The sequence below is a fragment of the Lolium perenne genome, chromosome 7, assembly GCF_019359855.2.
Source record: "Lolium perenne isolate Kyuss_39 chromosome 7, Kyuss_2.0, whole genome shotgun sequence".
NCBI lineage: Eukaryota > Viridiplantae > Streptophyta > Magnoliopsida > Poales > Poaceae > Lolium > Lolium perenne.
This window is the reverse complement of record NC_067250.2, coordinates 300,828,048-300,886,999: the sequence shown is the minus strand read 5'-3', so window position 1 is coordinate 300,886,999 and position 58,952 is coordinate 300,828,048. Positions and strand designations below refer to the sequence as shown.

Genomic DNA, 58,952 nt, shown 5'->3' with positions numbered 1-58,952 from the left:
GTAAACGGCGCGGCGCTGTAAAATTTTTAGGGCGCGCGGCGTTTTGCACAAACCGGAGCGGCATATCTGGCGCGTCGGCTACAGCGCGCGGCAACGCTCGTCCAAGCGCGAAAAAGCCAACGGCTGGAAATTTCCTCCCCCCGCGCCCGCGCCCTTATTTCCCCACCTACCGCCGGCGTGAAATCCAACCGCCGCCGGTCGACTCCGCTGCCGCCCCCGCTTCTGCGCGCCGCCGCGTCGTAGATCCACGTCGCCCGCACTTCCTCCTGGCAGCAGCGGACGCGGCGCCGCACTGTGTCGCTCGCGCCGCCGCCAGCGACGAGTTTTAGTCGGCGCTCCTTCTCCGCGGCCCCCTTCGCGCCGCCGTCGCGTTCTCCTCCGCGCGGGCGTCGACATGTCGTCCTCGTCGTCCTCGAGCTTGCTAGCAACATGGCGCGCCCATGGTGCTCGCCCATTTGCTCGCAAGGTATGAACCTCCGCCGGCCGGCCTCTATTACTCGCCAATTAGCTACAATAGTTCATAGTGAAGTGATTTTATACATATGTTTGTAGAGTTCATCATATGATTCATCGGATGACGAGTTCGACCAAGAAGAAGAGGAGAACATATCGATACTATTAGCATACCGTGCCGTTAAGAGGCCAAAATTTGGTGGATCGGTGTTCGGTAGACAGAAGTTGTGGAGAGAAAGGATTGAAGGGCATGAGAAGTTGATGCGGTCGTATTTCAATGAGAATCCGATTTTCCCCGAAAGCTATTTTCAGCGGCGTTTCCGGATGAGTCTCAACTTGTTCAAGCACATTGCAACGGAGGTCACCAAATATGATCGCTTCTTTGAGCAAAGCAGGAATGCCGCCGGAGAACTTGGTCATAGCACATATCAAAAGGTGACCGCCGCCTTGCGTATGTTGGCATATGGTATACCGGCGGATCTTATTGATGATCATTTGGCCATGGGAGAGAGTACTTCTATCTTGTGTGTGAAGCGCTTTGTCGTTGCAATTGTCAATGTCTTTGGCTCCACATACTTGAGAGCCCCCAATGCTCAAGACACGGCAAGGCTTTTGGAGATCAACGCTAACCGGGGGTTTCTCGGTATGGTTGGTTCCATTGATTGTATGCACTGAAGTTGAAAGAATTGTCCTGCGGCATGGCATGGACAATTCAAAGGCTACAAGAAGGATGCCACCATAGTACTTGAAGCGGTGGCCGACCAAGAGACTTGGATATGGCATGCTTTCTTTGGAATGTCCGGATCTTGCAATGACATCAATGTTCTTCAACGGTCACCACTAATGACAAGACTTGCAATGCGGGAAGGTCCATTGGTGGAGTTTGAAGCAAATGGCCACAAGTACAACTATGGCTACTTCCTCGCCGACGGCATATATCCAAGGTGGCAAACATTTGTGAAGCCAATTATTCAACCAAGAGGTAAGAAGCAAACCCAATTCCACAATGCACAAGCGGCGGCTAGGAAAGATGTAGAGAGAGCATTTGGGATTTTGCAAGCCCAATTTGCCATTGTTAGAGGACCGGCTAGATTTTGGGATCAAGAATGCCTTTGGTATATCATGACCGCGTGTGTAATCATGCACAACATGATTATAGAGGATGATCGCGGAAAAGATGTGGATCATACCCACTACAACTTGATGGGGGTTCCCGTGCAAGTGAGGAGGTCCGCACATAGGATTGCCCGATTCATTGCCTCATACCATGCCATTCGGTGCAACGACACACATGATGAGCTTCAAAAAGATCTCATGGAAGAATGGTGGAATTGGAATGGACAACAATAGTTGCATATTTGTTGTATTTGTTTGAAAACTATGTTGGACGTGTTGTCTCAAAACCATGTTGTATTGTTGTATGTTGGACGTGTTGTATTTGGTGTGAAGTATTGTTGTGAACAATGTATTGTATTTGGATGGTACAATTTATTTGTGAATTTTTATATATTGTTTGATCTTGTTGAATGCATACTTGTGTGTGTTTCTTGTTTGCGCCGCGCCCGCTGATACGTCTCAAACGTATCTATAATTTCTTATGTTCCATGCTAGTTTTATGACAACACCTACATGTTTTGTTCACACTTTATATCGTTTTTATGCATTTTTCGGAACTAACCTATTGACGAGATGCCGAAGTGCCAGTTCCTGTTTTCTGCTATTTTTGGTTTCAGAAATCCTAGTAAGGAAATATTCTCGGAATTGGACGAAATCAACGCCCAACATCTTAGAATTCCACGAAGCTTCCAGAACACCCGAGAGCCACCAGAGGAGAGCCCTGGGGGGCCCATACATGGTGACGGCGCGGCCAAGAAGCCAGGCGCGCCGCCCTACTGTGTGGTGGCCCCGTCAGCCTTCCGACTCCGCCTCTTCGCCTATTTAAAGCTCCCTGACCTAAATCTTCGAGACGGAAAAGCCACGGTACGAGAAACCTTCCAGAGCCGCCGCCATCGCGAAGCCAAGATCTGGGGGACAGGAGTCTCTGTTCCGGCACGCCGCCGGGACGGGGAAGTGCCCCCGGAAGGCTTCTCCATCGACACCACCACCATCTTCATCAACGCTGCTGTCTCCCATGAGGAGGGAGTAGTTCTCCATCGAGGCTAAGGGCTGTACCGGTAGCTATGTGGTTAATCTCTCTCCTATGTACTTCAATACAATGATCTCATGAGCTGCCTTACATGATTGAGATTCATATGAGTTTTGTATCACTATTAGTCTACTAGCAAAATTGGCGCAGCGGCACGCCGCGCCGGTAAAAGTATACTCAACGTTACAATACTTGCATAGTAGTGCTATGTAGGGAAATTTCATAAATATTTCTGGTACACGCAAATATGAGTCAAAACCTATAGTTCAATGGTAGATTAAGCAGTTGATGTTGCTTGTCCCATACGCATGCACCTGCACTTCTACAGTTTTAAGGCTTATATGGTCTATGATTCAGCAATTGGTCGAAAGCAGACCGCATAGATCAGTAAGCTAACCTGGTCTTCAGCAAGACTCAGTACCTAGTGATGCAATCACCAATGTGTTCCATCATTATCCCCGAACAATGGCGGTCAAACAGTACAGACTGATTAGAGAACACATTATTTACAGACAAAATGTATTTTAGGAAACGCCTAAGTAGAGGCAATCCATTATATGTATGCTTTGGAGCCAACTATCAAATGTGGCCGGTCTGACTGCCATCGCAATAACTTAAGTGTAAGTCATTGTTATACGACCAAGTTGTCCGATTTTGCCTGCACGAAATAGATCCTGAAAGCGCAGCTGTAAGGAACGATACCAGACTACATGATATATACATATAATCATTTTCCTTGTGCCCTTCTAGTCGTTAGACCCAGCTTTCCCAGTAGTAGTCTTCATCGTCAGAAGAAAGAACAATGATCTCCTTTCCCTTGACCAAGGGTGACTGACTGGGAGGACTATTGTTTCCTTTGTAAGGTGGTCAACATTTTCACCGTCGGCGAAGCCAGCACTCTTCGCCGCGGTAAGCTTCTCGGTTCTCGCCCAATCAGTGGCATCGAGGACCCGTGTGATGGCAATGGCTCTATAACCCAAAGAAAGTACGGCTCGAATACCATCTGAAAATCAACAACATAACTTCGTCAGTGGATAATACTGAGATATAACTAACATACCAGTAATTTTCAAGCAAGGAGAGGATCTTTGCCTTCTCAAAGCTATGGGAAATGCATCCATACAGCGTTTACCTAATACATTGTTCCATGTACATGTGTTGCATGAAATGTCAGTACCCCAACATCATTCATGCATTTACGTGATATTCTTTCCCAAAATTTCACTCTTCGATGAAATGGCTGGCTTCTTCTGCATTAAGAGTAATTTTATTTCCATTCATGTTTTCATTAGCACAATATGTTTGAGACACTGATTAGTGCATGAAGACCACTGAATTTCTTCGTGAGCACCAAGGAAAATTAAAATAACAGGTTGTTTTTGGCCTTGCGACCTGATAGCTCCCTGAACATGCAAACTTAATTTAAACTTCCCTAGAATGCTAAAAACCCAAGAAATCATTTCTTATCTGCGGTGGCGTACCAACAAATTAAAGAAGCAGAGCAATCAGGTTTTTAGTTGAAGAGAGTGCCATCATGCATTTAGTATATATCACTATTTGGTGTGGGAATAAAAAAAGGTACATAGTCGTACTGACTTACTAAAGTCTGCAAAGTATGTAGTGACTATGCAATTATTCATCGTTAATTATCGCAAAGTTACACAGTTGTTTTCTGTACCGGCTTATTTGCAAAGAAATGTAACACCTTAATTTTATCAAAATTAATATGCAGCAACAAACTACTTGAAAAGTCATTCTAGTGCGTTGATATCACCCAAACTTGGTGTGTGAGAGATTGCAAGTTAATTACTCTAGAATCCGAGAGACATCATTTAATAGAGCAGTGAAGTCTAGTCAGACTCTAAACTATGTACTGCCAACACAAGTAAGAAGCATGCGTGCAAAATAAAGGAAACCATGTCATTTGGATTCCTCTATGTATATGTTGGCTATTAGGTTCTCATGTGACATTATTTGTAACTCCTATGATATTATTTGTAATCACCTTACTTGAGAAGGGAAAGAAAAGTTTCTCTATCTCTCATTGGTAGATTGTTTATAATCACGCTAAGTAAATTCAAGAGTAACAAAATAGCACTTTTGCAATAGAGACAAAGAGGATAAGAACCAAAGGATCGAATTGGCCCATCTATTTGATTTTCTGATGGTCTTGAATCTCTCGAAGCTATGGTCCTGTCAACTCTAGTTTCTTTGGCAGATTCAGCATTGTAGATCTGAATGGTTAAATCATAGAAAAATACATCTTTGTAACTAATTGAAGAATTGATGATAAAATATGAATGGCCTTCGAAAGAGACAAATATGGTCCCAAATTTTCAACTACAAAAACAAATGGTTGCATTTCTTTGAATAGCTAGCAATACTCTGATGATAGAAGAAGAGTGACATTCAGATCAAGCGGAGACATGCACAAACTCAGTATGAACCTTAAGGACATTACACGGGATCTACAAAACGCGGAGACATGCAAAAACTCGGTATGGACCTTAAGGCCACTACACTGGGTCTACAAAACGGCTAGTGCTTGCTTTTTTGGTGAGTGCGCTGGGTTGGCCGCCCTTTGATAGAGGTAAATCTGTTAGAAGCTTTGAAAGAAAAGGTTATTGTTCAGAAGAAACTTGTTTTCGAACTTTTGCAGAATCAAGAAAATAACCAAATGATGTCTACGAAATAATCCATATGGTATCACTACATAAGCAGGTTGGGAGGACTTACAAATCAAAGTGAGTGCAACTCTGAGAATACAATGCCACATAAAATTCCATTTCATTTTTATCAATAGAGTTTCACCTAAGATGTACTGTACAAATTAAACTTCCTGTGCAACTGGTGGGAAGAGGAGCCATTAAATTCAGCATGTATATCCCGACTCAATGTCACCTCAGGTGTAAAAATCTTCTTGCAACTGGTAGAAAGAGGATTTATTAAATTTATCAAGTATATAACACTTACAACCTTTGGTGGAAGAGCAAGATCTACATCTCAGCATATTTCCGTCCGCCTTAGCACTATGCCCTTCAATACTTTTTCCTTGAGAAGAGTCATGGCCCTCAAAACTCGCTGACCCTGTAGTAGCAGTCTCGCGATGTACTGTCAAAGAGTGGCTTTGTGTCAGCAGATATAATTTCATCAATAAAAGTATATAAATATAAGGGACATATCAAACTCTGTAACTGAACTTACTCCACCAGCAAAAGTGTCTGATTGGTGAGTGACCACGGTCACATTTTTTCTTCATTTTGCAGGAGATTAGGGACCGTCAACCAAAATGAAGAAATAAGGGCAATGGTAAAAGTAGCAAATCAAAGATTGCGTGATACAACTGCAAGCAGGGAACACACATCAAAAGAAAATATATTTTTCCTTTTAATAACCAAAAAATTTGCAGATATACAACACGGTCTAGGCAAACCAACAATTAGCTTACAGAGCCACCGTTTCTGAGCAAATTGGCCAAGCACGCCGAAGCACAGTAACATGCTTCCACAGTAGCGATTTAATAAGTAATAAATCAATTATCTCATCCCTGCTACCTCCTTTAACAACTGGAAATAGTTGCTTAAAATCACCTCATAAAACCGCAGTTTTCCACCGAAAGGAAGCAAGCTTCAAGAGCTATCATTCACTCAACATATTTTGTATATGTGCTTTCCAGCAAAACGTATTACTTGTTGCCTAAAACAGCAACGGTCATGCCTTTACTCAATGACAACAGACATAAAAGTAGGATTATCAGATTCCCAGTGCTGAGTACACTTTTCAAATTCAAGAACAGTGGTCTGTTTTTTTACTTCAAGCTCTAAAAAAAGTAGAGGAGCTACTCAACATTTTCTGAAATTAGGCACGAACATTTTCTGTTGTGATGTCCAAAATGAGAAAAAATAAAACTGAACGTTCTCTAGTTTGGGAATGATCTACATGATTAAGTACCTCTCTAAGAAACCATTAAATTAGGTACCATAGTGGATACGAACTACTAAGCACCTATTTATATTCTGACTGGAGCAAAAAGATAGCACCAACACCAAGATATATTAGAGGAGCTATAACCAACCTGAAGCACAAAAAGCAGAACACCAACGCCACCCCCATCAGGCCAAGGCAGTACACATAAGTACTGATGATATGGGAACATTGCACTTTGTTGTAGAGCCTACAACATCCTACATAGCTAGCCCTCTGCAAAGATTCCGGCAAGAGAATCAAGAGAACACTTTGAAATTAAGTTATTCCAAACTGGGATTTTAAATACCATACAACACATTATGAACGGATTCATAAGGCAACAAAATAGTTTCCAAGGATGAGAGGTTGGGAGATGCATGTTGCAGAGTAGTGCATCAATCTGTTGGCATTCTTTACATCTAGTTGGGTATCTATGAAAGCAAAATCCGCACCAAACTAATTAGTTTTTTTTTTCTTTTGCTTCCTGTAAATTAGGCCTACAATAGTTGAGCTACAGATAACTGAACAAAGTAATTCAGATGATACATTAGGTGATTTGAGTGTAGAGCACGATATTAAGCAAAATTATCATGTATTCAGCGATGGTATTATCAATTTATTTTGTTCGCAAATTGGGATGTACCTTTCCATTACTAATCAGCTTGTTTTGCCTCATAGCCGTACACAGCCATCTATCTTAATGTTTGATGCAAGACCAAGGTGCATGAATTGCTAACAACTCAATCTGAGGGGCGAGTAGGCAAGGAAAACGAACCAGAACTACTAAGTTCGCTGGTGCCATCGTCCATGAGGCATGAGGTGGCCGCCATACAGGGAGGGAAGTAGCCAGATCTCAGGGAGGGGAACATGGACTGCAGCTGCCGCAGAGGAAGGCGGCACCCCATGTGTGAAGAACAATAGTACGCCTACCGCAGACCTTGCAGGACGGCCTCCGCTTTGCCGCCGTGCTTCCCATCCCCCTCGGCCTCCTCCTCCTCCATATCCGGTTCCTCCTCCTCTTCCTCCTGCATATCCGCCTCCACCTCGATCCCCGCCTCGTGCTCATCGCCTCTGCCTCGGATGCCACCGAAGTGGGGCGCTCTATGGCAGAGGTCGCCGCCTCCTCTGCTGGATTGGGGGGCGCTCTAGGGTGCGGTCGCCACATTAGAGATGTTTTAGAGAGAGGCTAGAGGAGTTATGGAAAAGGATTCACCTGCCACACGAAGTTGTCCCGTGCCTTAGCCGCCGTCGTCTCGCGCCGCAATCGCCGCGACCTCAAATCACCGTCGCCTCTGCTCGAGAGGTCGAGCGTGTCCATGCCCGTGAGCCCCGCCTTCGCGCGCCTGTACGCAGGAGTCGCGGCTCCGTGGGGGAGAGGCCGGCCCTTGAGCCCGCACCGTGGTGCGCCCGTAAAATGCCGCAGCTAAACACGGGAGCTGCGGCTTGGTACAGCAGCTGTTCGACAACCCTAGCCCCTCTCCCTCTGCTCCTGTATGAAACGCCGCCGCCGTCGCCAATGTTCCGGCAGCTCAGACCTGTTGCTCGCCGGCACGACCTGGCACCGCACCGGCCTCCTCCGCCGTGGAGCCTAACCTCGGTTGCCGGCGCGATGTCCTCGACGGCTCGGCCTGCTTGCGCAACTCTCCGATGTGGTGGCCGGCCTTCCTTGCCGGTGTGACGGCCTCCTGTCGCCCAGATCGCGCTGAGATGCCAAATAGGTGCTGGGCCGGGAAGGATGGCGGGGACGGTGTGGAGGAAGAGAGAAGATGAGACAAAAGATGGGAGAGATAGGACTGTGTGATCTCTGGAATGGGCACCGCTTTGACCGTACGGTCACACAAAGCCCAAGACTTTGGGCACACCAAAAGTAACTACATCCACCCAGGGAACAAAGAAAAACATTAGAAAAGGTAGCATGGAAATTCTAAGGGAACACCCAAAATGTACACGAAAAAATACTGTGCGAATTAACACACGTGTCAACTCCATGTTAACTCAAAAAAAAATCCAAAATTATGAGAAAAAAGATGTTTGTTACCAAATAAGTATAGTATATATATATATGTGCTACTCTTGTGATGTTATTAAAGTAGTCTATTCCTCCTTCACGGTGTAATGGTGACAGTGTGTGCATCGTGTAGTACTTGGCGTATGTTATGATCATAATCTCTTGTAGGTTATGGAGTTAATTATTACTATGATAGTATTGATGTGATTTATTCCCCCTTCATAGTGTAAAGGTGACAGTGTGTATGCTATGTTAGTACTCGGTTTAAATTGCAAAGATCTATTATGCTCTAAAGGTTACTTAAATATGAATGTCGAATGTTGTGGAGCTTGTTAACTCCGGCATTGAGGTGCTCTTGTAGCCCTACACAACGAATGGTGTTCATTATCAAACAAGAGTATATGTAGCACAAGGGAAGAGAACTTATTTATTTATGTGATCAATGTTGAGAGTGTCCACTAGTGAAAGTATGATCCATAGGCCTTGTTTCCGAATACTGCAATCATCGCTTGTTTACTGTTTTACTGCATCTTTACTTCCTGCAATATTACTACCATCAACTGCACGCCAGCAAGCACTTTTCTGGCGTCGTTACTACTGCTCATATTCATTCATACCACTTGTATTTCACTATCTCTTCGCCGAACTAGTGCACCTATACATCTGACAAGTGTATTAGGTGTGTTGGGGACACAAGAGACTTCTTGTATCGTGATTGCAGGGTTGCTTGAGAGGGATATCTTTGACCTCTTCCTCCCTGAGTTCGATAAACCTTGGGTGATCCACTTAAGGGAAACTTGCTGCTGTTCTACAAACCTCTGCTCTTGGAGGCCCAACACTGTCTACAAGAATAGAAGCACCCGTAGACATCACCCGCGCGCTGCAAAATGGCGCGTCGGGCGGAGGTGCTATTTTACCGCGCCAACGCGCGCTGCAAAATGGCGCACCCGGCGGGGGAGAAATCGCTCCGGCGCGCGGCAACGGTTTACAGCGCGCAGAATCTGAGGTTTAGCGCGCCGCGATATAGCGCGCCTGCTGGAGATGCTCTTATAGATGGCGTCCCCAAAGCGTCCCCAAACAGATTTGGGGCGCGCCGGACAAAAAAACCGTTCCATCCGTGTCCCCCAAAGCTGATTTTTGTTCGGCGCGGTCCGATACGGTGTCCTGCGCCCCGAGCCCGTCTCCGTCCCACATGGGACGCACCGGGCACGCCGGACACAACGAAAAGCGAGGCGAAGCGACGCGGGCCTGACGTGTCAGCGGCTCGAAAGCCTAAAACCCCGTCGCCTATCTTTGGTCAAGCAACGTTAATGGCGTCCCTGGTTTCCCAGGCGACGCAGGGATGCGTCTCATCGTGCATGGCCGCATGGCCGTCCGCGCCGGCGTTATTGCGTGCAACCACCCGCTGCCGCCGTTGTACATTAAGACGCCCTGCGGTTCGTCCCAATCTCTCACCGCGGCAGCCTAACCGTGCCGGAGGTGTAGGCGCTGTACCACGCTCGATATCCAGTCCCGCCGGACATGCGGCTGCCAAGCAGCGGCGGCTGGAAGATGGCCGTGAACGGCATTGGCGTCCCGCCGCCGCCGAAGCCGGGCACAGAGCAATGGAGGGACGGCATCAAGGCCCGGCGGGCTCAACTCACCGCCGAGGAGCGGGCGGATCCGACATGGGCGGCCAAGGACAACGACGGCTGGTGCGTGACGTACTTCAAGGCCAACTACGACGTCGAGATGCACAGCACCACCGGCCTCGTTGGCGGGCCCAACAGCTGGAACAAGGACGGCCGCGCCCTGTTCTGGGGCGTTCCGGGGCGCACCCTCGACAGCGTCATCCGCGGCATCTGCAACGGCGCTCCAAGGTTGGAGACGCCACCGTCACCGCCACCGTCTCCTCGAGGAGGACCACCGCAATGGCAGCCGAGGAGGACCACGTACTCGTCCTCCTCGAACTCTTCTTCCTCAGGACTGCCCCGATCGACGCCGTCCTCATCATACCGCTCGGCGCCCTACACCGTCCCCAAACGCGAGGTGAAGGAGGAGCCGGCGACGCCCGTCAACACGAGGCGTGGCGGCAACGGCAGCCGGCGGCCGCAAGATAGGCGTGGCGGCGCCCTCCTCATCCCGAAGCCGGAGGTGAAGGAGGAGCCGAAGGAAGCGGTGAAGGCGGCGCGGCTGGCGGAGTACGAGCGGCAGTAGCGGCTCATCGCCAGCAGCGACGACCCCGAGGACTGCCCAGGGCTGCGGGTGGCGTGCTTGGTGTCGATGAACGACAAGGACGCCTGGAGGGGCGACCTCGACATGGCGATCGGCATGTCCATCCGCGACTCCGGCAAGCCACTCGTGGACCTCACCGACGACGGTGAGGCAGGACCAAGCGGCTTGGTGAAGGACGAGCCCGTCGACGAGTCCGACGAGCGCGTTAAGAAGGAGGTCGTCACCGACGACATGTAGAACTTCCACCAGTACTACGACACATTCGGCCGCCGCAAGTACTTCTAGATTAGGTTTAGTTTAAATTTAGTCAAATTTCGTTCGAATATATGTAATATAGGCTAAGTTTAGATGAATCTAATCGAATCTCGCTTAAGTTTAAAATTTCCGAAATTTTGTTTGAGGGACGCGACTGGGGAGCGACGTCCTTCAACGCGGCACAAACCCCCAAACGCTTAATCCGACGTAATTTGGGGACGCGACTGGAGATGCTCTTGGTTTGGGCTCGCAGGCACCTTCCGACGGTCGCGATCGCGAACTGTACCGTGCGATAAGGACGTGGCGTGATTTGACCAGCCTGGATCGGCTGCGCGAGAAGTCGGCGATGGGAACGAAGAACACTGTTGTTGTAGTCTCCACGAGAAAAATGTTTACCCCGACGCCGACTTGTCCATGGCCGCGAGGATTTCCTGCAGATTCCGGCGACGAACTCACGCGTAAAGTTGTGGCTGCAAACTGAGCTAGGCACCGCCTCTTTGAAAATAAGCAAAGATACTACGTGTGGATCGGACAAACTCTATCCACGGTGAAACCTTTATTTCAATTTTCACCGTCATCTTCATCATCTTTATGTTCTCATAGTCTTTACGAGATGCACCCACAACCTTAAGCTCATATTTTGAAATGTCTAATTTTTTTGAAAAAAACATCGGATCTACTTCTAGGCATCTTATGTTCGCACACTAAGTTTCCCGATATAAGAATCATGTTTTCTAGCCTGTCTATTAAAGACAATTTTCGGTGCTGTAAAATAGCTTTCCACAAGAAATGTTTTTGTCTTTTTTCCATAGCCCATAAAACATGTTCGTTTCAAACAAAAATTCCGTGACATAGAATGTCTAGATGTACGCCCAACAAATTTTTTCATTTTTCAAATTGATTTATAATGTATTTTCCATAATAGGTGCCTCTAGACATAGGAGCCTAAACTGTCCGTGATCAACATCGTTTTGCCGGTTTCTACACCTTTTTAGCCAAAGTGGATTTCTGGTTGATCACAAGCTAATTCAACATATTTTTCGTGTGCATAGTATTGACTATCATGCTTCTACAGCTATTCACGCACACCGAACAATCTACTAAATATTTAGCCTGACTCGTCAGAGTGGACTTTGAGAGAGATTCAAGCCATCGTGTTATGTCAAGTTTAACCCAATAGCATCAAATATTATGTTTTGTTTAAATGAATGAAAATGGCTGGGACGAAGGACTTAACTAAGCTCCTCCACAACTCCTCTAAGGCCCGAGACTTGACCTCTACTCGGATTTTACGAGACAATTTTTTTTATTGCAGGTAAAATCGTTGTAAACATATACGCTCATATGCAAATCATGCAAACCAACATAGCCAACATGCCGCACCACCAACCAAACACGCACTAACATTAAACCAACAACGAGACCATCAAAAGCGAGACCATCAACATCACCCATCACTCAAAAATTAGCAAGATCTATGTTTATCATGGATAACCACCAAGGCGGAGATTCAACACGATTTTTGTGGGAGCGCCGCAAAAAGTAAAAGATTTAGAGGGGACTAAATGAGCCTTGAACAGAGTTGAGTGGGATAATCAAATGTATTGTGTCAAATAAAAAAAATAGAAAAATATCATTTACTCCTCCATTAATTGTTCCTATCAAGCCTGACGGCTTGTCCTCTATACGCATGTTGGATCCACCTAGGATCCCTCCTGACCCGGGCAGCCTGCCACGCTTCCCGCTATTGTATACAAGAATTTACCAGCACAAAGAAAATTAGAGAAAAATCCGGTGTACCATGCAAAACAAACCTGCCCATAGGCGGACCCAACTGTCTCTAAACCCGGGTACGCATCCAAGTTTCTGGCCGACGGCGCAGCCTATTTTAATGAAAATTTGGATAAAAATGTGGCCGCGCTTACAATGCGTTCAGGCTTGATGGAAATCTTGGGTCCACCACTGAACCTGCCTACGGGCTAACCCGACCATCGACCTAATACACACTACCGCTAAACCAGCATCAAGACCTACTTATAACTCTGAATTGGGCGAGATCTATTTTTTCATGCATAACCACCAATGCACTCCTACTAGCATCATGGTGTCCATTCATACACGCAAATATGCATGGACGACTAACATTTTTGAAATTTGCATGGACTAGTAACCGAACGTCCGAACAGGAAGACAAAGATTCCAACTCCATATTAACAAGCATTTCTAGGGATCGGGTGTTCGTTTGACATTCCATACCATGGAAGTGAAGAGAAAAGCTCGACATGGCGACACGATGGGCGCATGGGGTGAAGGAAAAACTTTCAACACTAACTTCGGGTGTACGTCTGGTTGACATTTCCAATTCTTCTGAAATGTTCAGACAGGGCTTTGACGTTTATCAGGTTGGAAAAACGACTGGCAGAGGATCTGAGGCAATAGATTATTGCTCTCTGAGGTAACTGTCGCAATGTGCCTTTGAAAAACAGAACATGTAATTTATTTGGGAAAAGCTGGTGTTCCCCCGGACGATTACTGATCAAATCCTCCGGGTCCTGCCAGGCTGCCAGGCACGCGGTGCGTTGTGGTCCACGCGTCCTACAGCTGGATAGAAACGGAAAACACACATCGTGGGGCCCACTCAAATCTTATCTCCTCATCAATCTCTCGTCTTCTCGTTCCTCTCTTTTCTCCCAGACGAGACACGCTCACCGACGCCTCTATTCTTGCCGCCGCCGTCGATTTGGCCCATCCTAGGCACGCTCGGCTCCTCACGGTTCCCCGCCTCCGTTACTATCTGCTTCGAGCTTCAGATGCAGGAAGCCCCGCATGGCCAAGTTCATCGCCTCCGTTCGCCGGCGTCGCGGGCTACGGGAACTGCAAAGACATGGGCGGCGACGACTGCTACGTTCGGCCTGCGGCGATTCTACCGAAGGCGGTGGCGCTCCTACGTCCGGCTGCTGGTTCTGCTCCAAGCGGCGGTGGCGTCTGCTGCGTCCCGCCGGCGCCCAGCGGCCTGCTGCAACCGGCGACAGCGCCTGCTACTTTCGGCTGGCGGCTCTCTTTGCAACGGCGGCGGCGCTGCTACTCGCCGGCGGCTCTGCTGGCGGCAGCGGTGCTGCTACTTTCGGCCGGAGGCTCTGCTACAACCGGCGGCGGCACCTGCTACGTCCCGTCGGCGGCGGTGCTACTGAAGGCGGCGGCGCTGCTACTTCCAGCCGCTGGCTCTGCTGCAAGCGGCGGCGTCTACTGTCTACTGCATCCCGCCGGCGGCGCTACTAGCAAAGGCCGGCCGACGGCTCTGCTGCAAGCGGCGGCGGCGCCTGCTACTTTCCGCCGGCGGCTCTGCTGCAACTAGCAGCGGTGCCTGCTACTTTCGGCCGGCGGCTCTGCTACAACCGTCGGCGGCACCTGCTACGTCCCGTCGGCGGCGCTGCTACTTCCAGCCGCTGGCTCTGCTGCAAGCGGCGGCGTCTACTGCATCCCGCCAGCGACGCTACTAGCAAAGGCCGGCCGACGGCTCTGCTTCAAGCGGCGGCGGCGCCTGCTACGTCCTGCCAGCGGCGCTGCTACGTCCGGCCGGTGGCGGTGCTACAAGCGCAGTCGACGCCGGCGAGCTTAGGCTGCCAGAATTGCTGCCGGCAGTAGGCACGTTGCTGCTAGTGCTAGTCGTGGCAGCGGGTGCTGCCGGCGTCGGTTGGCCGCACTGGTCGACGGTGTTACCGCCGGTGGTCGGCGAGTATGAATCAATGTCTTCTCATGCCGCGTTCTCTCCAATGGTGTCCTCTCCGGCGAGCGAGGCTCTCGCGGGTTGGGGATCGCCTCGAGTTCATGATGCGAGGCAGTGTCTTATTTGAGAGCCTGCGGGATTTGTCTGTGCATGTGCATACGGACCTGGACTCAAGCGGAAGAAAAAAGGAACACGTGTCAAGCGGAGGACCCGGGGGATCGGGAGATTTAATCCCCCGGGGGACGCTCAGCTCTCCCCAATTTATTTCCGTACGTCCATGATGGTCTACGTTCATACTATCGTGTATTGAGATCAAATGAGTGAAAATTCTAGATAAAGGTTACGTCCACTGATAACCCCTACTATCGTTCATACCAAAATTGTCTGGACTTCGAATATTTGAAATCCGAGTTTTAATAGGTATCTATATATACGTGCACACATGCATGTATCACGTGATGGAGTCTCCGATCTTGAAATTCTCATGGAGCAGCAGCATCATCATGCGTGTGTAGGTGCAGACGTGGAAAGTTTGGCGTACGTGTGATATATTGCGTCGCTGTGGAAACTTTGGATTCTTTATCTTTGCAAAAAGGAAAAAGAAGCTAGCTTTGGGGTCTTTACACACAAAAATTCTCTAGCCTCGTACCCGTGGGTATACCCATATCCTGCCCATTTATTGTCAATTTCTTATGCGACACACGTTTACTTCTTGGATTTATGAGTTAGAATATGAGAATGTAATTTTTATATTATGTTAATTGTTATATACTCAACTACCTGTTATTGAGTTGAGATAATTAATTTTTTAATCATTTTTTTATCGATAAATATAAAATTGTAATTGACTAGTGTGCAATTTAACCTACCCACCAGGTATCCAATGTGTACGGATACCCACCGGGTATGGGTATGGGTAAAGTTTTATACCCATGGATACGTGTATGGGTAGAAGTTTGTACCCAGGTATGGTATTGCTCTACTCTACCCATACCCTACCCATTGCCATCCTTACATGTGTGCATGGGCTGGATGCATGTCATACACATGCACGCGAGGGCTGAGCACATGTGCGCGGACGCCGTCGACGCGATCATCTTCTACTTCGGCCAGACAAACACTCTGCATTTTGCCCTGGAGGCGAGTGTACGTGCTTGGATCTTCAGAGCGACGTCTGTGGTTGAAAGTGACATGGGTTCCTTCGCATGCATTGTTGCTGTGGAAGTGGTTGGTTTGACGAGGGGCCTAGCGGCGGCGTGGAGGTCTCACGGTGGTGGGCAAGGCTGCATCGCATGAGGAGTTTCGAGCGGCGCGTTCCCATGGTGTCCGACGTCATGTGGTCGTCGGAAGGGATCGGCGCGGTCGTCGGCGGCCTTGATCGTCGTCTTCTCTGCAGCCTACCGATCGCGTGGGGGATGTTGGCTCTGACTGAATAATGGAGGTGGTCCTAGAGTACCTCTCACATCAAGACAATGATATGCTTGATGCTTGTCCTCCTTGATCTGGCCGGAGTGTCGATTTCCGGAAGACTCCGCCGCCGAACTCCCTTGGGCGTCTTATGCCTGGAGATTGTTGGAACGATCGGTGGTGTGCACCCATATTTTTTTCCATAGAAATTTGGTTCAGGAGGGAGTAGCGCGAAGCTCTGCAGTTTGTTGCCTTCGTGGAACATGTCTTTAGTTCCAAGGTAAAGTCAGACGTGGAGAATGACATCGAAGCCGAGTTCAGAGGACTAGTAATGATAGTTCAAGTAGTGGTGATAAGGAATTTGCTTTGGTGATTTGTGACTTGAAGTAGCGGTAAAGATAAGTGGAGGCGACAACATAGGAGAACTTCATAATCTAAACTTGCAGGGTGAAAATCCAAGGTCTAGCCTTAATTGGTTGTGCCTGACAATGACTTTGTTGAAGGCATTATTTTGTGAGCGCGGATATTCTCCAAGATTAAAACCTATGATCTATGATCAGGGCGACGACAGTGCTTCTACATTGTTTCCTTCTTGGAGTCATATTTTTTTGGAGAAGATGGATTTCTGGTGTTGTTTTGGTGGTGTTTGGTTCGCTGCTACAAAGAACAGATCACTGTAGCGGGATTTTTATTTTATATAGCTCTTCTTCTTTTTTGGTTGTGTATATCCGTACTATCATTAGGGCACTACGTTGTTGCAGAGGCTAGATGTAATTGATATCCCTTTGATATTAATATATACTTTTTATCGAAGAAAATGCAGGGTTCAAGAGGTCATGCCATTCTAACCTGTATCCCCCCTCTATTCTAGGGTTTTGAGAGTCCTACGGTTAAAGCATGAAGTGTTCACAACGAACTTTTCACTTCTAGGGTCTCGAACTACATATCATATAAACTCAGGAAGACAATACTTTCTAAAAGTTTAACTATGTATACAACAATATTTCTATCAGGAGATGCACCACAAGATATACTTTCATAAAGTATTTATTTGATATTGTAGTTATTGATATCCCCTTCCATATATTTGGTCAAACTTAAAAATTGTTTTTTAAATAAATTTGTACCCATGTATTTGGGGGAGGATGAGAGTGTAATAGATTCCTATTACATACAACATCGAAAATGTATTAAATTTGGTTGTCTACAAATCACAATTAATTATGTTGGTTAATTAAACATTTAAAATGTTTACTTTACGCCTTGATGTTGCAAGCATATCCATGTATATTATGACATGGAATATGAACATGAGAGTTTACATACTTATTAGAAACTTCTGTATTGTATTTTTTTTCTCAACCCGGGTGGAAAAATACAATTCCATACATGTTCAATGATTATCTCAACCCGGGCTACCCCTTTTCATTGATTGTTCAACATAAATAGCAATTTCTTACAGTAAAACGTGAGAATGGAAAGGAAGAAGCGAGTCCGGACACTACCAAAAAACTTTCAGTAGTATATAGTACTTAGCAAAAGGCCCTTGAATGTTGTTGTGGCTTTTTTTGGCTTTTGGCTTTGGCAAAAGCCACCAAAAGCACCTAAATAGGTGCTTTTTTTAGCTTTTGGATTTTGGAAGCCAAAAACAAAGATCATATTCTTTTAGCTTCCAAAATCCAAAAGCCAAAAAAAACACCTATTTAGGTGCTTTTGGTGGCTTTTGCCAAAGCCAAAAGCCAAAAAAAGCCACAACAAACACCCCCTAAGTCTAGCTAGCTGGGGAAAGCATTTCAAAAGGCTGCGTCCTTGTCCCTTTCTATAATCTAGATTGAAGAGGGAATGCATCCAAGAATCTGGATTTCACTGTAGATATTGACATAATATGAAAATCTTTTTAAATCTTTTTCCCTAAGAATGTGGTCCCAAAGTCCACAATTCATTTCCCATACGTAGAGAATGCTTTACTTTCTTTGATGGTGACGTCACTAGCTAGCTAATTGCAGTAATGTTGATAGTTAATCGCAAACTGCTACCTTGACTAATTAATAGGGGGTTTTTATCCTGCAAGGTTTCAATGGCAGCCACATGTATAAACTCTTCGATGTAAAGTTCCCATGGGGCGAGAGGAGAAATTAATTTTAGCAGGACATATAGTAACTAGTATATCGATCTGATCCTTGGAACTATCCAAATGACATAATTGTACGACTTTACCTAGTCGTATATTATCAAGGTAGGTTCTATACCTATTCATATTTAGGTCGTGAAAGTGAAAATTGTGCTACTACCCAAACATCCCTTTCCCCAATCAATAACAAGGCAACAAATTCGTTATCAACTTGAACTCTTTGTAGGTCTTGAAAATCGAATTTTCTAAATGAATATATATCCATTTCCACATGCTTTTCTTTTCTCGTGGAAGTGTAAAATTCCAGTAACGGACACTTGTAATTCTACAATGAGGTAATAGCACCACACATACAACAACTTGGGCGATAGGTGCAAAGTAGTACACAAACTTGAAAATTGTGGTGACCTGGTACACTAACTTGTTCTCGGTGCAAAGCAGGTCCAAATTGTCTCAGCGCGTACACGTGGAACTGCTTTCTTTGCACAAAAGCCCTTGAGTTTGACAGAAAATTGGGAAAGTTCTAAAGGTTTCCAAACTCTCTTTTCTTCGACCTGTTACCTCCGCCATCCACGCGACGTGCATGTGCCGATGCCGCATCTCCGGGCACCTCACCGACCGCCGCCGGACCATGATGATAGTAGCTGGGACGGCGATGCTGGTCTTCACTGTCTACCTAGATGCACGCGGGGATCACTGGCGGAGTTAGACCGGCCATGGATCTTGGACAGGCGGTAGCTAGCCAGCTCTGACGCGAACCGTCCATCACGGCTCCACGAGTACGCATGTCCGCGGCTTTGCGCTCGCGTAACTCACGACTTATCATCATGTTACTACAGTGTATACCATGCTAATGCTGGCAGGGTCACCGGCGACAACAGCTATAGCACCTTATTGCACTACGGGACAGGCGCGCGAGACACCGGCGCAACATCTGGTTTAGGCTGCTATTGCGAGGTATAGTATCCTCAGTGGGTCTCCGCGTGCATACTTGGCACTTGATAGAGTAGTGCGAGCACACGCTGTTGATGTCTATGCACGCTTCTATGCTTGTAGACAGTGTTGGGCCTCCAAGAGCAGAGGTTTGTAGAACAGCAGCAAGTTTCCCTTAAGTGAACCACCCAAGGTTTATCGAACTCAGGGAGGTAGAGGTCAAAGATATTCCTCTCAAGCAACCCTGCAATTAAGATACAAGAAGTCTCTTGTGTCCCCAACACACCTAATACACTTGTCAGATGTATAGGTGCACTAGTTCGGCGAAGAGATAGTAAAACACAGGTGGTATAGATGGTGGTAATATTGCAGGAAGTAAAGATGCAGTAAAACAGTAAACAAGCGATGTTTACAGTATTTGGAAACAAGGCCTAGGGATCATACTTTCACTAGTGGACACTCTCAACATTGATCACATAATTAAATAACTTCTCTTCTCTTATGCTACTTTCAAAGACTCTATTGTTGGATAACAAACACCATTCATTGTGTAGGGCTACGAGAGCACCCTCAAGCCGGAGTAAACAAGCTCCACAACGTCATAAAGGAATCACACACGATGCAAACACTGTCACTGTCACACCATGGAGAGTAATTCCGGAGTTCATATTAAAGTAACCCTAGAGTGCATAGTAATAGTTAACTTCATAATCTACAAGAGATCACAATCATAACCTACGCCAAGTACTACATGATGCACACACTGTCCACATTACATCATGAATGAGGAATAGACTACTTTAATAACATCACTAGAGTAGCACATAGATTAATAGTGATACAAAGCTCATGATCACATAAGGATCACATGGGAGAGAGAGATGAACCACATAGCTACCGGTACAGCCCTTAGCCTCGGGGGAGAACTTCTCCCTCCTCATCATGGGAGACAGCAACGGCGATGAAGATGGCGGTGGTGTCGATGGAGATGCCTTCCGGGGGCACTTCCCCGTCCCGGCGGCGTGCCGGAACAGAGACTTCTGTCCCCCGAACTTGGCTTCGCGATGGCGGCGGCTGCGTAACTTTTCTCGTCCCGTGGCTTATCTTTCTAGGATTTTCGAGGCGGAGAGAATATATAGGCGGAAGGGCGGCCTCGGAGGAGCCAGGGGGTGGCCCCCCATAGGCTGGCGCGCCCCCCCCCTTTGGCCGCGCCGCCATATGGGGTGGGGCCCCCAGGGCTCCCCTCTGGTCCCTCTCTGGCTCTCTGGAAGCTTCCGTGAAATATAAGATCGTGGGCATTAATTTCGTCCAATTCCGAGAATATTTCCTGTGTAAGATTTCTGAAACCAAAAACAACAGAAAACATGAACTGGCACTTCGGCATCTTGTTAATAGGTTAGTTCCGGAAAATGCATCAAAACGATATAAAGTATGAATAAAACATGTAGGTATTGTCATAAAACTAGCATGGAACATAAGAAATTATAGATACGTTGGAGACGTATCAGCTATCTACTCGCTTGTTTTCTCATGGATATCCGGCATCGCGTTCACCTGCATCCATACGTTATGTGTTCTCATCTGACACTCCTCTGACCCTCTGTTTTTGTTCATTTCGTCGATCATGTTACGTGCGTGTGTGTCCCCTGTGTTTGTGGCGTTCCTCCACCACTGGACAGCGACGGTGCAAGGAGACATCCGACCGGCAAACATCCTCGTGGAGGACGAGCCGTGCTCCTCCAGCAAGCTCGCCGGCCTCGGCATGCAAAGGCTCGCATACGTGGACCCGTGGCTTGTGGCGGCGGGGGAACTGAGACCGCAGATCGACATGGACGCGTTGAGCGTGGACCTGCCCGGATGGGACATGCATTCCGATGAGCACTACGCGTACCTCTTCTGCAACCGGCTACAGTGAGAGGTGCTTATGCCACTGCACAAGTCCTGGAGCTCCCCAATGAGCACATGGTGTAGGCAAGTGGGACGAGCTCCCCTATCGTGTGTGGCGTCTCTGGCGAGATAAGTCGCGTGTCTTGAGGTGCGCATTGCAGCCCCGTGAGGACAGTATGGCCCGGCGGCGAAGTAATGACGGATTTGGTGCCTGATGCAGGGTGTGAGGTCACAATTTCAAAAACAAAGTTGTATAGGTGTTATTTGAAAAATAACAGTGCCCACGTGTAACCACCAGCGGGATTCGAACTAGTTTTGCACACCGGTAACAAGTTTATGTACCAGTTCATCTCAATTTTCAAGTTCTTGTACTAATTTGCACGCATCATACAAGTTGTTGTATGTCTTGTGTTATTACCTCTTCTACAATAATCCAGAGCACAAATATGTATGTGTGTGTTTTCCATTTCCTTGGGGGAGATCCATGCATTCCAGAGAGTTGAATTGACTACAGAAATTTTCTTGGCTGTGTGCATCTATTGATGCAGAGGCCGGAGCATCTATTGATGCAGAGGCCGGAGCGATGCTCCCATATCGGAAAAAAAAAGAGTTGAATTGACTACAGAAATTTCAGCTTCATCCTCCTCCGATCTTTGAACTAAGTCTATGCAGACTATATATATACGTATGCATCAACGTAATTAAGTTGCTGTACATACTAGTAGTTTTAAATCTTGAATAGGTTTGACAAACCTAGCGATTCCGAGAGTGACACACTATGAATGTTGCAACGTTGAACAAGTTAAATTCACACACGGAACGGACAGCGTTTTTTTTTTTGGCTTTTGTCAAACAGGTGAACTGTTCACATAGGTAGCTGTCACTGCGAGGCCGGAAGACCCAGACAAATGCATCCATCAATAGTGTGAGAGCTTGAGGGATCGATTGGATGCATATCAGCATATGTGATAAAGGAGTATATCCTATATGTGAATGAATTATTATACTAGTTGCTTGCCTGTCTCATGAACATGGACAGACCAACTTTTTCTCGAATTTGAGCTTGTGTTCACTAGCTTAGGTAGACGTCCATACCTTTTCTGAGAGCAAAGTTAGCATGTTTGACTGGACTAGGTCAGAGAAGTCAGACATCTCTCTCGCTCTCTCCCAGCACATACATTCTATCGGGCATATATATAGCACGTTTGTGCACGGTAGTCAACAAACAAGTACTTCAAAAAACTATAGTACCGGCTTCGAGTTCATCATTGTTTGGCCAAACCAAGCTCTCTTTCTCTCTCTCCCTCTACATATATAGTTACTTGATTCTGCAGTTGCATCAATCGTCGTGTGTGTGGCTTGGGATCAGATCGAATTGACGAGCTCTAGCTGCAGGCACTACGGGAGAGACGCAGTGTGCCGACGGTGACTGTGTGCCGACGGTCAGCTCCGTCGCCGGTCGACGAGCGCTTCTGTGCCGACGGCCCCGACATTTGGCCGTGAGGCAGAGAGGAAAAATATGAGAGGGTTCGAAAGGAGAGGCGTCCGGCAGTACAACCGATCTGACGAGCCACGGATGCGGTGGACGGAGGAGCTGCACCGGCAGTTTATCGAGGCTGTCGACTGCCTCGGCGGTCCAGATGGTGAGTTCTTGCTGCTCTCTCTACCTCTCCCTCCCTCTCAAAACAAAAAGCTGCTCTCTCTCTCATCACATGCATGCCGGCCTGCTAATTGCACATTTGCATGTGGATATGAAACTTGATTTCATGAATTTAGACAGCTGGCAGTCTGTTCAAACTTCAAAATCACGGTATGGATCGATTAAAGTCGGTCGTTTCTCCATTCAGTATTGGTTTAGTTGCGTGGTAGGTTAGGCCGGAGTTCGTTCAACTTCAAGCTAGTTCAAGTTCATGGAAGAGGAAAGAAAGAAAACCCCACGTGATACGCATGCAGGATGAAGAACTTTTTAGACAAAAGATAATTTCCTTCTGCAAGTAAACAAATGATACCAACGCCCTTTGGACGGAATTTGTGCATGATGAACTTCGCTCCTCATTTATTAGACGGAATTTGTTGTTTAAGGACGTCACTACAATTTTGGTGCAAACGCTGTGTAAGACCTCTCCCGTCCAAAATTACTGGATATCAAAGATATGCATATGTAGGAGAGGAAAAGATCTGCTAAATGGGGTTGCCAATAGGTTCAGTGTAAGAAGTTTTCACCCTGATCTATCTCCTTCGCCAAACTAATTAACCATTTTCCATCACAACAAAAAACTAAATTTATTTTCTACATGATGGATCGAGATTTACACGGTCCAAACGAGACCAATAACTTTTCTGAATACTACAATGCAAAGGCGTGTAATGGTCAGCTTCCTTCTTCTATACTCCCTCCGATCTATCTAGACAAAGTAGAGTCAACTAATTTAGATAGGAGGAAGTACAAAAAAAATATAGTATTATACATAGGAAACTCTAATCTTGCCCATTTTTTCTCCCTTATTTGTATGGCTCTTAGATGTACTTTTGTTCTCCTCGGCGTCGTTTTGGTAATGAATGGCAGTTGGCCCGTCGTTTTGCCGAAAAAATGTATCATTTATCCCAATTTTGGATAAAACTTTTATACTATCTCTGTTCCATGAAACATGTTGGAAGTTTATCTAAATTCAGACGTATCTAGGCACTATATAATTAAGTTTCGTGGCATGGAGGGGAGTATTATATACATATAGCATAATATTGTTCGTACATGCATCGATCCCAAATCTGGCTATCATAAATCAAACTCTCTCTTGAAAATTTAAGCTGATGTTGACATGCAAATTCTCTTTCAAAAATCTTGTTTGCAGAGGCAACACCGAAGCGAATTCTTCAGCTTATGGGTGAGAAGGGAGTCAGCATATCTCACATCAAGAGCCATCTTCAGGTACGGACTATCCTATACGTTGCAAAAACATTGCAGATTGTGTACCAAAAGGCCATACATATATATATATATATATATATATATATATATATATATATATATATATATATATATATATATATATATATATATATATATATATATATATATATATATATATATATATGTGAATGAACTGTGTTTCTCAAAAAAAAAAAAAAAAAAAATATATATATATATATATATATATATATATATATGTCTTTCATATGCATTAGTCATATATAGCTTTATCCAAGAAACCATGCATGACGCCCTTCTTTCTCTTTCGAAAATTGGTGATCCCACAGATGCACCGATCAAGCTCAAGCAACAACAGTAACAACACGGACACCCCGGCCAACGTGTTTGTGGATCGTCATCAAGATCAATGCGTCGATGATGAGTCAAAAGAATGGAACCAGGCAGCTGCTTCGGACATGAGCAACGCTTCTTGTAAGGTGCGTCGCTGTCGCGGCACCCACCACCACTCGACCTCGCCGCCTTCACTACAGGAATGGGGCTATATGCCGGGGCCGACGGCCGCGCTACGCCGAGTGTCGAAAGGGCAGGCTGGCCTGGCCGGGCCATACGCCGACGGCCCCGACTTTTGGCCGTCGGCGTATAGCCTGGCCGTCGGCGTAGCCTCCCATTCCTGCAGTGCTTACCAAATGTGAGTATAACAATTCGAGTGTGTTAATTCAGCTCTTAAAGTAACGTGCATGTGCATAACTGAGATGCTGATCGAACATGCTGGTTGTACAGACCGTCCATCGAGGAAGTTCTCAGAAGTTGGGAGCAGAGTAGAGAGCGCCCGCCATGGAACTCGAGCATGCTAATCACCACAGAGAAGGTAATATTCTCAGTTTTTATTTATGCAACTAAAAATGAATAAACATATCCAGAGGAAGCAAAGCTTCCAATTAATTACCATTATTCGATCATACATATGCATGCTTGTATATATGTATGTTCTCTTCAATCTTTTTTTGTTAATTATCTTAGTTTGTTTGGTGGCAGGCCCAAGATTCTGCCAAACTATTACTCCCATATATACTCGCTGAAATGTATTGACTATTGTACTTGTCACTGCAGGCGATCGGCTGGCCGTGTCACGCTGATTGCAAGACGCGTCAGAAGAAGCAGACGGCGGCGGTGTGTGACCTGACGCTGTCCATCGGCGGCCCGGGGGAGGATGAGGCGGACGCGAGCAGCGACATTGACGGCTCGAGCATGACTACTGAGGAGGCCGCCGCGCCGGTGAGGGATCGAGGAGCCCGTGACCTCCACCGCTCCACTTGTCTGAACCTAGACCTGAACCTCGACCTCGCCGTCCCATCTTCTTGGCTCGCCTGACCTGAGAAGCTGTGCTACGCCCTATGTAAATGCGTAGAGCTGTCTTTGTATACATCGTATGTACATATCGATGTATATATTGTAGATCGTACGTGCTAGCATTATTTCGAAATATTTTTTGATAGCCATATCATTTGAGAGGAGTATGCCACTATACATGCATGCATGAGTCATGAGTGCGTATACTATCTATGGCTCCTTTTTCTATTAGTCTGGTTCGGATTATAGATGGACTTCCGACAAAAAGAAAGAGCCGAGAGAAGAGAACTTTGGCCGGGTGAGGAACTTTGTCCCTTCTCTTGACCTGTCCTGTGACAGTATACGAGAGAAAAGAAAGAGCTGAGAGAAAAAAAAAACTGGTGAATCAAAACAAGGCAAAAATCCTGCATGTACGACAAACATAGATGGACACATGGAAGAAATGATAGATAGATCAGCACATGCCCCATATGACGACGAAGAACCCATGGGGACGAGCTTTGTGCCGAGTGTCGTGTGGTTGTCGAGAGCATTCTATCGGTCAACCCACATGCTAAACCGTCCGCATGAGGGGACGGTTGTGGCGGTGCAAGGTGCTGATGCTCAGCTTCTTCTTTGGAAGGAAATCCGCATGTGCGAGGCATGCGTGCTGGAAGCGGTTCTTGATGGAGTTCATCAGCGTCGGCGAAGAGTCGCCGGAGCTATCCTGGGTGAAAGAAGCCACTCCATGTCGGGAAGCTTTGCTCTTCTTCGACTTTCAATCCTCTGCGCGAGGATCTTCACCAACCCCACTCCGGGAGGCAACGCCAGCGACGCCCCAAGTGGCATGTTCCCCGGCGGCGACGACGGTGCCCGGAGGTGGTGGTTCCAGATCGGCGGCGGCGACCAAGTACCTGATCGCGTTTTCGCGAATAGATCTAGGGTGTTGGTTGTAAAAAGTCAGTCCTGTGATGTATTTTCCTTTTCCTCTAGGGGGCTGCTTGTAAACTTGTACCGTCCGCTCGTTTAATCAAAGCTTCCAGGCCCTTCGGGGCCATTCCCTTTCAAAAAAAAAAAAAAACCGTCCGCATACAAAAACACTTGGATTAACGGAGAAGGCTGGAGAACAATATCCCTTCCGAGTGCCTCATGCCGGCACACTCAGCACACGTGAGAGACTCGGCAAACACACCCCTTTGTCGATATCACCGCACACCACAGGAAAGTATGTGGTGCACCCAATGTAATTACACCTAACATGCAGAACGTAAAAGTGTCGTCTAGCTTTTTCTGAAGTGATGAAATTGATTTTTTTTGTAAAGCAGCTCCAAGGAACGGAAAACCCGTGCACAAACATAGAAGACCGCCTACACTCCATGTTTCACGTACCTGCACGCTAGCTTTCTAGGAATCCATGGATTTTTGTGTTGTCTTCCTGCCAAATTTTGTTGTAATCGTGCCAGATTTAAAATAAATGTCAACTTTCCCTTGATCATGTTTTGGGAAAATAGTGTGGTTATCTTTCGTTTTCATGCGATTTCGAACCGGTGCCCCGTCATGCCTGTTATGTCAACACGGCATGTCTTTGTGTACTGTCAAGATAGGACACTAGGCAAAGAGCTATTTTACTTGTACCTTCCAGAAGGGACTAGGCAAATAACATCCGCACTAAGTAAACATCTGGCGGAAAAACTCCCACCCTTCTCCGAATGTATTTTGACATAAAATCTTTGCCACGTGGCATCTTACTTTGTGAGTGTCGTGGTGAGACAGTCGGCAAGCCCCTTTGCCGTTTAGTTTTCGGTGCCGAGTGTATTTATTTATTATACTGTGTGTTATTTCTCTACCTATTGTCCGTAAACGGTGCAATTTTGTTTGAGGTGCACCCTACTCCGACAATTGGCATAGGTGCGCTTTGCCGAGTACACTAAAAAACACTCAGCACAGGTGATTGTACACGACATGGATGCAACTTACTGTAATGATATTGGTGAGGGCACCCACAATGCTCCACCGTGGAGTGTATCTAATTTTCCGGCTAGGAGAAATGATGAGGTGGAGGGAGAATTAATGAAGATCGTATCCTCATTGGGACTGCCCTTAGTAACATATGTTATAGTATCATGCAAAATGATATTTATTAGGTTATAAACTTATTTTGTCTTGACAAAGATGATGTTATGATAACATAGCAAGTTACCGGTTCCTCAAAAAAAAAAACATAGCTAGTTACCACACAAACATCTTTCTCCTCATTTAATGACATGTCATAATGTCCATGTGGCATTGCATGTAGTTGCATGTTGCTAGCTATGTTACTTCTACTAGGATTAGTCTAAGTCAACAAGCATTTCAAAGGACCGGAAGATCGTTTCACATTCCATATCCGGGAACAAACATAATCCCTAGACAGGAGAAAAAATTGACATGTCGACATGCATGAATCGCCGGCGCATATATGTGGTCAAAAGAACTTTGAACAATAACATGAATGTACGTGGTTGACTTTGCCCATTCTCCAATCGTCAAATCTTCAGACTTCAGACTTTCACGTTTATCAGTTTTTTTTTTTTTAAATTAACCGGCCATCAGAGGCAAAAATTTCAGGAATGTCGGTGATCTTCTCAGGAAACTGCCACAATATGCCGTTAGAAAACACAAGACACATTTGATTACCGTACACGATGGCCTACGTTAAATACTATTGAGAGCAAATAAGCGAAAATTCTAGAGACACTGCAGGAAACGGACAAGGTGGCCGTCGGCATACGCCCATTTGGCCGTCGCCGTAGCCTATCTTAACGGCAGTCGTCGGCATAGCCCGTTGGCATCTCAAGGCGTCAGGCCAGCCCAGTTTGCCCTCTATCAGTGTAGGAAAAGCCGTCGGTGTAGGAAAAGCCGCCGGCTTCGCTGGATAGATGGGCCCCATATCGATGGCTAACGGCCATTTGGGTACGCTGTCGGCCTAGCTTTTTTTCATTTTTTTTCATTTTTTTTCATTTTTTTCAAAAATTTCAAAATATTTGAATTGTTTGACTCGTTAACCGCACAAGAGACATCTTTAATTCTAAGCATAATCTTTGGTCAAATTGCTTACACGTGGTTAAACTTCCTGATTCAACACACTTAACTTTTTCCTCTTTCAGGATGAACTTCCGGCAGAGAAGTTATACTTTGTTGATAATTATACCCTATCAATCGTATTAACCCTTATGCCATGAAGTCACCCATCTTTATTTTTTGAATTCCAAACAATTATTTGAATAAAGAACAATATATAAGTAATAATAAATCTTGAATTCAAATAACAATAAAATCTTGTATTGAAATACTTTTAAAAAAATCATGAAAATCTAAAATCCGAAAAAAACTCCTTTTTTATTTTTATTTTGAGGATTCTAAAAAAATGGTAAACGGCCGTAGGCGGTTGAAATCGGATGTAACTTTACCGAAACATGACGCCATTTTGCAAGAAAGTCGAAATTCATGTCTGTTAATTTTCCTTACAACTAGATGACATAACACATGAACATCTCAAAGGATTTTATTTTTAATTTTTTTTATCATTTTCATTTATTTTTTGAAAACTAAAAAGAATATCCGGGGGTGGGGCTGGGGGTGCTGGGGCAAAATCTGGCCGACACTTATCATGGGAGACCCTACAATTGGTGAAGAAAATATAAAAATAATTGATATTAATAAATAAATGAGTATAAATATATGCCTACACAAAAATGGAGAGCAAAAAAAGAATACATCTAGGCCAACGGCATAGTGTTGACATCGTCGCCTCTCTGTCACGGTGTCCCAGCCTACGCCGACAACATTTGTATGCCGACGGTCAGCCATGCCATGCGCCGATGGCTTAACCTACGCCGACGGTTGCCGTCGGCCCAACGTTCCCTACACCGATTACGTACATGGGCCGACGGCCGTGTTGTTGGGGTGCCCGAGCTTAGGGCCTACGCTAACGGCCGCCGCCGGTGTAGGTTATGACCGTCGGCAGATTGTCCGTTTCCTGTAGTGAGAAAGGTTCCGAGCTTGTCTTAATTTTGTATCTTACACGTATACAATTGATCAACATTCTAATTTTGAATTTCATAGGTAAGTATACACATGTATTATTCGAAAATGTTTAAAAAGCTTGCAGCATCCGCGTACGTGCAGACATGGAAAGCTTGTGTGTGAGATAATGCGGCGTCGTAGAAGCTTTGGAGTCATTCCAAAAAGAAGAAGAAGCAGAAGCTTTCTAGTCTTTTACAAAAAAATGAAGAACCAGAAAAGGTAGAGGCTTTGGAGTTTGGAAGTATGCGGATATGTGATGCCGTCCGGAAGGCATGCTATGGTGCATTTTTAGACTCGGCAGCTAGCTAGGGATAAAGTCACGAGTTGGTAGGATTGAGAATTCGCATCCAATACACTACCAGGTGCACGTGCGTCCACCTAATCGAAAAGTTTGTACTATGAGTGCATCAAATTCCATCGAGTTACGTGCGTTCCCAAGCGACTAGACTAGTTTATAGACAGAGTACTTGTAAGTACATGCTTGTCTCTATAGAGAATTAATCGAGAATCACACGGAAGAAAATTAGAATGTGGACTCAGCGTGTTGTCCGATGGCGGCCGTCCATGCCGAATTGCCGAGCTAGGGAGAAGAGAGAATAGTGTGGTACACGTTTGATTGGAGACTTGGGCGAAAAGCGGAATGACGGCCGAAAAGTACATATGAGCGTCCGCTATCAAGCTGAAAATAGACACGTGACTATTTAAGCGTTGGCTTCGGAGAGTAATTAGCTGGTTGATTAGCATGGAGTCTAGATCAATTAATGTGGTCACATCATTCGTCTTATGGCCGTATATATTTCTAGTTCGTATACTTTCTCTGTTTTAAGCAAGTGTCACAATTTTTTTGCTGAAAACGAATGTATTACAAACTAAAATACGTCTAGATATATTTTTATTTAAACAAATTTGCGACAATAATTCTGAAACAGAAGTAGTAGTTAGGACTCAGGATTGTGCACTCTTCCCATTCTCCTACGTTGTGTGAGATCTATAGAAGAATTAGCAGCACGCCAGCACGTATAGTAGGGAAGAACGCGTACAGCAGAAATATACAAAAGGTAACTTATTGTGATCCAGCTTATATATGCATAATTCCATGAAAGTTAAAGACGTTGGCACCGCCTTTGGTCCCATGACGATGACTGCGAAATAGTACGACCTAGACTTTGTTAATCCAAACACCATGCATTGAGACTTTAATCCACACTCCACGTAGTGGCATCGTCTTACACACACAAGTCAGCTAGCACGACTAGTAGTCTAGTGCACACACATGTTTCTTGCTCGACAGGCATAGCTCATCCAATTACCTAGTTTCATCCCAACTTCGCGAGTGATGGTCATGAATAGTAGATAGATACCATATGCATGCGTAAGTAAATGGCATATGGTGATATTTTTGCTTACACTTAGTGGACGAGCTTGTCTCAGTAAATGAAACGGTTAAGTTTCTTCTACTGTCCTAGCATTTTCCGCGTGCAAATTATTGGTCACTTGGCAACAACGATGGTATGCCGAGTGCTATTAAATTACACCCGGCAATAGGCATGCACTCGGCAAGAATCATGAATGTCGAATGTTTTCTTGAAGGTGCTGGGCAAAAAACATCACCTATGCTGAGTGTTGACATGGGGAACTCATCAAAACGGATAGACACGTGTCTCTTTATGTCGTACCTATCGGGACACTCATGGTGTCATGCTACTTGTTGAGTGCCCTATCAGTGTTTGTCGAGTGTCCACTCGACAAATATTTTAAAACACGAGAAGAGAAAAGTAAGAAGTGAGTTTGGACACCAGCAGAACCCCTAGAATGATATGTCTAGCTAGCTAGGGAAAGCATTTCAAAAGGTCGCGTCATTGTTCCTATCTACAATCTAAGCTGAGCTAGGATCGAGTGCATCCGTGAATCTGAATTTCGCTGATCGAGATGTCGACCGATGCAAACCTTTTTTATATTTTTCTGAATAATGTGGCCCTAAAGTACATAATTCATTTTATATATATCGAAAATGTTGCATTGTATTTGATGGTGACGTCGCTAGCTAGCTAGCTAGGTGCAGTAACGCTGATAGGTAATCATATGAACTGCTACCTTGACTAATTGGTAGCGTTTTTTTTTATCTTGCAATGTTCCAATAGTAGCCACAAGTATAAACTCTTTATTGATAAATTCACATGCGAAGAGGAGAAATTTTGGCAGCACATATATCGATCTGATCCTTGGAACTATTCAAGTGATCATAATTATGCGACTTTACCAAAGGTAGGCTATATATATATACTTAATTAGGTCGAGTTTTTCTCCAGGGTCCTCTATGCTTAATTTTCGGACCCCTGTGTAATTCCTTGTATCCCCTTAGGTCTGCTTGTACTCCAGATTTTTTAATAGCAGCATTTTATCGGGTGGGTCCAACCGATGACCGTTCAAAAAAAAAAGTGAAAATTCTAGATAGACATCTCTTTCTCCAATCAATAGAAGGCAACAATTTGATTTATTACCAACTTGAATTCTGTGGTTCTTGATATCGACTTTTCTAGGCGAATATGTTCATTTCTACATGTTTCCACACACGCCTTTTCTCTAGCGCGAGAAGTAGTGTAAGAGTCCAGCAATGGCCACAAAAGTATTTAGTCAAATAGCTAGAATTCCACTGAGTACTTATAGGTTAGTTTCCTATTTCCTTGGAGACACCGGATTGAGTTGGGTTGACTTTTACATTATTCAGCTTCATGTCGATCTACCTGTGAATCAAGTCTACACAGACAATATACATATGTATGTATCCACGCAGTTAAGTTGGTATACATACTACTCTCGTTCACTAATATACAACCTTTTACTAGCTTTTTTCGTTAATGCATGCAACTAGACGCATTTTAGGGTAGGTTTACTCGTTTTGATCCTATCTAGTCCACTTCAAAATATTCAAAAGATTGTAGATTAATGAACATACGAAGTAGTAGTTTTCATAAATATTGTCAAACCTAGCGACAGAGACGGTGACATATAATCAATGCTGCGATGTTGAACAAGTTGAATTGAATCACATACGAAATGGACACCATTTTCGTTTTTGTCAAACAGGTGAACTGTTCATATTGCTGTCACTGTACAGCAACAGACCCAGAGCTTTGCAGGAAGAGACCCGGACAAAGGAATTAATGATGTGAGCTTGATGGATGGATCATATCCGTGCGTATATTTGTGATTAATATATACTTACGTGTGAAGGAATGAACTTGGATGTCTCGTGGATATGGGCAGGATGCCAACTTCTCGAATTCGAGCTTGTGTTCGCTAGCTTGGCTACCTTTCTGAGAGCAAGTGAGTATGTTTGACTGGACTAGGTCAGAGAAGTCACACATCTCGATCTCTCACTCCCTCTCTGATTACACACATTCTATCGGGCACATTATATAGTACGTCTGTGCACGGTAAGCAACAAACATGTACTTTAAAAATAGTACTCCTAGCTAAGAGTTCATCACTGTTTTGACAAACTAAACTTCTCTCTCTCTCCCCCTGGGAACCTCCTCCCTCCCTCTCCCTCTCTGGCTCTCCTTTACATATATATGCACTTGATTCTGAGAAGGATCAGTCAAAGTGTGTGTACCAGAAGCTCTAGCTGCAAGGAGAGAGGAAATATGAGAGGATTTGAGAGGAGAGGCGTCCGGCAGTACAACAGGTCCGACGAGCCGAGGATGCGGTGGACGGAGGAGCTGCACCGGCAGTTCATCGAGGCCGTAGACTGCCTCGGCGGCGCTGATGGTGAGTTCTTGCCTCCCTCTCTCTCATGGAATCTCGCATGTACTCTTTCTCTCTCTGTGCATGCTTGCATACCGGCTAAGGGCTTGTGATACAAAGCATTTACAAAGGAATTTTGTAGGATTCTTACCTATTAAATAAAGTCATCCAATTTACAAATTTACTGCTCTCCCTATTATGTTGCTCCTTCGTGTGTTTCTATGCATGGGTCTGTTTATCTATGAATGCTTGTGTCTTTTGTCGAAAAACATGTTCTTCTCGGCGTCGGTGTTGCATTTTGGCAATCAAAATGGGAGCTTTCCTGCCGTTTTACCAGAATAGATATCATTGCAAATGATATCTGGTACTGACACATATATTCTCTTCGCAAATCTTGTGTGCAGAGGCAACTCCGAAGCGGATTCTTCAGCTGATGGGCTTGAAGGGAGTCAGCATATCCCACATCAAGAGCCATCTTCAGATGTATAGATCAAGCTCTAGCTCTAGCAACAACAACAGTCCACCCAATGGGCCCCTGGATCGTCGTGAAGATCACTGCGCTGATGGGAACAGCACGGCGGCACTGGTCCCAGACCAGATCAACGCTTGTTACGCCGTGCCTCGCCACGGCGTCCACCACTCCTCGTCTCCGTACCAAATGTGAGTGTCAAAATAGATTATCAATCTAGTTCTCGGTTTTTCCCACATGTATAGCTGTGTTATTGAACACGGTACTTGGATCGCTGTGCAGACCACCGTCGATCGAAGAAATTCTCAGTACCTGGGAGGAGAGTAAAGGGCGTCTTCCATGTAAATCAAGTAACAACATACTGATTACAGCACAGAAGGTAATACTAGCAATTTAGTATACTTCTTTTTCCCGCTAGAGACAAACATGAATTAAACATAGTACGTACATCGATCGGTAGGGAGCTGCAACTATAAAAATCTATGAACAAATCCAGATTCAAGAGGAAGCAAAGGTTGCTGAATCCATCATCCTTCTTTAGCGCCCTTCATATTTTCATATATGCGTTTTGTTTCTTCTCTAGCTCGCAAACAATCTTCCACCTCACTCCCCTCACCATCCCGCTGGGGTTCTTTCAAAGGATGAAGAAAATGGAGCGAGGTTTCTTAGGGGCGGGCACAAGAGAAATATCCGGAGGAAAATGCAAAATCAAATGGGAGAGTATTCTTCGTCTTTGACCTACAAGGCGCAATTTATGGCCCCACGAATTCTTTCATGAATAAGATGGTGTGGAAGGATTGGGCTCCATCCAAGATAAAATTATTTGCTTGCCTAACCACTCAAAATAGTATATGGACAGCGGGCTGCCTTGAGAAGAGAGGATGGACTAATTGCGGCCTTTGTCCTCTTTGCAAGCAAACCTAAGAGACGAAGGTGCAAATCTTCTCCTATTGTCCCTACACCAAGCACCTATGGAGCATGGTGAAAGATTTGATAGGGTACCATGCTATTCGGATCCATGATTGGTCCATTGACCTCTCCACTACGTCAAATAGGAAGTCAGTGACATCGTTAACCATGCTCATTAGTTGGACAATATGGAAAAAAAACGCAAGGGTTTATTCAAAACAAGTCCACTTCCCTGCCTATTCTACTTGAGATCATTAAGAAAAAGTCTAGGCTTTGGGTCACTGCGGGTGCCAAAAATTTGAGTATTGTAATGTCAGGAGAGAAATCCCTTTTTTGTAACTTTTGTAAAGCATTTTGTCATGTCATGACACTTTTTCTCAAATAATGGAATGAGGTAAATGTTTTGCCTCCATTTCAAAAAACAGGTTATCTAGCTAGAAGCTTCATTTTTTGTAATCTTAATTAGTTCGTTAGGTGTCAGCCACGCACCAGACTCGGTCAAACTTTGTTTGCCATATACTAACTGTCGTGTATTGACTATCCATGGGATATATGCTCTTGTAAACCAAGATTCTTAATTAGTAGGATAAGTGTATTAGCAGTGAAACTTATTAATTAACCGTGTTGAGTGCTGACATGACTTACTATGTACATCATTGTAGGAAATCGTCTGGCCATCTCAGTGTAGCAATACAGTTCAAATCAAGAATTGGACGGCTACAGGGTGTGACCTGACATTGTCGATCGGCAGCCAGTGGGAGGAGGAGGTTGTTACGACGAGCAGCAACGACAAAGACAGAACCACGACAATTGAGGAGTCCGCGCCGCCGGCAAGGGATCGAGCCGGTCTAAACCTTGATCTTAATCTAAACTTCAACCTCAACCTCTCCGTCTCATCTTCTTCTTGGCTCACCTAACCTTATCGATGTATGGAGGTAACCAATGGGATAGCTAGACCCCGTGTAGATATGTAGATTGGCTCACCACCTGCGCAATGTATGCCGACTTCTTTGATGTCACAATTATTTGGAGCATAACAAGATGATTATGTGAGCTCTTAGATGCCACATTTCTTTGATGTTTCATTTTTTGCATTCATTGTGCTAATGCAATTATTTGATGTTACATATTAAGTATACCCATGACAAGTATGCCCAAGTCCGAAGCCATATTTTTTTACTTTCAACAATTGTTGGGACTTTCTCAAGGGTCATTTGAAATGGGAGTCGAGGAATAATGAGGAGTTGCACTCCTTCTTTTGAAGAACATGCAGATGAGAGAACTAGAGATGGAGATAGTAACGAAGGAAGAGGTAGGACTGTAGGAGTCCTAGTAAGGGATCTAGTAGTCGTAAGAAGGAGGGGAGTAAGGGGGCCAAGGATAAGTTGAAGAGATACGCTGAGGTGGGTTCCATGAGGGCCAAGCTAGATGATATGATCAAGACAATGAAGGATATGTTCAAGCAGGATCTTCAATCTAGTTTGGATCTTTACAATAAGAAACATTAATAGGAGGAGTGGTACACATGGTGATGGGAGGCAATGAAACTAAGGGTGAAGAGGCTGGAGGAGCACGAGGTCTGTATGGAGAAAATTGAGGTGCAATACTACCTTTGAGGAGGATATGATTTCCCTTGATGAGACATGTTAAAGCAAGAAGCTATCAAAATGAAGCAAGAGACCGACAAGGATATGTGTTGCAACTTACTCAAGATAGCAAGTTTACAATGATGGATCCGAGTGGGATGGATGAGAAGGCAAGAGCCTTTTAGGAGATCACTCGTTTAGAGATCCTAGTTTCGAAGAGTGCACCACCCTCTAGCGGTGATGTGTGATGCTCATTGGAGCATGTGGTAAACTTCCTTTATGTATGTTCTTCGATGTTTTGTCTTTGTTTGATATATGTGTATTTGGATGATGGTAGTTGCCATGATGATGAACAATTGTATGATCAAACAAATGAAAAATGCAATAAAATAGTTAGAGGCCATAATTATAGTCTACATTTGCACCTGCTACCGAGTCAATAAAAGTGTGTAAAATGTTTGGAGGAACTTTTATATCAGTATTAGAATTCAAATTTAGGACACCGGTTTAAGATTCTCTAAGATCCTCCATGTTGCCTCTAGTCGGATTTGGTGACGAATAAGAAATTATAGAAAGTTGGATGAAAAAACTCCAAAACGAATATGGCCACAATCGAACATGAAACTCGAGTGGACCGGCCAGCTATCTACAATGCACCGGAAAATTAATATCAAAGCCACGAAGCAACATCATCAACATCAAGCATCGATCTTAATTTGGCTAGATCTAATTTTATCATGGATAAGCACCAACCGGTCCTGCTAAATCACGGTGTCTATCCCCGTAACCAAATATTTTTTAATGATTCATGTTTAGTGAACTCTCTTGGATGTTTCTCCACATTTCATACCATGACACTGAATACCAAAAAAAAAAATTGTTGGGTAATTCGGGTTTCCAAATTTAGACAGCATAATAGAAAATGTTAGCAAAATAAAATCATTTCTGCAACAAATGTGTAATATACAACATAACACAAATTTCTACAACATTTTGGTACCCTAGCTGCAAAATAACCACAAATCAGAGAAATTCAACATGACTATGTTTAGGACTATACAATGCACATATAAAGTTCACATGAGAAACAAACAAATAACTTCTTTAAACCAATATAAATATCACATAATTGCTTGAAACTAATATAAAACAGCGCGCGAACACACACAAACACACACACAAGTTTTTAAAACCATATATGGGAATGTGCAATCTATTTTAGGCTTTTGGGGCATTTTGGGCAACATTTTCCATTCGATTCGGCAGCTAGCTGAGAAATAATTCTAAGGAAAAATACTATACCAATAAGATGCCTGAAGATATATTATAAATTTATGTCACCATAGGATTGGGAATTCAGATCCAACACACTAGCACATGCAAGTGCGTGCTCCTAATTAATCTTAAAGTTTGAGTGTATCAAATTCCATTGAGTTATGTGCATGATCAACTATTTAGACAGATTGTAAATGCATGTCACCATAATGAATTAATCCAAAGGGCGGAGAAAAATAAGAGTAAAATGCGGATATTGGGTGTGCGATCAAATGGTCCGCCATGTCGAATGGCCGAGCTAGAGAGAAGCATTTAGTGGTACATGTTTGATTAGAGATTTGGCCGAAAAGCGCCATGATGGCCGAAAAGTATGAGTGGTAGAGTAGTTAGCTAGTTGATTAGCATGCAGTCTAGACTACTATAGTCTCATCATCTCTCTCGTAGGCAATAGCTGCATATATTATCTATATATACACATTCAACTCCCTAATTTCATGATTGATAGGAGTATATAATATAAATTGAGTGTTGTGCTCATCTTTATGATACATTATCGTTACATCCGTATTACTGTAAAAGCATGATCGACGTGGTCAGGTAGTCCCGTTTGAAATATGACATAGACGAATCAGCAGTGCGTAAGTAGCATCTAGCTATTAGCCCGTGTGGAAGAACGCTCGGCAGAAACAAGGGTAACATATACCAGTACACATGATCCTAATACATGCATAATGACATGCTAGTTAAAGAAATTGGCACCGCCTTTGATCGGCCTGAGAATGACTACAGTACATCTACTTTGTCAAACACCATGCATTGACTTTGATCTCTTCACGTTGTCTTACATGTACAAACTAGCTTGCAAGACTAGTTCACATGATGTTTCTTCCACAGTGGCTGAATTTATTAGCTTGTAAATTAAGAGAGATATGGCTATATCTTACATGTCATATTATGAATATGCATGGTTGGCACTACATGCAGTTACATGTATTACATCCGTTTAAAATTATAAGCCTAGAAATTTGTAGGCTTATATTTCCTAACCGAGGTAGTACTACCTAAGTTGCTCTCACTATGCATAGCCTAAAGCATGCAAGCTCAGCAGAAACAAAAGCATATTTCCAAACAAAATGAGTTTCACACCTTGATCTCCAGCAACACCGAGTCAAAAGTTACAAGTATTCCTATTATTAGATCATCAAAGAACCAATCTGTCAGCGTTTTCTTTCTAGAATATAACATGTAATTCCGTTAGAGTACAAAAGCTTTTATATATCAATATCACGGAATCATGACAAGTCATTGTTTGAACCTAGCATCATTTGTGGTTTTCCAAATTGGCCAGGACATTGCCGCTCACCCATAGAGAACCAGTTTTCGTTGCTAATTAACAAATGAATGAATCAAGTTTTAAGCAGGTTCGTCAACACTTTCAGGTGGTCTAGTCAGACCAAATCACATTAAACGACCTACCACAAAAAGCTAGATAAAACACATGTAAACATGAGAGAATCCGCAGTTTTATTGTGACCACAAACACTAGTGGAAAACGGGGCTATAGGCCCGGTCCATTTGGGCCTTCAGTCCCGGTTTCCAAACCGGGACCAATTAGGCGGGACTAAAGGGTCCCCCCTTTAGTCCCGGTTCAAAGTTGCACCGGGCCTAAAGGCGGCGCCACGTGGTGCGGCGAGGGAGCTCGCGGCGGATGGCCTTTCGTCCCGGTTCGTGGTACGAACCGGGCCTGGGGTTCTCTGCCGCGGCAGAGAATTGCTATTTCTCTGCCGCGGCACAGGTTTAGGCTGTAGCAGCGTTTCTCTGCCGCGGCAGAGAAACAGGGCGTTTCTCTGCCGCGGCAGAGTTTCAACAATGCATATATATCATTCAAGAAACCACAAAATATCGTCGTGAATATATATAGACATCGTCAACAGTACACGTAATGCATGCATATTTACAATATAAAGTCGGATCTCTTTTCTATTTGTCTTGACCAAGTACACGATCAAGATCTACGAACTCCCGATAGTGCTCTCCACCTGGGGTAATGACCTCGGTAAGAAAGAATCCCACGATTTCCTCTTGAATTGCTCGTATTTGATCCTCCGTTATGAGAGTGTCCCGCAGGCGTATCATCTATATTTAAAAAAGGAGATCAATATATATATATGAATGGAAATCAATGCAATAGATGGTACTAATTAAGATTAATTGTGAAAATTTGTTATCGTACACGAGTTTGGTGTATACGGGCATCCCCACCCTTGGGACAGGACATGTCACGAATGAAGGTGCAGACGTAGTATCCACATAAGTTATTCCCGGGTTCCTGCCTCATACACTTTACGAAAAAATAGTTCGATCAAACTAATAATCAAGCATCGTATTGAAAGTAAATATCATATATAGAGTTTCACGGCGGCACCGCCACGGACTCGGCACAGCCACGGGCGCCGGTAGGGACACCGCCACGGACTCGGCACCGGCAGGGGCACCGCCACGGACTCGGTGCCTGCACTACCGGAGATGGTGGTGGTCGGATATGTAAATTTCACTATTTTCTATAAAACATTTTTTTCAAATTAACTATACTAACAATATACTAACAACTATATACTAACAATATATGTCAAATTTCACTATTAACTATACTAACTATATACTAACATTTTTTTCGAATTAACTATACTAACAATATACTAACAACTATATACTAACAATATACTAACAACTATAAATTTCACTATTTTCTAATATGTCAAATTTGATAAGAAATAAAAAATAAAATAAAAAGGTGGCCGCCGGCCGGCCGGGGCCGTCGGTTGGCCGGACGAGAGGGAGAGAGGAGGGCGCTCACCGGAGGGCGCCGGAGAGCGGAGTGGCGGCGCGGTCGAGGAGGAGGCGGCGGTCGAGGGCGCGCGGCCGCACGCGGGAGAGAAGAGGCGCAGCCACCGGCGGCGTGTGACGCGCGCGCGGCGGTGGCGGTGACGCGCGCGGCGGGCGGTGACGCGGGCGGCGAGCGGCGGGCGGCGGCGCGGCGGACGGCGACGGCGCGCGCGGCGATTGGGCGGCCTGGCGGCTTAACTAGCGCTTCGTCTCCGCGGGATTGATCTCCGCGGAGACGAAGTGTTGTTTATATAGTCTGGACCCTTTGGTCCCGGTTCGTACCTTTGGTCCCGGTTTGTAATACAAACCGGGACTAAAGGCCTATTTTTGCTGCGATTTTCGCTGCGCGCGCAAAATAGGCCTTTAGTCCCGGTTTGTATTACAAACCGGGACCAAAGGCCAATTTTTTAAAAAAATTTCATTCCCGCCTTATTTCAAATAAAAAAAACCACGTACTGGCCACCGCCGTGCCACACGTGTCCACCGCCGCCATGTACTGGCCACCGCCGCCACCGCCGTGTACTGGCCACCACCTTTACCGCCATGTACTGGCCACCGCCGCCACCGCCACCGCCGTGTACTGGCCACCGCCACCGCCGTGTACTGGCCACCGCCGTGTACAGGCTACCGTCGCTGATACGTCGTATCTATAATTTCTTATGTTCCATGCTTGTTTTATGACAATACCTACATGTTTTGTTCACACTTTATATCATTTTGATGCGTTTTCCGGAACTAACCTATTGACGAGATGCCGAAGGGCCAGTTGTTGTTTTCTGCTGTTTTTGGTTTCAGAAATCCTAGTAAGGAAATATTCTCGGAATTGGACGAAATCAACGCCCAGCATCTTAGAATTCCACGAAGCTTCCAGAACACCCGAGAGCCACCAGAGGAGAGCCACAGGGGGCCCACACATGGGGCCGGCGCGGCCAGGGCTGGGCTCGCGCCGCCCTATTGTGTGGCGGCTCCGTACACCCTCCGACTCCGCCTCTTCGCCTATTTAAAGGCCCCTGACCTAAATCTTCGAGACGGAAAGCGACGGTACAAGAAACCTTCCAGAGCCGCCGCCATCGCGAAGCCAAGATCTGGGGGACAGGAGTCTCTGTTCCGGCACGCCGCCGGGACGGGGAAGTGCCCCCGGAAGGCTTCTCCATCAACACTACCGCCATCTTCATCACCGCTGATGTCTCCCATGCGGAGGGAGTAGTTCTCCCTCGAGGCTGAGGGCTCTACCGGTAGCTATGTGGTTAATCTCTCTCTCATGTACCCCAATACAATGATCTCATGAATTGCCTTGCATAACTGAGATCCATATGATGAGCATTGTATCACTATTAATCTATGTGCTACTCTAGTGATGTTATTAAAGTATTCTATTCCTCCTTCATGATGTAACGGTGGCAGTGTGTGCATCATGTAGTTCTTGGCGTAGGTTATGATTGTAATCTCTTGTAGATTATGGAGTTAATTATTACTATGATAGTATTGATGCGATCTATTCCTCCTTCATAGTGTGATGGTGACAGTGTGCATGCTATGTTAGTACTTGGTATAATTGCAATGATCTATCATGCACTCTAAGGTTATTTAAATATGAACATCGAATGTTCTGGAGCTTGTTAACTCCGGCATTGAGGTGCTCTTGTAGCCCTACACAATGAATGGTGTTCATCATCCAACAAGAGAGTGTAGAGTGATTTTATTATGTGATCAATGTTGAGAGTGTCCACTAGTGAAAGTATGATCCCTAGGCCTTGTTTCCAAACATCGAATCTCCGCTTACTTACTGTTCTACTGCATGTTTACTTGCTGCCATATTTTATTCAGATTGCTATTACCACTCATATACATCCATACTACTTGTATTTCACTATCTCTTCGCCGAACTAGTGCACCTATACATCTGACAAGTGTATTAGGTGTGTTGGGGACACAAGAGACTTCTTGTATCGTGATTGCAGGGTTGCTTGAGAGGGATATCTTTGACCTCTTCCTCCCTGAGTTCGATAAACCTTGGGTGATCCACTTAAGGGAAACTTGTTGCTGTTCTACAAACCTTTGCTCTTGGAGGCCCAACACTGTCTACAAGAATAGAAGCACCCGTAGACATCAGTCGCCACCACCGTGTACTGGCCACCGCCACCGTCGCCATGTACTGGCCACCGCCGCCACTGCCACTGCCGTGTACTGGCCACCACCGTCACCGTCGTGTACTGGACACCACCGTCACCGCCATGTACTGGCCACCGCCGTGTACTGGCCACCACCGTCACCGCCGTGTACTGGCCACCACCGTCACCGCCATGTACTGGCCACCGCCGCCACCGCCATGTATTGGCCACCACCTTCACCGCCATGTACTGGCCACCGCTGCCGCCGTGCCACACGTGTCCCTTCCCCGTGCCACGTGTCCCTTCCCTGTGCCACGTGTCGCCGCCGCTTCCCCGTGCCACGCCCCGCCACTTCCCCGCGCCACCGGTCGCCGCAGCTTCCACGTGCCTCGCCCCGCCGCCGCCGGCGTGCGACGTGTAGATGCCGCTTCCACGTGCCACGCCCCGCCGCTTCCCCGCGCCACCTGTCCCCAAACTTGTCGCGTCGCTGTGCTATAAAGTGCGGCGTGCGCGCGGAACCACACGTCGCCGTCGCCTCCGTTCATTCGTCGCCGGGATGCCGCTGCGCCGTCGCAGCTCGTCCGGCTTCCGTGGCGTCCGAGCGCGTCCGAACGGTAGGTTCTACGCCGAGATGCGCGCCGGTGGCTTCCGGCTCACCCTCGGCACGTACAACACCCCGGAGCTGGCGGCGCGCGCTTACGACGCGGCCGCATGGCGATTTCGGCGGCCACGGCGCGACATGAACTTCCCAGACGTCGAATCACTAGAGGAGGCGGAGTTCCTCGCGCCGACGCCGTGTCTCGTCGACGACGAGGACCGTCGCCGCCACCGCCAGGTGCAGCGCCGGATCGCCATCGCCGAGCACGACGAGGAGTTGATGCGCCAGTGGAGGGCGCAGTTCCCCAACGACATCGACAACACCGACACGTTCTTCGCTGACCTCCGGGCACATCGCAGGTCCAACAGGCGCCACCGTCGGGCCGTCGCCGTGTTCGAGCTCGACAACCCGAATACAACTTGGGCCAACAACGACCCTCGGTGGGACGACATTTGGACCGAGACAACCTCCGACGACGAGTAGATCGACTAGACTAGTTGTTTATCTATTTTAATTGTATTTTCAATAAAGTCGTTGTGGCAGACGCTGATGATGAGAAAAGTTTCCCGCCACATACATGGAATTAAAGTACAGAGCTCAACTAAAAATTAATTAAGATACATGGCCAGATTCGACTGTTCGAGTCATTCAGTCATACTCGTGCCTAGCCCTATAGTACTCGCCACTGTAGTCGTCGTAGTCGCCGTCATCATCGTCGCTGGCATCGGGGTCGCGGTAGTCGAACCTCGACGGGAGAGCACGCGTGGGCTGGGACTGAGGGTAGCGCAGGCGGGGGCCACGGTAGGCCATGACGCCCTGGAGAGTCCGGCCGCGCCACCACAGCCGCCGGCCGGCCTCGTTGAAGTTCGAAGGAGGCGGGCCGCCCTCCTCGTGCCTGGCAAGCGCCCTCTCACGCCGATTGATGAAGAAGCTTTCCCAAGTCGGGTTGTAGTCGGGATGCCACTGGGGATTCCTCCGCTACTCTGGCGTGAGCTCGAAGTAGTAGTGGTTCGTGATGGCCATCTCGCGCGCCACACCTAGAGGGACAGGAGGGACCGGTACGCCTCCGACGCTCAGCAACCAGCCGGTCGGGACGCGGTAGCCCGGCGGGCAGGGGTAGTTCGACGCGCAAAGCGCCTCCGCCTCCCGGAGGGTTAGAGATACGATGGAAGCCATGGGACAGAGTGATGAGGTTTGCAGATATGAGTCTAGATGTGATATGTAAATGGAGGCCAAGCCTACATATATATAGTGAAAAAATGGCGGGAGGACAGAGGCGGGAAGCAGTGGAAAGCGTGGGAAGAAAAATAGGCGGGAACCCAGTGGCGCCGAAAACATTAGTCCCGGCTGGTGGGTACAACCGGGACTAAAAATCATTTTTTGTCATCTAACAAAACTGTCGGTGGGATAAAGACGTGTGGGTAACCTTTAGTCCCGGCTGGTGGGTACAACCGGGACGAAAGATCATTTTTTTGTCATCTAACAAAACTGTCGGTGGGATAAGGACGTGCGGGTAACCTTTAGTCCCGGCTGGTGGGTACAACCGGGACTAAAGATGTCGGTAGGATAAGAACGCATGGGTGGACGCACTGCTCGATGAGATAAAACATGTAGCGCATGACGCCCTGTCGAAGGAACAAGACAAAGTAGAAAAGGTGTCGTGCCTATAAAAGGAGCATCGATACGCCTTGCCAAGCAGATCAACAAGCCAAGCAGAGTTTCATTCCATGGATGAAGGGAAGGGTTGGGAAATCTCCCGTGGCGCAGCTTCTCGAAGATGTCGTTGGTGCACACGCCCTATGGCATCTTCGGAAGCTGCTCCTCGGAATTTTTCCCTGCAAGCCCCTGAACGACTACATCTCCTCTAACAGTGTTGGGGAAAGGGTTGGGAAATCTCCCGTGGCGCAGTTTCTCGAAGATGTCGTTGGTGCACACGCCCTACGGCATCTTCAGAAACTGCGCCTTGGAATTTTTTCCTGCAAGCCCCTGAACGACTACATCTCCTCTAATAGTGTTGGGGAAAGGGTTGGGAAATCTTCCGTGGCGCAGTTTCTCGAAGATGTCGTTGGTGCACACGCCCTACGGCATCTTCAGAAACTGCGCCTTGGAATTTTTCCCTGCAAGCCCCTGAACGACTACATCTCCTCTAACAGTGTTGGGGAAAGGGTTGGGAAATCTCCCGTGGCGCATCTCCACTTTTCATATCTTACATACAGTTAAATGATTACACAAAAATAAATGGGAAATTGATTGCCATGTTGAGATACTCATTTGTGCCATGAACATTCTTCAATTAACTTGATGATGGAGCATCTTCATCATTTAATCTTCTTCGGCCTTAACCATGGAGCATCTTCATCATTTAACTTGATGCTTGGATCAATGTTCACTCTGAAGGGTGGAATTTCATCAAACTTATTATAATCTTCTGACATGTCTGTCTTGTCCTCCACTCCCACGATGTTTCTTTTTCCAGAAAGAACTATGTGGCGCTTTGGCTCATCGTTTGATGTATTTGTTTCCTTATGTTTCCTTTTTCTTGGTTTGGTAGACATATCCTTCACATAGAAAACCTGGGCCACATCCTTGGCTAGGACGAATGGTTCGTCTCTATACCCAAGATTGTTGAGATCCACTGTTGTCATTCCATACAACTTGTCTACCTGAACCCCGCCTCCTGTTTTGTTGACCCATTTGCACCTAAAGAAAGGGACCTTAAAAGAAGGTCCATAGTCAAGTTCCCATATATCCTCTGTGTAACCATAATATGTGTCATTTGGGCCTTCATTCATTATTGCATCAAATCGGACACCACTGTTTTGGTTGGTGCTCTTTTTATCTTGGGCGATCGTGTACAATGTATTCCCATTTATCTCGTACCCTTGGAAAGTAACTACAGTCGAAGATGGTGTCTGGGCCAGCAAGTACAGCTGATCTTCAATATCTTTGTTATTCAGGAGATGTTTTTGCAACCAACCGCCGAAAGTCGACATGTGTTCACGTCTAATCCAATCGTTCGACTGCCCCGGGTTCTGGGAGCGTAGAAAGTTCTTGTGGTCACCGATATATGGAGCCACCAAGGTGGAACTTTGTAGAACTGTGTACTGTGCTTGAGTCAAAGAAATCCCGTCCCTACATATCATTGATTTCCTTCCTAGCGTGCCTTTTCCACTTAGTCTCCCTTCATGCCGCGATTCAGGAACACCAATCGGCTTAAGGTTAGGAATAAAGTCAACACAGAATTCAATGACCTCCTCAATTCCATAGCCCTTGGAGATGCTTCCTTCTGGCCTAGCACGGTTATGAACATATTTCTTTAAGACTCCCATGAACCTCTCGAAGGGGAACATATTGTGTAGAAATACAGGACCGAGAATGGAAATCTCATCGACCAGGTGAACGAGGAGATTGAAAGAACATTTCCCGCCCTTTTGGGTTTTGTGTGTTTGATGTCAACACTAGTTATATTTTTATGTGTGTTGATGTAGACATGTACAAGTTTTCGAGAAATATACTTGATCGGTGAAATGGTATGACTGTTCTGAAGTTCTGAAGGCCTTTTTATTTCTGGCGGAAGTTCCGGCCCCAGCAGGCGGAAGTTCCGCCCAGATGCTTCCAGCAGATGCCCTTCAGCGTTGTTCTGTTTACAGGTTTTATTCTCTGGCCGGAAGTTCCGGTGATGCTGGCCGGAAGTTCCGGTCAAGCGGAACTTCCGCCCAACTTCCGGACAAGTTCCGAAAGTCAGCGTTTTGTGGCTCAGTATGTCCAGTATGTTTTTTCTGGTTTTTCGGAACTTAGCCGGAACTTGGCCGGAAGTTCCGGTCACCGGAAGTTCCGCCCTAGTTCCGCCCCTATCTTTTCTGACAGGTTGCCTGACGAAGAATCTTCCTGGCAGAAGTTCCGGCCCTCCTGGCCGGTACTTCCGGTTCCAGCCGGAACTTCCGGCCCTCCTGGCCGGAACTTCCGGTGTTACGAGAAATGGTCCAAACGGTCAGATCTGAGATCTCCAATCATATAAATAGCTCTCTTCTCCAAAGGGACAAGTGGCTCAATCATTGCAAGAAAAATCTGCCAAGCTTCACCACCATTAGAGCCACCTCAAGAACACAAGATTTGCAAGATCTCCTTCCTCCCCCAACCAAAGCTCTTGATCTTTGGAGATTCGAAGGAGAAAACATCGATCTACATCCTCACCGAAGCGATTTTCATTTCCCCTTCATTTGTTTGAGGGATCTCATGCTAGTGTTCCTATTTGGTTCCCTAGTTGATTTGTGTTGATGTGTTGTTGTTGATTGTTGTATTGTTACAGATTTGGGAGCCTCCAATTCGGTTGTGGATGTGTGCCCCAAGAACATTGTAAAGGCCCGGTTTCCGCCTCGAGAAAATCCCTTAGTGGAAGTGGGCTAGGCCTTCGTGGCGTTGCTCACAGGAGATCTGAGTGAGGCCTTCGTGGCTGTTGGTTTGGCTTGCGTAGCAACCACACTCCTCCAAACGTAGACGTACCTTCTTGCAAAGGAAGGGAACTACGGGAATCATCTCCGTGTCATCGCGTGCTCCACTCCCGGTTACCTCTATCCCATTCTATCTCCTATATATTGCGTAGCTATATCTTGCTTAGTTGATAACCTTGTCATATAGGTAATTCACTTAGTTGCATATCTAGAGAATTTACCTTTGTGTCAAGCCTAAATTGAAAAAGAACTAAAAATTGGTTAGCACCTATTCACCCCCCCTCTAGGTGCGGCATACGATCCTTTCAATTGGTATCAGAGCCTCGGCTCTTCTTTCGGGCTTAACCGCCTAAGAGTATGCCAGACGATGGGCCTTCGGAAGAGGCCGCTAAGATGGTCACCATGGAGGACATCAATTCGTTGAGATCCTCCATGGATGCTCAAATGGAAAGCATGAGAAAAATGATTTCCGAGCTTTTGACTCCGGTCCTTCCTAGGGCTTCCACCGTAGAGGTAAAGGACACGGGTGTGTCAGAAGAGGGAGGTGCTTCGGCATTACCCTCCTCTACCAAACCCGTGGAAGGTGATAACTTAAACACTATCAAAACTCCCAATGCATCTCCTACGGGAACTAGTGGAGGTGAGAGCTACAATCGAGTAGCTCCACCTTTTCTATCTCCCGATATACCGGTTCCTCATCCCCATTTGAACATTCGAGGCGACCCACCTAAGTTTTCCGTTGAGAATTTCGATACTTGGCAATTTGAGTTTCACTCTCATGTTTGCAGTGCCTCCAATGAACTTTGGAGAATCATCTTGGAAGGCTTCAAGCCCTACAACCCCGACAAGTTGACTAGAAGAGAAGCGGTTGATAGTCAACTCAACAACACCGCCTTGCACATGATTCAAACTAGTGTGGGGACAAAGGATTTGCCTCGTGTTTGGAACTACACCACCGCCAAGGAAGCTTGAGAAGGTTTGGCCGCTAGTTGCATTGGAAGTGAGAGCACGAGAAGGAACAAGTATAATGCTCTTCGGAATCAAGCCGAAGGATTCATGAGGCTACCGGATGAAGATCATCAAGTCATGTATGGAAGACTTCTCATCGTTGCCGATTCCTTCCGGCTTATTGGTGCCACCCACATCAATGACTCTTGGATCAAGGAGAAGTACATTGAATGCATGATGCCGTTTGTACCCATTGATGTCAAGACCCTTGTTGGGAGAGAATGCTATTCCTCTCTCTCATCTCAAGATGCCGTGCACGAGATGCAAGCCCTCAAGGTGCTCGAGCAAAACTCTCATGATTATCGCAATCGTGCCATTGGTATGTCAAAAGGGAACAATCTTGCTGTTGACTGCCAAAACCCACCGGCGGGCAGCGGCTTGTCAACACCGTAGAGCCGGGAAGAGCCTAGAGCTGCGGCTGGCTGAGACCCCTCCGAGCGACGGCCCGCAATGCTCTTCTGGTCACACGCGGCGATGCGAAGTGCAAGGGCGTGCCACCTGACCTATACCTGGTCAGGAAGGTGATGGGGATGCCTCGCTTAGTTTCCTGCATGGCATACACGTAAACATTAAATAAGAGCCTCGATCGGCTCTCAGGTTATCCTGTGAATCGGCTCAAAGAGCCGATCCACCCATGATTCGTACGGGGTGCACGAATATGGTGATCCTGCTTGATCAAGATAAAGCTAATTAGATCTACGACGATTTAGGGTTTTCACCGCATAATCGGATCATCCTACTCTAGGTTGGGCCTCGCGGCCACGCACGGTGATCATAAGCCGATCCTAAACAAGGCCTAAAAACCAACATGAAGTTGATCCTCGGAACATCCTGTTTAGGACTTGCGAACGCCACCCTACGTGCCGCTGGATCCTCCACCCCTTTGTAAGGCCTAACTATTGCAGATATTAAACTAATCCTTGTAGAACAAGGAGCAATCGTAACGGATCAGATCTACTAAACGATGATCAAGCGGGGTGCCGCCCCCACACCTGAGATAGATGTGAGGGCGGCTAGATATGCAAGGGTTGCACTACGTAAGCATGTTATACGAAGAGCTATGCTAACCCTAACACATCTATGATAACTACGTTGCTCGCCATCAAAGACGCTTCAGTACGAGCAACGCATGAACAACGTGGAGCTTGTGCTGCCTAGATCGCATCAATCGTAACGGATCAGATCTACTAAACGATGATCAAGCGGGGTGCCGCCCCCACACCTGAGATAGATGTGAGGGCGGCTAGATATGCAAGGGTTGCACTACGTAAGCATGTTATACGAAGAGCTATGCTAACCCTAACACATCTATGATAACTACGTTGCTCGCCATCAAAGACGCCCGATACGAGCAACGCATGAACAACGTGGAGCTTGTGCTGCCTAGATCGCAAGATGCGATCTAGGCAGCATGTCGCTTACCTGGTAGAAACCCTCGAGACGAAGGAGTTGGCGATGCGCCGAGATTGGTTTGTTTTGGGTTGAACGTGAGTTGTTGTTTATTCCATAAACCCTAGATACATATTTATAGTCCAGCGGACTTTCTAATTCGGACGTGCAGCTAACGTGCACGGGTAAAACTCTAACTTCTAACTTAAGATACGATCTAATAAATTACAGATAAATGGGCAATCTAGCCCAACTTCGCATATAAGGCCGATCTTCGCATTCTCTCCATATATAACCTTCAAGCTTATCTTGATCGTGGCCCACCTCCGATTTGGTCAAATTCTGGTGATAACACATGCCCCCCTGGTTTTGGAAATATCATTTCCAAAATCATTATGCTTTCCTTCGTCGGGTCATGCCATGATATAGCAGAGTCGTCGCAGCATCCATCATCATTATGCCTTATCAGCTCTTCTGGAAAACTCGATAGCTCTGCATCACTTCCTTGGAAACTGTAATGGTGTTAAATTTCCGCCAAGCTTCCCATTATTCAACCGTGCCGATCGATTAGCCCTCTCCATCCTCTGATCTGACCACCGACCTTTCTTTCCAATCTATTCCCCCAAACGAGCCAACGTCAGAGCCCGAGTGGGACTTTAGTGAGGACGATGATGACGACGCAGAGGAAGAAAACTCCAGTCGAGGGCTAGAACAGCGGTGACGAGGAATTCTCCGGAAACAGTGCCGGTGATAGCTACAATGCTGACGATGAGGGCAGCGAGGACTAGTGACATAGCATCAACAAGATGCGAGCAATCGGCTCTTCTTCTGTTCCTCTTTGAACCATCGGCTCTTTATTGCAACAAACCCTCCTCTGTTAATGAAGAAGTATTCTCCAATCAATTGTTTTGCCGATGGTCAAAGTCACGCAGTCTCCAAAGAGAGCCGATGGCATTGCATCGGTCTTCATTATAAAAATACGAGGAACGTCGACCTAACCGCCCTTCCAAACGGTAACCTGCGACCTCCATCTGAAAAGGCGAACTCAGATCCCCAAATCGCCGCCTGAGCAGCTCCAACCCACCACCATCTACACAGATCTCGGCCACGCCGCCCCCGGCTCCTTCAACGCATCCCATGGCGGAATCATCCAACACCGATACCACAGCTTCCGGACTGAAGGTAATCCTCAACCCCCTCTCGCTGTTCGACTTGACATGAGATTAATGGCAAACACCTGAATTAATGTTTCGCTCCGCTACTAATTTAGGCTTCAGATATCCTTCTGCCACACCCTTCTCTCGCAAATTCGATGTGCCTCGGTCCTCGTTCTTCTGAGAGTCCTGCCCTGTTAATTTCGTGCGAAGCTAACAGAATCCCCTTTGTGAGCCAAAACCTAGATCTAACTTCCTGGGCCGACTGCCTACGAGCCTGGCCTAATCCTCCTGAAGGTTGGGTGGCATGGTACAATAGAGTATCAAAATCCCACTATGCCACTTGGGAAACCATAGGGATAGCCGATGCCCTGTCATTATCATTATCCCCTCTTGAGAAAAACGAGAACATCTTGAAAACCATCGGCTACTTCTGGTCTGATGCACTGAACTGCTTTATGTTTGGTCATGGCCTTATGACACCAACCCTAATGGATGTGGCCATGATCACAGGGCTAGACATTGCATCCCCCAGCCCTTCTGCATTCAAACTGCCAAAAGTCCCTTTCACTCTCTCCTCCAAAAAGGAGTGTACCAGCTGGGGTGCCTACCTCAATCGTTACATGAAAAACAAAGGCCCCGTGACAGAGAGGGAGCACACAACCTTTCTGAATTTCTGGTTGGAGCACTTCATATTCTGCGGCCCATCACTTGCTCCCACCAAGAATTACCTCTCCCTGGCTTATGAACTTGCTAAAGGCACCCAACTCGGCCTAGGCAAACTATTTCTTGGAGAGATTTATCGATCCCTCCAACTGATGTCTGTCAAACTGTTCTCTCGAAAGACAGTCAAAACTGGCGGCCCCTGGTGGTTCATTCAGCTGTGGGCCCAACTATACTTCCAAAACCAAATACCAGACTTCCCACCACTGACCACCTGCACCTTTCCGGATGTGAATGGAAAGGAAATTCGATGCACCAGCTACGGCCAAGCCCTATATGGTCTCCCAGGCAGCAGGCTGATCCCCAAGGAAGCAGCAGGGTGGTTTAAGATTTTCTTCCAAGGTCTGGACAACCCCCTGTTCGATCCTTACACTGAATCGGCAAACTTTGAAAACCCCGTCTCTTTCCGATTGGATGACCTTGCCGATGACGCCGGCACACAGCATTTGTACTCCATCATGATTCGCCCTTGCTTTCTCCCTGTTGGCATGAGTACCTCGAACCGGATCACAAAACCCGGTTATGAGTGCTACCAACCGGTAGTGGCAGCCCGACAGCTTGGTCTCGGACAAGTGCCTCCACATTTCTTCTTACACCATCTGACAGCAAGTAGAGCTGACCTGCCTGACATCATCACTGCCCAAAGGTGTTATACCTTCTTTGATGCTTTGGCCATCCCAATTCCTCACGACCTCCGCTTCTCCTTCACCACCGATGGTTTTGAAACTTGGTGGTCGATGTGGAAGACCCACGTCTTCCGGAAGGCTCTAGGACCGCTGCTGAGAGAGCTCGACGCCGAGTATGACATCCCTGCAGACCAGGTACCATCAAGCATTTCCTGTATCCGCCTTATGGTGATTATCTGTGACCTAACTCTTTCTCCTGGCAGCAACAAGATGGTCCGGCTCCCACTCAAGCTGACGGTTCCCCTTTCGTATTCCTCCCCCCTGCACCGGTGGTTCTCTTACGCGAACTCGCCACCTCTGAAGAAAGTCATAATGCAGGGTCAGCCGATTTCACCGAAATCGGCTACCAAGAGTAAAGCATCTTCGGGACCGGTTGCCCCCCGAGCCTCGACTCAGGCGAGGACGGCGGTGAGGAAGGTGGCTGCCAGAAAAACCCTGAAGCGTAAAGCTTCGGCTCACGAAAGCTTGCGTGTAAGTCGGTTCCGACCCTGCAGACGCTTGTCCGCTTTCAATCATTTGTTTATGATACGCTCGTGTTCTTTCCTACAGCCCTCCACCGAAGGAACCTCCAGCGGAGCTGAGGAAACCAGTCAAGGGGACTCAAGCTCGGGCAATTCCGAGAGGTCCACCACCCAAAGCCAGACGGCTTCACCAGCGCCGGCTCTTAAGGAAAAGTCGATCACTGAAACTCCTGCCCCCCAAGCCCCGAACAGATCGGGGTCACGCACAAAGAAGCGCTGCGTCAAAAGGGCTCGCCAGAACCCACGACCTTCTTCATCAAGCCAGGAGGTCTCAAATGTAATCATCTTCTTGATCATACTTAATGCTTTCCCGTCGTTACGTATAGATCGGCTAATCATTTCCTCTTGCAGGCCGAAGAAACTTCTAGCGGAGACGTTGAGGAGATACAGATACCGTCCGCCACTCTGGACCTGGCCACCTCGGCGGTGGCGGCTGCCCAAATGGTTAACCCATCTCAGTCCACAGAAAAGCCGATCGTCACTGCATCGGCTGTTCCCCCTTCCTTGGGAGAGGTATGTCTTTCCTCCTTGGCCCCATCAATTCCACCATTGCCTGCTAAACTCACTTTGTTTGCCCTACCAGGGTTATGATCTCTCGAGCTTGCTTTCGTTCGATCCAGAATCCATCGAACCAACTTCTTCTAAGGCAGGTGGGGAGCCGATCCCTAGTACGGTCCGTGGTCCACTCCAGCGTCTCAAAGATTTGCTTTCTGCCCCAACTGAGACTTTGATTGAAGATTCCGAGGAAGCCAAAGGCATCCTCGAGGATATCCAGCTTCATCTTCCTATGACCCTGCAAGTGAAGCTCTGGCCTGCTGTTACCCTGCCGGTCTTTAAGTCAAGGGTGCAATCGGCTCGCCAAAGGATTGCTCTTCGCCACTCCCAACTTCCGCTGAGGGCCGATATTGCCGAAAAATGCCGACGGCTCAATGAGAAGAAGGCTGCTCTGGACGCCAAGACGGATACTTCTGTCACTCGTGCTGAACTCGAGACCCTGCGCAAGGAGCTGGAGGATCTTGAAGAGAGGGTAAGGGTGACCAAACAACTCATCCAGGACAAGGAAGCCCTTGTTGCCCGTTCTCAAGACGAAGCAAAAGGCCTCACAGCCGATCTGAAGACCGATCTGGCTGAGATCCGTACCCTGAGCAATCAGCTGGTGACGGGTAAGGATGAGGATGACAAGGCTGAGATTGCTGAGGCGGATCGCGTCCGTATCGACGCCATTCTCGCCCTCGGTGTGTTTCTTCAGTAGGGCCTTCAGAGACAAATGATGTTTCATTGGACTGGATCTTTCTGTACTTGCTACAAATTTTTTTTTTTTTACTGGCCGATTTTCCATCGGCTCCCGACATTTTCTTGCCCATGCGTCTGTCTGATAACCATATGCGCCTCCCCAGAGCCGAATCTGACAGGTGACTGCAGATATCGGCTTTGTATTATGTCAATGCGCCATACTCGTACTTCGGCTCCGTTGGGATTCGTGTAGCCGACGTGGCCACCGGTCGTTAGATCAACGTTGAAACCAAGCAAACCGTGTAGTGAGAATAATCTTGGCCGACTCGCTGGATCGAAGCGCTCCATGAAGGTTTCGTAATATCCCTCATGTAATCATGGAGCACTAGGCTCCGTCGGGAGGACGAGCATCGTGTTCGCACCAGCCGATGTTTCGTTATCGGCTTTCCTTTGCTCGATGTCCCACCGGGCGTGCCAGAATGTGTTGACTGCCAAAACCCACCGGCGGGCAGCGGCTTGTCAACACCGTAGAGCCGGGAAGAGCCTAGAGCTGCGGCTGGCTGAGACCCCTCCGAGCGACGGCCCGCAATGCTCTTCTGGTCACACGCGGCGATGCGAAGTGCAAGGGCGTGCCACCTGACCTATACCTGGTCAGGAAGGTGATGGGGATGCCTCGCTTAGTTTCCTGCATGGCATACACGTAAACATTAAATAAGAGCCTCGATCGGCTCTCAGGTTATCCTGTGAATCGGCTCAAAGAGCCGATCCACCCATGATTCGTACGGGGTGCACGAATATGGTGATCCTGCTTGATCAAGATAAAGCTAATTAGATCTACGACGATTTAGGGTTTTCACCGCATAATCGGATCATCCTACTCTAGGTTGGGCCTCGCGGCCACGCACGGTGATCATAAGCCGATCCTAAACAAGGCCTAAAAACCAACATGAAGTTGATCCTCGGAACATCCTGTTTAGGACTTGCGAACGCCACCCTACGTGCCGCTGGATCCTCCACCCCTTTGTAAGGCCTAACTATTGCAGATATTAAACTAATCCTTGTAGAACAAGGAGCAATCGTAACGGATCAGATCTACTAAACGATGATCAAGCGGGGTGCCGCCCCCACACCTGAGATAGATGTGAGGGCGGCTAGATATGCAAGGGTTGCACTACGTAAGCATGTTATACGAAGAGCTATGCTAACCCTAACACATCTATGATAACTACGTTGCTCGCCATCAAAGACGCTTCAGTACGAGCAACGCATGAACAACGTGGAGCTTGTGCTGCCTAGATCGCAAGATGCGATCTAGGCAGCATGTCGCTTACCTGGTAGAAACCCTCGAGACGAAGGAGTTGGCGATGCGCCGAGATTGGTTTGTTTTGGGTTGAACGTGAGTTGTTGTTTATTCCATAAACCCTAGATACATATTTATAGTCCAGCGGACTTTCTAATTCGGACGTGCAGCTAACGTGCACGGGTAAAACTCTAACTTCTAACTTAAGATACGATCTAATAAATTACAGATAAATGGGCAATCTAGCCCAACTTCGCATATAAGGCCGATCTTCGCATTCTCTCCATATATAACCTTCAAGCTTATCTTGATCGTGGCCCACCTCCGATTTGGTCAAATTCTGGTGATAACACTTGCCTTGATGGTCAACCCCGTAGAAGAAGTGTACCCTCAAGAACAATATAGGGCATCTTGGAGTATGTCCTATCCGGAAGATTTGGAATGCCACTATCATGATCACATGGCCTTCCATGCAAAGTCCTTTTGGGTTGATCCCTCCAAGGCCAAGGAAGACAACATCAAGAGAAACCACAAAAGTGGTTTCACTAACTTTGGTCCTAAGACAAGATCATGCTACAATTGTGATGACAAGCGCCACTTCATTGCCGAATGCCCCTATGAGAATAGAGAGCTTCATAATGGAAGGCTCATTCCCAAGGACAAGAGCAAAGACACAAAGGGCAAATATTCAAAAGCCCCCAACAAGAAATTCTACAACAACAAGACCAAGAAGGGCAAGAGGCCCTCAAGAGTTGTGCTAGTGACAAGGGAAGAATATTCTTCCGATGAAGTTGAAAGTTCTAGTGGTGATGAAGGTGAAGAAAGCTCAAAGGAAGTGGCCACCATTGCCACTACCAACATTCCCTCTTCATCTCTCTTTGAGTCCCCCAATGAGAATCCTCATATCAAGAATGCACATTGCTTCATGGCAAGTGACATAGGCATCCCAAATGGGCCTGCCGAAGATAGTACCCGGGGTTTACTGAAGGCCCACTACCCGAAGAATAAGAAGATTCGGGAGCCCAAGATGTATTTAAGGAAAGATAGAGTTGTAATAGGAAGTGTTATTTGTAATCTCGCGGGATGAGTTAGAAACCTTCCCGGACTATGTAACTTGTACTACACGAATCCCTCGGCTCCGCCTCCTATATAAGGGGGAGTCGAGGGATGAGGAGATGATCGAATCATTGTTTACAAACCCTAGTTTTCATAATCGTCGAGTACTTTTCGGCTGAAACCTTCGAGATCTACTTGCCCTCTACTTCCAACTAAACCCTAGCCTACAATCCATAGGCATTGACAAGTTGATACCTTGTCAATTGGCGCCGTCTGTGGGAACTAGAGGCGTAAGGATCCGATCTCGATGGCACGTTCAAGATCTTCGACATCATCAACCGCAAGCAACACAATGGATCGAGGTAAACAGATCGCTGCTGGTCTTGTCGATTTTGTTCCTCACCCACCCTCCCGTTTGGATGCATATACGTATCTGGCGGAGCCTATGGAGATGACGTTCGGAAGGTTTCGCTTTCGCGTCGAGAAGGAAGGATCGTATCGTGTCGAAATTCTGATTTCGTCGGGATCGTCGGCGGTCGATTCCGATTTTTCAAGCTATACATCGTCAACCGAATCAGGAGAAGAAGAAACTTCGTCGACACGCTACGTCAGCACCAGGGCAAGAGAGAAACTCGCCAAGATCTTCAGCGACATGTCGTTTGAGTCATCTGCGGACTCATATGTAAGCGATGGCTCAAGCGATGTCGACAGTTACGACTTCATCGACAAATCTATCACAGTGGGCAAGGTCTTCATCAATCTCAACGATGATGTCACCAAACCCAACATAGATCTGAATACAAAATATCATCAGATTTATGCTATTGAAGATCAAGAGGAAACATCTGAGGCTTTCGACGATTTGGGAAATCCATACGTCGATCCCTCTGATCTGCGACGAGGCCTGGGCAATAAATACGTCGGGCCACAACCGCGAGACAGAGTTCAACTTTCGCAAGCAGCGTGGGACAGAGCCGCGAGAGCTATGAACGGTACAGAACCAATGGCTACTACGGCCACACCAGAGGAATTACAAGCATATCAATATAGGCTCGCACGAGCTGCCAGAGAATTGGAAAAACAGACAGCTGAGTTAAACAGGAGAAAGGAGGCAGCTTCTGCATCCAGCAGGAGAAGGGCAGATCTAAGTCGACAATCTAGAACTTCGGGTGATAGCCACAGGGAGGCTCGGAACAGAGGAAGATCAAGGTTACAACACATACCCGAAGCAGAAAGAGAGCACTTGGTCCAAAACCTCGACATGTCCTTTATGTCGATAGACACAAGAGGGAACATCATCCCTAAGACACCAGAAGCTAGGTATATGGCGACACAAGCTTTTATCCTCGCATCTAAACCACCTCCAGGTGATCCAAGGGAAACACTATACAATATGGCGATAGCAGGAGTTGGAGCTATGGGGACAGCGTTTGTATCAACGCCTCCCGAAGGAGCGGCAAGGCAAAATAGTCCACGACCTGCAGCAGCAACAACGGCAGCCCCTGAAGGACCAAGTGGAGCAAGAGATACGGCAGCACAGGCAAGGGTCGACAGAGCACGGCAAAGCAGAAGGGAACATCGGCAATCCCCAGAGCTTAACGACGAAGATATGTGTGGCTTGCCGTGTTTCACGAGGAGAGTCCGAAAAACTCGAGTCCCTTCAGGATTCAAGTTACCCGACAACTTCAAGAAATTCGACGGCCTTCAAGATCCAGAGGATTGGCTAGTTGATTATCTTGAGACAGTGAAGCTCACAGGAGGAACCAGGGCAACAGCTATGCAAAGCATCCAGGTGCATTTGAGTGGAGCCGCACGATCTTGGATAAAGAAACTTACTCCAGGATCTATCGACAGCTGGGAAAGCTTCGAGGACGTGTTCGTCAAGAACTTTAGATCCACGTGCAAAAAACCTGCGTCGTTAGAGGAGTTGAGAGCATGTCGACAAAAGCCAGATGAGCCAATGAGAAAATATATCCAAAGGTGGAACATCATCAAAAACTCGGCAGAAAATATATCTGACGAGAGAGCAATAGATGCGTTTGTCGCAGGAATCAGGCGTGGAGATTTTGTCGAGGACTTGGGAAGGACCAATCCAAAGACAGTATCCGTGTTAATGGAGATAGCAAACAGATGGGCAGATGGAGAAGATGCTGTCCACAACAAATGGCACAGGTCGCCAGAAGAGGACCGTGGTCGAAATTATCAACCAAGGCGACGATTTCCTCGGCAGTACCCGAACTATGACGCTCCAGGGCAAATTTCGGCAGGTTTTCGGGCAAACACAGGAGGAAACAACAGAGATGATTATCAGAGAAGCAGTGAACAACGAGGTGATAACAGGGATGATTCTCGCAACAACAGGCAAAATAGCGGGCCTAGGTTCCCAAGGCCTTTCGT

The 58,952-nt window shown here is 46.6% G+C and overlaps 2 protein-coding genes and 2 long non-coding RNA genes across 6 annotated transcripts; 2 read left to right on the top strand and 2 right to left on the bottom strand.

Annotated features, from left to right (window-relative positions):
* Positions 1-3,027: 3,027 nt before the first annotated feature.
* On the bottom strand, positions 3,028-5,671 carry LOC127312017 (uncharacterized). The gene is made up of 2 exons (XR_007858084.2): positions 5,576-5,671; positions 3,028-3,849 (listed from the first exon to the last, which is right to left on the bottom strand). It is a non-coding gene; the product is annotated as an uncharacterized lncRNA (long non-coding RNA).
* A 107-nt stretch (positions 5,672-5,778) lies between these two features.
* LOC127312018 (uncharacterized) lies at positions 5,779-7,829 on the bottom strand. The gene is made up of 3 exons (XR_011749573.1): positions 7,341-7,829; positions 6,675-6,799; positions 5,779-6,295 (listed from the first exon to the last, which is right to left on the bottom strand). It is a non-coding gene; the product is annotated as an uncharacterized lncRNA (long non-coding RNA).
* A 14,515-nt stretch (positions 7,830-22,344) lies between these two features.
* LOC127312019 (myb family transcription factor MPH1) lies at positions 22,345-25,592 on the top strand. Its single transcript, XM_051342501.2, has 5 exons — positions 22,345-22,770; positions 23,980-24,056; positions 24,386-24,747; positions 24,840-24,927; positions 25,170-25,592. The coding sequence occupies exons 1-5, from the start codon at positions 22,647-22,649 to the stop codon at positions 25,428-25,430; spliced, it is 912 nt and encodes a 303-aa protein (XP_051198461.1). The 5' UTR covers positions 22,345-22,646; the 3' UTR covers positions 25,431-25,592.
* Positions 25,593-32,918: 7,326 nt separating this feature from the next.
* On the top strand, positions 32,919-35,660 carry LOC127312020 (myb family transcription factor MPH1). 3 transcript variants are annotated; one of them, XM_051342502.1, is made up of 4 exons: positions 32,919-33,224; positions 33,605-33,860; positions 33,952-34,048; positions 35,241-35,660. In XM_051342502.1, exons 1-4 carry the CDS (start codon positions 33,029-33,031, stop codon positions 35,493-35,495), a joined length of 804 nt encoding a protein of 267 aa, XP_051198462.1. In that variant the 5' UTR covers positions 32,919-33,028; the 3' UTR covers positions 35,496-35,660. The 3 variants fall into 3 exon arrangements, with proteins under 3 accessions (XP_051198462.1, XP_051198464.1, XP_051198463.1); XM_051342504.1 differs by lacking the exon at positions 35,241-35,660 and adding an exon at positions 34,310-35,232; XM_051342503.1 differs by lacking the exon at positions 35,241-35,660 and adding an exon at positions 34,253-35,232.
* The last annotated feature ends 23,292 nt before the right edge of the window (positions 35,661-58,952 follow it).

What these genes read in the sequence shown, in the direction of transcription:
- LOC127312020 (XM_051342502.1), top strand. Translation starts at nt 33,029, where the DNA reads ATGCACTTGATTCTGAGAAGGATCAGTCAAAGTGTGTGTACCAGAAGC. An exon ending in CTGCCTCGGCGGCGCTGATG is followed by an intron (nt 33,225 to 33,604) that starts GTGAGTTCTTGC and finishes TCTTGTGTGCAG; the next exon opens with AGGCAACTCCGAAGCGGATT. An exon ending in TACTGATTACAGCACAGAAG is followed by an intron (nt 34,049 to 35,240) that starts GTAATACTAGCA and finishes ACATCATTGTAG; the next exon opens with GAAATCGTCTGGCCATCTCA.
- LOC127312019 (XM_051342501.2), top strand. Translation starts at nt 22,647, where the DNA reads ATGAGAGGGTTCGAAAGGAGAGGCGTCCGGCAGTACAACCGATCTGAC. An exon ending in CTGCCTCGGCGGTCCAGATG is followed by an intron (nt 22,771 to 23,979) that starts GTGAGTTCTTGC and finishes TCTTGTTTGCAG; the next exon opens with AGGCAACACCGAAGCGAATT. An exon ending in TCCTGCAGTGCTTACCAAAT is followed by an intron (nt 24,748 to 24,839) that starts GTGAGTATAACA and finishes CTGGTTGTACAG; the next exon opens with ACCGTCCATCGAGGAAGTTC.